At 40.8% G+C, this 56,577-nt stretch overlaps 2 protein-coding genes across 4 annotated transcripts; both read left to right on the top strand.

Moving 5' to 3' along the window:
• The first annotated feature begins 3,448 nt into the window (after nt 1-3,448).
• On the top strand, nt 3,449-8,334 carry LOC124137196. Its single transcript, XM_046503396.2, has 4 exons — nt 3,449-3,625; nt 5,946-6,066; nt 7,041-7,150; nt 8,179-8,334. The coding sequence occupies exons 1-4, from the start codon at nt 3,586-3,588 to the stop codon at nt 8,280-8,282; spliced, it is 375 nt and encodes a 124-aa protein (XP_046359352.2). The 5' UTR covers nt 3,449-3,585; the 3' UTR covers nt 8,283-8,334.
• A 6,320-nt stretch (nt 8,335-14,654) lies between these two features.
• On the top strand, nt 14,655-53,444 carry LOC124137197 (platelet binding protein GspB-like). 3 transcript variants are annotated; one of them, XM_048384654.1, is made up of 19 exons: nt 14,655-14,720; nt 16,280-16,379; nt 17,617-17,732; nt 26,175-26,213; nt 28,020-28,113; nt 29,096-29,202; nt 30,123-30,173; nt 31,980-32,000; nt 33,732-33,800; nt 35,360-35,459; nt 36,695-36,810; nt 42,527-42,565; nt 44,313-44,406; nt 45,390-45,496; nt 46,148-46,198; nt 48,271-48,291; nt 49,325-49,424; nt 51,522-51,628; nt 52,750-53,444. In XM_048384654.1, the coding sequence occupies exons 1-19, from the start codon at nt 14,678-14,680 to the stop codon at nt 52,845-52,847; spliced, it is 1,473 nt and encodes a 490-aa protein (XP_048240611.1). In that variant the 5' UTR covers nt 14,655-14,677; the 3' UTR covers nt 52,848-53,444. The 3 variants fall into 3 exon arrangements, with proteins under 3 accessions (XP_048240611.1, XP_048240612.1, XP_048240613.1); XM_048384655.1 differs by lacking the exon at nt 33,732-33,800; XM_048384656.1 differs by lacking the exons at nt 14,655-14,720; nt 16,280-16,379; nt 17,617-17,732 and adding an exon at nt 23,310-23,410.
• Nucleotides 53,445-56,577: the final 3,133 nt, after the last annotated feature.

Below are 56,577 nucleotides of genomic sequence, written 5' to 3'. Positions count from 1 at the left end.
GACTAAAAAACACCACAGAAAGGCCACAGTCGATACCCGAAGAACGCTAGCGGGCCTTGGGCATGATAAAGATGGTAGCAACACATGCTCACTTTGCTAGAACCTTTGGCTGCACTCGTGTTACTGCAACGTTACAATCAGACCGGGCAGACATCAGACAGGCAGACACAGGGTAACTACGCGCAGTGAAGGCCAGTACTTGTGTATTTTGAATCTTCGGAATTGATTTCTGACAGTGACGTCAATGGTGTCATATGTTTAGTCGACAGACAGTGTCCAGGCGACTCAAGGCTCAAGGAATTAGGGCTTACAGACCTTACAGAGGACAGTTATTTACAGCGCAATATCGTCTTCAGAGAAGGAAATGAGCCCGCAATGTACGTCTGTGGCATTGACGTAACTGGCAGAGGGTCGTCTTCATTGATGTAAGCCGGTTCAGTGTGATCAGAGCTGATAGAAGACAACGTGTTTACCGCCGAAAGAGAGAACGAACGGCGGCAGGTTGCGTCCAGGAGGTCGTGGCGTATGGTGGAGGGGATGTTATGGTGTGGGGAGGAATTTGTGGTCAGGAGAGAACACCACTGGTCACCGTTAACGGAAATTTGACAGCTCAGCGTTACATGGATGTCCTGCCATTTTCTTATCAGCTGCCACGTTGTGTCCTTTCCAGCATGACAACGGCAGACCCCAATGACCTAGCAGACCCAGCAGACCCAGCAGACCCCAATGACCCAGCAGACCCAGCTCAAATCGTACAGAATTTCCTTGCAGCCAACAACGTCAACGTCTTGCCGTGGCCTGCTCACTCCCCAGACGTCCCCAATAGGAAACCTCTGGGATGTCATGGATTCTCGTGTTCGACAGCGATCTCATCCTCCAACCAACCGACAAGAACTGATCCAGGCCGCCCAAGAAGAATGGCATCTTCTCCCACGTGACTTATCATCAGACGACTGACTTTTCTGTGCGCCGGAGCGTTTTTACGTGTTTTTTAGCAGATTATGGTCATTGTGACGTGTCATTGAACTTGAACGATTTTAGATAGGTCTGCCCTTTGTTAATTACGTTGAAAGCTTGTTTTTGCTACCCCACCTCAATACGAACAACTGTCATGCCAATATTGGATGTTGTATGACTGTCATACTGTTCTCGTTGAGATTTTGATCTTTTCAATACATTTTACTTCATGCATCTATCTTTTTCGGGGGTTTTAACTAGACAGGACAGGCCTAGAACCGGACGACCCCCTAGTGACAACACCACTGGAAGACGGTCAGATACGGCTCATTCACCTGCGTTCAGATTCGTAACGGCGACGGCAGCAACAGCTTTGGGACATCCCATTAGCCAACGTACAGTACTACGACGACTTCGTGCTGCTGGAATCCGAGCGTATCGTCCTTTCCGAGGAATGGTACTGACTGCTCAACATCGACGCCTGAGACTGCGATGGACGAGGCAGGTTCGACGTGTCAAGTGAGAAATTGGCGTCGAGTGCTGTTTACTGATGAAAGTCGGTTTAACTTGTTTCGAAATGACGGCAGAGAACGAGTTTATCGACGCAGATGGGAACGTTTGGCTCCGTCGTGTATTCGTGAGGTCCATCCATTCGGCGGGGGAGGTGTCATGGTGTGGGGCGGTATTTGTGGAGGTCAGAAGACTGATTTGGTGATTATACAGGGAAACCTGAACGCTGTCGTTCTGGGTATGCGTTTTCGTTTCCAACAACTCTTGTCTTGGTTTTCCTTTCGATTTTTCAATGGCGTCTATTATTAGTTCTAATGATATCCTTACACGTTATTGCCGGTCACAATCAGAGCGCTCAAGCTTAAGGGGTATTCACATCGCACCCTTAGAACAACAGCTTGAATCCCGTGTCACGTCAACGAACACATACACCGCCGCAGAAGAGTGTACCGTCATGCCAGGTTGATGGATAACGTCCGAACACAGCATACCCTGTGTAATTGAGTGCTTGAGCGAGAGGATACCGCCCGGCTATGGAAACCTAGAAGGTACATCAGTTTTTAGCAAAAAAACATGAAAAAAATTTCCTGATTAACCACAGCGCTAATACGACCACGCGACAACGCGACTTCTGACCAATTTCGCCTTATTGGGCTTTGAATAATGTTTTGTTTTTTTCACCAACGGGTGCTGTCGCGCTTTGTATAAATTGGTGAGTTTTGGCTCAGTTTCGTAAACGCGACAACACGACAATGTCCCTTCTAGGATTCCATACCCAACTCTAGTTTCTACGGCTCGTGTTCCTACGTGATTATAACAGTACATCCACTGTTTGTCTTGCACTGACAAAACAATCTGCGTCATCGGTATCTACATAAATGTTTTCTCAGTATTGACAGCGCGCTGTCCATTAGCCTTTAGGGGTAATGGACGACAAAGCCGACATTTTTTGCACAACGTGTGCAGTTTGAGAAGGTATTGGTTTGAGATTAAACAAATAATAACGAGGAGCCCTAGTGAATTCAGCTATAACACAGTAAGGGGTTGGGTAATACTTGGCTGATTACCAAGAATGTTCTGTTCAAATAATAACGAGGAGCCCTAGTGACGAGCTATACCACAATAAGGTGTTGGGTAATAATTGGCTGATTACCAAGAATGTTCTGTTCAAATATTAACGATGAGCCCTAGTGACGAGCTATACCACAATAAGGGGTTTGGTAATACTTGGCTGATTACAAAGAATGTACAGTCATATAAGAAACTTAAGTCATATTACATCAAAGTTTAACCAAAATTACAGCACACTATACAGATAAATCAAGCATAGTCCATACCTAAACAAAAGCATTTAACAAGTAATGTTATTCATAGGTAAAGGCTGATATTTACCTTCTCCATTGATATGCATAGTGTACTTTATACTCATAACCCCGTTCTGCTTTGCGAGGGATCGTTTTGTTTGCACTTCTGAAAATAATGTAAGGATGTTGTGCAGTTTTGACCGTGGTGAAGCTCCGTAATGAGGGTTCCTTAACGTGAGTTTGACCTCAGTTACATCAGAAGACGTTAACAAGCATGGCGGATTACAACATTCAAAGTTTGTTTCGTAAAGCAATAAATGCTGGACAAAATGCAATGATTGAAATGCCGCTCTGAATCTGACAGAAGATAGGTACAAGAGAAGGCTCTGGCTTAATTCACAGATTTAGCCATCGTGTTTTGATTACAAGTGTATTTTCATTCCACAAAATGTTTACATACATTAAGAACTCGAATCCTTAAAAAAACTATTTCAGAGATAAACATAATATGAACGTATATAGTCTGATTGACCAGTCACCAGGTCATGATCATCGCGTCATCACGCATCATGGATCACATTACTAAACTAACACAGCCATGGTGAATACAGTGACCTGATTCATGTGTTTAAACAGAGCAGATTCCACACAAAGGAACACTCACAAACACTCACAAATTCTCTCGCACAACACTGCCACCCGTTCCCGGGATGTCGCAATACCGTTTTTGATAGCCTTTGAACCGTCTCAGGCGTCCTGCATTTCGTTATAGTTGGATTCACAGAGAGAGGTTGTTTTCAACTACCGAGACAAAATGTGGAAAGTTGTGCTTTATGCAGCTGTTATGCTTTCAGGTAAGATAGAATGCTGTATGCATCATGGGGATTAGTCAATGCAGTCAGCAAGAATGTACTTCTCTCCTTACATCAGTTAACGTCATTTGACGTTCATTGTCCACATTAACAATGGCCCTTATCATGTGTGTGGTGAATATGTTGTGTATGTACATAAGTTTTGTAAAACTGTCACTAAAGTATTGACCTGATGGCCAACATATACGAAGAAAATGTCTGTCTGTATGTTGTATATGCTGTGTGTGGTGTGTAATATATGTGCGTGGTGAATATGTTGTAGTGCTGTGTGTGGTGAATCTCTTGTGCATGTTGTATACATTGTCTGTGGTTAATGTGCTGTGTGTGGTGAATATGTTTCGTATGTTGTATAAGCTGTGATTGGGGGATATGTTGTGTGTGTATATCGTATATGCTGTGGGTGGTATATATGCTGCGTACGTCGTTTCAGCTGTGAGTGGGGGATATGTTGTGTGTGTCGTATATGCTGTGGGTGGTGTTTATGTTGCGTACGTCGTTTTAGCTGAGATCGGGGGCTATGTTGTGTATGTTGTATGTGCTGTAGGTGGTGTATATGCTGTGAGGGGGGATTATGTTGTAGTGTTGTGTGTGGGGAATATGTTAGGTATATTGTATTTGCTGGGTGTGGTGTATATGTTGTGTATGCTGTACATGTCATGTGTGATGTATATTATGCTGTCAGGGTGAATATGCTATGTGTGTTGTATATGCTGTGAGTGGAGTTGATGTTGTAGTGTTGTGTGTGTGGAATATGTTGTGTATGTTGTATATGCTGTGTGTGGTAAATATGTTGTGTGTGTTGTATATGCTGTGTGTGGTAAATATGTTGTGTCTGTTGTATATTTTTCTTGTGGTGAAGATGTTGTGTCTTTTGTGTATGCTGTGTGTGGTAAATATGTTGTGTGTGTTGTATATGCTGTGTGTGGTAAATATGTTGTGTTTGTTGTATATTTTTTGTGTGGTGAAGATGTTGTGTGTTTTGTGTATGCTGTGTGTGGTGAATATGTTGTGTGTTGTTTATGCTGTGTGTGGTGAATATGTTGTGTGTGTTGTATATGCTGTGTGTGGTGAATATGTTGTGCGTTGTATATGCTGTATGTGTTGAATATGTTGTGTGTGTTGTATATGCTGTGTGTGGTGAATATGTTGTGTCTGTTGTATATTTTTTGTGTGGTGAATATGTTTTGTGTTGTATATGCTGTGTGTGGTGAATATGTTGTGTGTGTTGTATATGCTGTGTGTGGTGAATATGTTGTGTGTGTTGTATATGCTGTGTGTGGTAAATATGTTGTGCGTGGTATATGCTGTATGTGTTGAATATGTTGTGTGCGTTGTATATGCTGTATGTGTTGAATGTTGTGTATGTTGTGTATGCTGTGTATGGTATATATGTTTGTACTGAACATGCATTGTGTGGTGTAGATCCTGTGTGTGTTGAATGTTGTGTATGTTGTATATGTTGTGTGGTGAATATGTTGTCTATGTCGCGTGTGGTGTATATATTGTGCATGTCGTATATACTGTTTGGAGTGAATATCCCGTGTGCGGTGAATATGTGGTGCATATTGCATATGCTGTGGGTGGTGTATAACCTGTGGGTGGTGGATATGTTGTGTGTGGAGTATATATTGTGTTTGATGTATGTATGTTGTATGTGCTATGTGTTGTGAATATCCTCTGTGTGGTGTATACCTTGCAATTGTGTGCGCTATATACACTGTACATGGTGTATATGTTGTGTGTTCTGTATATACAGTTCATAGTGTATATGTTGTGTGTTCTGTACATACAGCTCATAGTGTATAATTATGTTGTGTGTTCAGTATATACAGTTCATAGTGTATATGTTGTGTGTTCTGTACATACAGCTCATAGTGTATAATTATGTTGTGTGTTCTGTATATAAAGTTCATAGTGAATATGTTGTGTGTTCTGTACATACAGCTCATAGTGTATAATTATGTTGTGTGTTCTGTATATAAAGTTCATAGTCTATATGTTGTGTTTTCTGTATATACAGTTCATAGTGTATATATTGTGTGTTCTGTAAATACAGTTCACGGTGTATATACTGTGTGTGCTGCCCATGATGTATATATTGTGTGTGTGTCGTGTTCGCCGCTGTACATGCGTTGTCGGCGACACGGCCACCCGTGTTCTTCGTTCAGTACTAAAGAACACCTGTACATATATAATTGTGATAATTTAATGCTAGAATTCTAGAATCCATCAGTATTAAATTCCAAGCATTGCATAGAACCCGTTCTGATGACGTTTGAGATTGACTCTTCCTTCATTGCAGCTACTAGCTACGCGCAAACGATGCCCCCGAGCCAGTGTGACGTCGCCGCCATCAACTCCTGCACCACCAGCCTCGCTGACTCCATCCGCGACGGCACGGAGTCCACTGACAGCACCTGCAGGTGCGACGATAACTTTGCCACCTTCCACTTTTAAAGATAAGCGACAAAACCCTTTTCATAAATTATAAGAAATCTCCATTGTGAAAGCAAAACCGATGTCAACCCCATTTCACCTCACCTCTATGACGCCTCGGTAGATGGTTAAATACTGTCCACTGCAGTTCACGGTTAAACTGTAGAGCTTCGAGAATCGTTGCGCTACGAAGGTTTTAAGTTTACGTTAAACTTCCATGGTCGGTGCGAATACATAATAGGCCGAAGCTACATATGACTGACATCACATCAGTTGTTTTGATCAAATAAATACAAGCGACAAAATCCATGATAATCAATAAAACAGAACATGTCATCCACATAAAGTGGGGGCCGCTTCCGTGGTCTAGTGGTAGAACGTCCGCCCGGACAGCGTCATACCAAAAGACGTTAAAAGATGGTAATTGTTGTTACCCTGTCTGGCGCACGGCATTAAGGGGCTAAAACAAGGTCTGGTCGGCTCGGAGTCAGTATACTGCGTCCGAGTTGGGTATTCATGTTAAACTGCGGTATGGTATCTCAGTGGGCTAGCACTTTAAAACCGGCTTTAGTCCGGACTAGTACAATCATCCACACGCACACCTCCATGCACGTCGCTTTATGAGTGCAACCATCTTGGACGCGACGTTAAACCCCATTTACCTCACCTCACCTCACCTCACCTCACCTCACCTCACCTCACCTCGCCTCACCTCACCTTCTTCACGGAAATTCTTGATTCTTTAACTTGTCTCCCTGCAGAGCTGCTGATATGTTTGTGACGTGTCTGAATCATCCACACGCACATCTCCATGCACGTCGCTTTACGAGTGCAACCATCTTGGACGCGACGTTAAACCCCATTTACCTCACCTCACTTCACCTCACCTCACCTCACCTCGCCTCACCTCAACTCACCTTCTTCACGGAAATTCTTGATTCTTTAACTTGTCTCCCTGCAGAGCTGCTGACATGGTTGTGATGTGCCTGAACAAGCTGACATCGTGTATGGATGACCCTGCCTTCACACAAGCCAGACAGTGGATGGACTCACTGCAACTGAAAGACTCATGTAAGAACCGTCTTCCAGTCACCATATACGCCAGTGTTCGCCACGGTGTAACGCCACGGTGTAACGCCACTTTAAAGGAAGCCTTCGAGCGATACCCAAAGGCAGGAAACCTAAAGCAACAAGTGACCTCAAAACGTTGACACATTTGATTTCCGTCTCTGCACACGATAGATAGTTATAACAAATAGTGAGAACGTATGCGTCAACCAATGTATGTCAAGTAACAGGATACTGTTACGTCTCATTTTTGTGTTTTAAGCAGCGTTCAGAGACGCCTTTAAGACACCCAAATAGCCTGGGCACGAATGCCGTCGTTGATCTTAATCGCTGTCGCCAAACCCGTATGGTGGTTCAAATCAGGGATCATAATCGGAAACGGGTTTTTTTCCGAATCACTGCTTATGTTTTTATTTTTTTCGCGAGTTTCACCAAAGTGGTAAGGAACTAAGGTCTGCATCACTTCGGATTTTCCTCTCCCATCGAGCTGACACGCCGTGATATAACTGATATACAGTCCAAAGCAGCGTTAAGCCCAACTCACTCACTCACTCACTCACTCACTCACTCACTCACTCATAGCAATATATGTAGAACGCCTTATACAAATAAGAGTTTCATTTCTCTTACGTTTCCATGGAAACACTGCAAAACAAGATGGCGATATTGCCAGTTATATGAATACTTACTCAGTCTGTTTGTAAATGTGTTTTGTTTACCTGCCAAATTATCTTCAAGTTGACGGAAAAGTCTGTGGTGTAACAGTTAGTAATGGTATCGATTTGTTTAAACATGTTTGATGTACGTGTATTTGTTCTCACCGCTGTCGGTTGACATATTACCGAAGCGACGTTAATAATAATTCACTCGCTTACACTGAGGCGATATGTGACATTCATATACTTGATGTAAAAGCTGAAAACGATGAATATTGCACTCATTGTCAGCTGACAGTGATCACCATGAGCTAGGTTTATAGAGTTATTTCATATCATGTAATGATTTTATCTTAATTAATGTCTTGCTTACAGGTCCTCACCTTGGCCAGTACCCCCATGCTAGCGCTGGCGACATCCCAGCATTCACAGCAGTCCTGCTACTGATCCCTCTACTGACTCTCTGGATCTTCACATAAACATCCTGTCGAAGAGGCATCAATGTCGTTTGAATATTAAATATTTTTTAATAATTGGAGTTCTGTGTTTATTTCACTGTTTGAAAGGCTTGGCAAGCTTTCATTGCCTTCTTACCCTATATGGGCTGGGGTCATCCATTCAACATGCTATACACGCTTTGAAAAGTACTGTACGTGCACACACACACACACACTCACACACGCGCACACACACACACACACACACACACACACACACACACACACACACACACACACACACACACACACACACACACACACACACACACGCACGCACGCACGCACGCACACACACACACACACGCACACACACAGACACACACACACACGCACGCTCGCACGCACGCACGCACACACGCACACACACACACAGCTATATATAGAGGCGGTCTTGAGTTGAGTAAGTGAGGATGGTTTTACGCCCCTTTTAGCAATTTTCGATTCTAAATTGCGTGCAGAGCATGAAGCTACATGTACATCCAAGTGTTTCCTTCAACGAAATGACTGGAACATTGTTAAAGCTTCATAACACAAATTCACTCAGTCTATCCTGAAAATACGATGCCCATTTTATTTAGTGATAGCTCTCACAAGTGTTCCTCCCATATTAATCGGTAGTATGCTCTCTGTTCCAAGTCCTCTTGACCATTATCCTGGTCTGTGGATCTTACTGAAGTCAACATGCTATGACGTAAACTGCATTACACACAGGCCACATGGGGTGTGTGGTAGCCTTGTGGGTAGAGCTATGTTAAGGTTCGATTCCCTACACGAATTCCTACACCATGATAAGATTAGAATTACCCTTGAAGCCCTCTCACGCTCTCACACATGTAAGTTATCTTTTCTCTACTAATTAACAAACACCACAACATTCAATCAGTACTGCTTCGGATTCCAGATACATTAACGAAGTTTAGATAAAAGCGACAGGCACCTTTCCTTATACAATAGAAATCACTGCCAAAAGCAATAATGATGACACCAGGTGGTCGCGAAAAGATGAGCGTATCCTTCCTAAAAAGTGGCACCCGTCACAACCATGGATTGTGGAATCAATTATTCACCTGAAAAAAACACACATTTTGTTGGTTTTGCAGAGGCCTTGATAATGTTGTAATTTTGATCAAACAACTTCTGAGCAAGAGTCGCTTAATGTAGATGAAGAGTCGTATAATGAAAGTTGCCCCCACTGGGATTTCGTTCACTATTGACTGGAGCTTTTATTTTGTGAGTAACGGTAGCACAATATAGAAGGCTTAAATTTGACGTCTGTTATTTTGTATATATACTTGCTTTATGGAAGTAACACTATAAAGGTATTCATAAGGTATTCATTAAACAAATCCCATATATATATACATTTATATATATATGTGTATGTATGTATGTATGTATGTATGTATGTATGTATGTATGTATGTATGTATGTATGTATGTATGTATATATATATATATATTAGGGTTACTGACACCAACTCTTTTAATCGGCATGACTGAAGGTTTAAAAAAGAGTAAGACGTGAAAAACTCTAACGATGTCATGTCAGTGAATAGTAAATGTAGTGAAATAGGGCATTGCTTTATCGAAGTAACACTATATATATATATATATATATATATATATATATATATATATATATATATGAAATGTATTCAAAAGCAATGATATTGCATGAAACACAACGTGACTCGTCAGTGAACATCACACGTCTCCACAAGTACAGAGGCTGCCTGACATGTTGTCTGCACCATTGTAGACGTGCCCGGCGATGACGTAATGTCATAACGGGACGAATAGCAGGTCTCCTAGCACGTTGGCCGTAACCTTTCGGCGGTTGATGACAGTTTGTGGTCGAATCCGTCTACAGTTAGGAATGCTACGTGCTGTTGTTGTTGCTGCTTGACGCCGATTTCGGAGAACCAGTCGAATCCATTGATCTCGAGCAGGTGTGATAACTCTCGGTCTCCCTGAACGTTTATGGTCTCTGACGTCATTTTGTTGTACATAACGACAGACTAATGCGGATATGGTTTTACGATGACAACTGAAATGCTGAACAACCTCCCGTTGGGTGGTACCGGACCGTAGCATACCCAGGGCCATAGGACGTTCAGCTGTTGTTAGTCTTGGCATGGCGTTGGGGCGGGCTGCGTCGACATCTTCAGTTGAAAATGTGGACGTTTCGAATGGTCATGTTTGGGCTTTTAAGTAGGCATCTCACTCGCACTATTGCATGCATTGCACGATTTTTCACATCCAAATCATGCTCGTTACCTCACGTGCATAACGCCTTCCAACGTCAAAAGCGTTTTCATTGGCACGATCATCTCACTTTTCAGTATCACTCATGCACATTCAGGTTTTAAATTACATCTCTTATTCCTGTGATTTATACTTTTTGTATTATTTTAATTATTTAAATGCAGTTTCATTTTTGGGTTAGTATATAATCACTGCGTGTGAACTTTTCAACTTCGCATTTACTTTTTAAGGTATTTTTTTTCAAATTTAAATGTCTCATCGATCATATGTACTTTTTTGTTTGATGAATACGTGCATTTATTTAAAGGTCATACCTGAAAACCGCTCGTCCCTTGTTCCACTCGATTTCAGATTTAAGAATGAGCAAGGAACCTGCATGATTGTGCACTTATGCTTGTATTTAATTGCAGATTATTGCAATGATAGACTGCAGAAAACATCATTGACACAAAAGGGACCCAAACGAAACGTAGACGGAGATCAGCGATTTTACACCATTAATTCATTGGGCAGGGAAGATTCTACTCTACGGGCGATGGCAAATACAAAGGAAAACCGCTCCCATCTAAAGTATAAACTATGATTATCTGCCCTTGAGCTATCCAAAAGGTCATGGTCATTACTAATCGCTTGCAGACGACATTTTAATCCTCCCCCATTAGCGACAAGCTGTGTTGTCACACACTTCCTTCAGCATTGGGTCGAGTTAGAATGGTATTTTAGCTCTCGGGTCGACAGTTATCTGGTTCACTATCGCAATTAATAGTATGTTCTGACGTTAAATCTGTGGTGCGTTCTTCGTGTTGTTGAAGTGTCGATTCGAATCGTACAGTTCAATCATATATAAAGGCAATGTTTGAACGTAAAGAAGACATGCACGCCATTTTGTCAAGTTTATTCAGGGACTACAATGAACTGAGCTACTTAAGATTGGTCCGGACCCATTGTAAGTTTCAGTTGTAATTTATAATGATCTCAGCCTACAGTCTTTTTGTGTAAGTGGATGGCGATTTTAGCCGAAGCCTAAGATCTCGATCTTAAGGATTTACAATAATTGTAGCGCTAAGGTTGTTTTGTTCAAGTGGGCCCTGAAGGTCGCGACCACAAAAACGTTTTCACTGGTTTCGGGAACAAATGGAAGTTTCCAAACTGTGCTGGTGCAATAGATGCAGCTCAAGCCCCCATCAATTGTCCATGCTATTGTCACACAGAAGATGCCAATCGCAAAGACTGGTACTCGATCATTATGCTGGCTGTATGTGATGTCTGCTACAGATTTACTGATCTGTGTATTGACTGGTTATGGCGCGTCCATAATGCCAGAATGTTTGCAATTGATCAAGGGCGTCTTCTGACAACATCACCAGAATGGATTTAACTTGTAGGTGATAGACACTTTGAGGCTGATTTTCCTGTCGCTTTGATAGGAAGCCCAACCTATCCTATGTGTAACTGGCTGCTGAAACCGTTCGGTAACAGAGGACACCTTCCCCGTCTCCCGGTGCAACTACTTCAACTACAGGCTCAGCAGCGCTCGGGGGCACGGGTGGCCCAGTCGTCTAAGGCGCCGCGATTCGCTCTGCAGAGTTGCGTCCCTTGGGCACGCCAGAAACCTATGATTGTGGGTTCAAATCGGGTCGCCCCGATTGTTTTTAGGTTTGTCAGCACCATACCCGTGCTTGTGGGTTTCACCGAAGTGGTAAACGTCTGAGACCTGCATCACTTCGGGCTGTCCTCCCACATTAAGCTGACTCACCGTGATATAACTGGAATACTGTTAAAAACGGCGTTAAACCCAACTCACTCACCATTTTATCTGTTGATTGTAAAAATGGCATCACTATATTTCAAAACAGTTTGTTGGACATTTTATCCGAATTAAGAGGTGCTATTGTTATTTGTGGTGGAGACTATAATGCCAGAACAGGTACGAAGTCGGATTTTGCAGAAGATGACATTATTGAATATATCGAAGGGCTGGGGCGAGGTAACTCAAGCTGGGATTATTTTAGTTTAAATCGTTTCTCAAGTGATAAGAATGTAAAGAACTTTGGTAAATGTTTGTTAGAGTTGTGCTCGTTATGCACCGTTCATGTCATGAACGTAAGATCAGGAACTGACCGTGAGATTAGGGATTATACATTCACTGGGCAAAATGGGGCAAGTGTAATAGATCATATAATTGTATCTGCGGCAGTGTTTGAGCTTGCCAATGACTTTTCTATCCAGTCACGTGCAGAGTCACCTCATCTCCCGCTCACCCTGAAGCTAAAAGCTAGCTGAAAGCTATGTTCAAAATAATATTAAGATTGCCGACTTTTTTGCACATTTTAGAGATTTGTTTGCTGGTGAACAAACATCAACTGGTCCGAGAATCTTACAAGATGATTGTACCAATGATGATGTCATTAAAGATATTACAGAGGATATTCTCAATATGCTTTTAACAAAAGAGGAAATATTAAACAGCATCCATCATTTAAAATGCAACAAATCTCCAGGAATAGATGACACCATTTCTGAATTATTTATACATTCGGCTGATTTACTTGTCCCATACCTAGAATTGTTATTTTATGTGATGTTTCATGAGGTACACCTCCCGGAAACTTGGTCTATTGGTATTTTAGTTCTGCTCCATAAAGCAGGTGCTTCTAATGATGTCAACTACTACAGAGGGATAACTCTCTTGTGTATCTTCAGTAAAATATTTACTTTATTATTAACAAGAGACTTGTGTGTTGGGCCAATACCATGGATAAAATTTCAGAATCGCAGGCTGGATTTAAGGAAGGATATTCAACAGATGATAATATCTTTATATTGTAATTTAGGATACAGCGCTATATCAACAACAAAAAAGGGAAGGTTTTATGGATTATTTGTTGACTTTTCTAAAGCATTTTATTCTATACACAGGTGTAAACTATGGAGATTATTTACTGCACATGGACCAAAATGTTGAAGTTATTATGTAGTATATATGAAAATGTTAAAACGTGTGTACGGGACAGGGGTTTGATGTCTGATATGTTTGAATGCAAATTTGGCGTCCGCCAAGGATCGTCCGATAGCATTTAGTCTATACCCACGGTATGTTGCGGTTTGTAAGAATATTCTGTGTATAGTTAATTATTTGGCCATTTAGTCCTGGTTTTTAGGGTTTTTTTAAGCCCATAGTGCCAAACCATATCAAATATTTTGGTGAAGTCTAGGAAGATGCTTATTGGTTCTGGTTCATTATATCGTTTTGGTCTAAGTAATGCTGGAGCCGGTTTTTAACTATTGCCTCCATAGTTTTGCACAGATGAGAGGTTAAGATGATTGGTCTAAATGAGTTGGCCTCGTCGGCTGGTTTGTTTTACTTTGGTATTGGAATGACCAATGTTTCTTCCCATGGTGTAGGGACCTAACCAGATTGGTGTATGAGATTGTAGAGTTTTAGTAAGCTTTCTAAACGTTTTGGTGGCACTTGTTTAATTATTCGGTATAACCCTTCACACAGAACACTACACACAGATCCCTTCACACAGAACACTACACACCAAACACTACACATAGAACCTTTCACACAGAACACGACACACATAACACGACAGACTACACACAACACAACACACAGAACACGACACAGAACACGACGCACAGAACACGACACACAGAACCCTGCACTCAGAACACTACACACAGAACCATTTCCACACAGAACAATACATGTACATACCAAACACTAAACACAGAACTCCTCACACAGAACACTACAGAATACGAGACACAAAACACGACGCACAGAACCATTCACACAGAACACTACACACAGAACACGACACACAAAACACAAAAGTCCACACAGAACACGACGCACAAAACACTACACAGAACACGACACACAGAACCCTTCCCATAGACCACTACACAGAACACCCGATCTTACAACAGGTGACAGGGGACGTATTTCGTCACAGTATCTACGCAAACACATTATCATTAATCATGAATCTGCCCTGTTATATTTCGCAATGAGCATTTCGAAATATTTCTGATATCAAAACCCGCTAGGTGGCAGCTTCCATTTCAATACAGCTGGGTCAACGGTAAGATTACCAACTATGTGGAGGAACGTCCTTTATACAAGCTTCGTTGTTATCGCAGGTGAGATACCGGTAGGCTGGTACATAGGCAAACAGAACGGAAGGGCAAGGGGCTAACACATGTGTTTTTGCCACATATTCCTTCGTGTCACTTACCTTAGAAAGTCAGTTTAAAGAAACATTAAAAATGTAATATGAAAGCATAACGTTCTATAGTCCGTTTGTTGCACTATCGTACCGATGAAATGCAAAATAAATATAAATCCAAATGCAAGACTTCGTTTTACATGGCATGTAAGTTGTTTCTTTGTCCATAATTTCAGATATGGTCATGAAGTAGAGAAAAAGTTGTTTGACAAACTCTCATTTAATTATTTGTGTATTAATGCCTGATCTGCACTGTAAACTGAACAGCCCTACATTCGCCGGTGAAATTCGCGCATGTTGAGCCAACCCACTACTGTATTGTCTGAAATGAAATCTTCGCAAATGAAACGTCTAATTCAGAAGAGTATCTTTCTGTGGTAGTTATTAAACGGAATATACAATGGGAATCTGTACACTATTCTCAAAGCAATGTTAGTGATGTTCTTACTGTTGCTATTCGACTAATTTCAAATGCAAAATAATAATAAAACAAACAGAACGAGCTCAATGTATCATGATTACAATACGGTACATGAATGAAATTCACAGCTGATTTGAAAACCTTGGTATTTCACGTTCTTGATTACTGCGCGTCGGAGGGGGTGCACTGACAATGTTGAGACGGGAATAAAAGCTTCATATGATAAAAGAGGATTTTTTAGACTCACCCTGTTTTCCGCGATGCCCTTCAGCTGTTATGTTTATTGCGCAGACCCCCTTGTAACAGCAGGCATTGAATCACCAACAATTACATGATAGTTTGTTAAACAATATTTTCCCTACTTGATGACAATGTCTGAAATTATGGTGACGGGTTGGTGTGGACAAAAAACAACAACTTTCATGCCATCTAAGACGAATTGTTTTCGGATTTATATCTATATTGCATTTCATCGGTACGATTTTGGAGCAAATGGACTACAGGTTGACAGAATTTATCACACGTTTAAATAGTGGCTGAAACATAGCCTTAGCAGTTTTAGGGAGCTTCCATCAGAGAACGGCAAGACAATATGGAATTAACTGATAAATCATGTGAGGGAGAGATTATGTCAATCTAATGTACAAACACGCACGCATCATATTATATATGTTATAAAGTATATGTCATGTAACTACTGTGGCGATAGCATTAGTGAGTTGGGTTTAACGCCGCTTAAACATTTTTCCAGTTATGTCACGGCTTAATGTCAGCTTAATGTGAGAGGAAAGCCCGAAGTGATGCAGGTCTCAGACGTTTACCACTTCGGTGAAACACACGAGCACGGGTATGATGCGGACAAACCTAGAACCATAATCGTGGCGAACCGGGATTCGAACCCTCACTCATAGGTTTCTGGCGTGTCCAAGGGACGCAACTCTGCACAGCGAACCGCGCCACCTACTGTGCCACCTGTGCCCCCGATAACATTAACTCCATGACACGTTGAGTACTGCAGTACACACGAACGTGTAACACCGTTGATTTTCCAGGACTGGTGGCTCACACCGAAGCGTCATGTGGCCTCAGTGCTATAGCATCCTGCTCAATCTCTGCGTCCGAGATGGGCACCAGCACAACGTCAATATGCAGGTATGTAAAACAGCATGACAAATAGTTGGTTATTTCGTCTTGCTTTGTGGGCGTGGCGTAAAAGAGTAAATGTCTTTGGGTGTCGAATGTCTGCTCATTGATAACACAAGCAACAAACTGAAAAAACTATATCGAGTTATATATCAACAAATTGGAAGTTGCAACACTATATGACTGGATTGTCTGGTCGAGACTCGATTATTTGCAGACAGCCGTCACACGGTTGGAATATAAGGGGTTTGTTTGTTTGTTTGTTTTTTAACGCCTCACTCAGCAATATTCCAGCTATGTCTGTACATTATCGAGTCTGCGCCAGACAATCCACTGATTGACATCATGAGCATCGATCCACTCAATTGGGATACGAAAACATGCATCGACCAAGTCAGGGAGCCTGACCACCCGATCCCGTTAGTCGCCTCTTATGACAGCATAGTTGCCTTTTACGGCAAGCATGCGTTGCTGAAGACCTATTCTACCCCGGATCTTCACGGGTCTGGAATATAAGAGTGCGGCATTAAACAAACAAGCAAATAACCACAGCAGTTCCAAAATTACCGCGTCATGAATTTCGGATAATGACCATAGTCATTAAGATGTCAATACGTAGTTTTTAGAGTTTGAAGATGTCAACATGTAGCAACAACTAATACAATAGCTAGCTACTGATTTATTCCCTTCTATCAATGATTGGTTTGAAGGTGTCAACATGTAGCAACAACTAATACAATATCTAGCTACTGATTTATTCCCTTCTATCAATCATTGGTTTGAAGATGTCAGCATGAAGTATCAACTAATACAATAGCTAGCTACTGATTGATTCCCTTCTATCAGTGATTGGATTGATGATGTCAACATGTGGTCACAACTGACGCAAAATGGTTTTTTTGTTTGCTGTTTAACTCTACACTCTACTCTACACACTGTTTAACGCCGCACTCAGCAATATTCAAGCTATATGACGGCGGTCAGGAATTAATCGATCCCGGGCCAGACAATCCAGAGATTGATATCATGAGCATCCACGCAATTGGGAGACGATGTAATGCATCAGTCAAGTAAGTGAGCCTGACCACCCGATCCCATTAGTCGCCCTTTACGTCAAACATGGAACACTAAGACATATTCTGACCCGGATCTTAACGGGTCATGTCAACATTTGGACACAACTAATATCTAGCTGTCTATGCTTCCATCAGTGATTGGCTAGAACATGTCAACCTTCTGTTTTCAGGGCCTTTCGGAAATTCAAGACGTGTATGCTGGGCCTGACGCAATGCGATGCTACATCATACATCCACGCGTATGAGAATAAACCAGACCTCTCAGGCAAAACCTTTAAGACGATGTGTAAGGATTTTCTTTTTATTCCTATCAATCGTTGCCATTCGAAGTACATGTTATTACCATGTGAATATCTTCCCAACAATGTAATTGGTTGTGTGTTTCCCCAAAGCACTGTTCATGTCGGAAACCAATCGTCGGCACGTGTATGTGTATAACTAATTGATGATGCATTTATAAGTAAAAACTGATGAGACTTGATTTAAGTAATATCTACTTCCCTAATAATAACAAGCAATAGTAAAATTACAAAAAAACGAAATGTACATATTAATAATCGTTTTGGGGGGGTTAATTATAAAGTCCTGACAGGACCACAGCATGGAAAACGTTTTGACTAGCATACTATATATAGTATCATATATCATGGCCACAGAGCAGAATATAACTTTTTTGAGAGCCTCAGGCATAGAAGTGTTGAGTCAATCTAGAAGTGGTAAACGTCTGAGACCTGCATCACTTCGGGCTTTCCTCCAACATTAAGCTGATACGCCGTGAATACTGTTAAAAGCGGCGTTAAACCCAACTCACTCACTCACGCATGGTGCGGGGCAGTTTTTAACTATCTATATCAGTTTGTGTGGATGTGTAAATATTCGCAAGCGACTGCACGGTAAATATGATAATATACGACTGTGGATTTAAATGAAAAGACCGACGGTTATTAAATTTAATTCAGCATATATGCTCCTAAGTTAAATTTGTTAAAAAAGCTTTCACAGACATAAAATATATCCTGTCGTCATGGAAACACGTCATTTTGGATAGTTTCTCACCAATTTATTTTTTCCGAAGAACACTATTCATGTTACCAAGGAAAACAAGTAAAAAGTCTTGTCTACCACTGCAGGTCTCTTTTAAGTGTTGAACGAAAACGTGTCAGTGGAAAATTAGTGTACACGGGTATACAGGTTATCCAAACATCTAGAGGCAACGATATCATTTGGGTCAAGTATTCGCACATTCATTGGATGACGTACATAATGGTAACAGTATGCGGTCACTGTATGGGTTGTATTGATTCGTGAAAGGAATATGTTATCTCATGCGTCTTGTGAACGTCACTGATGAAAGAAGGGCAAGTTGATGTCTGCGTATGGTATATTGAATTTAGCTTTGTAGGAATGTAGTTGGGATGTGTTTCATTTTGTTACTCAAAAGTAAACAAGATGAACATGTAGGTTGTAAAACGAAACATTAAAGCGAAATCTTTTCCAAATTTATAAGAAATTTCTGTTAAAAGCAAAATCCATTGTTCGATTCCGACTATATAATGAGCAGATCTTTGTGAATCATAAACAAACAATTATGATACCAGGTGTTCCAGGTGTTCGCGAAAAATGTGAGCTTATACTGCCCCAGTGTGGCATCAGCTACAAACACATGCAAAAGCAAGGCAAAAGTAAGGAATTGCACCGGACATTATTTTCTAAGGTCACTTACCTTTTTAACGCCCTTACTAATACCTTAAAAGTTGTAACCCGGGTCAAACGACATTTGTGCAAGAGTTGTATTACGCTCTTTGAAATCTTCCATGAATGACCGATCTCGATTGTACCTCAAAAGTTATGAAATGTACAACATAAGTTAGAGCTGCTGGAATAAAATGGATGTTGACTATTGGAGCAACGATCCATGCCGTCGAGGTACGAGGACACACTATCAGGAAAGTCACCGAGTCTGACTCCCGTCCCTGGTGTTGCCTAGCCTACCCAATGTTTGCCGCCTATGGTAAGCTGTTGGGGTCACACCCTTCACATGACGCCTTGCTTTCAGGCGAGCTGCATGGAGCAGGTTTTTAACGGTCGATGTTGCAATTCTCCTTGATATTACACGGAATTCTCTATTGATAATAGGAGATTTGAATCTATTGCGTTGTGCAATTAATGTAATGAGAATATCTTGTCTAGACGTCGTTTTTGTTAGGCCCGCCTCACCCAGGTCTCATTGTAACCAGGGGGAACGGGTGGCCCAGTCGTCTAAGGCGTCGCAATTCGCTGTGCAGAGTTGCGTCCCTTGGACACGCCAGAAACCTATGATTGTGGGTTCGATTCCCGGTTCGCCCCGATTATGTTTCTAGGTTTGTCAGCACCATACCCGTCGTGATATAACTGGAATAATGTTAAAAGCGGCGTTAAAACCCAAGTCCCCACTCACTCATTGTAACCCCACCCGTTTGACGATACTTGTCCCACCGTCGAGAAATTACACGTTTTGATTTGCCAATATACGGGCAACTTCGGCGTTGACATGGAATTGTAAATAAAAATATATTTGTTATGTTTAATTTATATTCTTACAAACCGAACATTTTGTAATCTCTCTAAGAAGTTTCACATACAGATACACACATGCGCCCACGCACACGCACAGATACACATAGACATACATATATATATATTATATATATATACCGTGTCAAATTAAAAACTTCACATTTTTAAAAGTAATCCCATACATGATATACAACGAACAAATGTATCAGACAAGGTTATTTTTAATCATTAATGTCCAAAGAAGGATTTTAATTAACGGTGGTAATCATAATTTGTTTCAAGCATCTACGGTATTCGGTAATAACATCAACAGTTTAAATCATAAGTCCCAAGCACGAGAATCTGATGGCACACAAGTTCAGTAGCGTGTATGGCCACCATGTGCGTTGACAACTGCCGAAAACAACGCCTGCGCAAGGACCAAATTCTGTGTTTGGTTCTGGAGAATGCGCAGACTTCTGCCAAGAGCATCCCAGACGTGTTCGATGGGATTGAGGTCGGGAGACCTTGACGGCCAGTCGATGACGTTGACTCCCGCATTCTGAAGGAAATTCCTTGTCAAAATTGCTGTGTGGGGTCTGGCATTGTCGTGTTGGAAGATCAAACCGGGTGCATGTGCTGCCATAAAAGGCAGAAGTTCTGGTGCCAGTACCTGGTCGCGGTAAGCAGCAGCGTTGAGGTTGCCACGGATGACAAGAAGCCTGGAACGTGCATTGCCACAGAAAGCACCCCACACCATGACACTTCCGCCTCGAAATCTGTCAACTTCCTGTACACAACACTGGGCGTAACGTTCATGACGGCGCCTCCACACCCTCGCCCTACCTTCAGCATATCGAAGATTAAATCGGGATTCATCACTGAAGACGACTTGATTCCAATTTCTCTGAGTCCATCGTAAGTGTCGCTGTGCCCACAATTGACGTTGACGTCTGTGTAATTGAGTCAGAATCGGCCCGCAGTATGGCCGTCGTGCTTGAAGGTGAGCAGTTCTCAGACGGTTTCGAACAGTTTGCGCACTCAGTCTACCCCTAAACAGTTCATTTCTGGTTGAGGTAGCCGTCAAAAATCGGTTACGGTGGTGACGTAAGACAATCTGACGATCCTCTGCATGTGACGTCACACGTGGTCGGCCTGGACGAGGGCGATCAGCGGTGGTACCCGTTTGCTGTAGACGCGTCTGTAAATCATAAAGAGTCCGTCGACTACAACCCATCGTCCTTGCGACTTCAGCTACGGACGTTCCCGTCTGCAACATGCCGATGGCACGTTCACGTTGCACATTTGAAAGGCGTGGCATGACCAATGGCCGTAAAGACTTTTGTTTTCTTGTGTTTTTTTCTTTTTTGTTAATGACTGCTAACAAGTATGGTTGAAAACACGTGCCTTATTATGGCCACGTGATCAGTTGCACGTGAAAAAACACTTTTGCCACTATAGTGCTGTGCACATGATTTTGATCGATTCACCTGCACAAAAACGGGTGTTATCTGAAGACAATACGTGGCCATTACTGTTTAAATACACAATAAGGTCCAACAATGATAACTGGCCAAAATGTTCAAATTTTAGGATTGTGAAGTTTTTAATTTGGTTCAGTATATATACGCAAACTCACACAGACACACATACACACACGCACACAAATACAGATACACACGCCAGGTGTCGTTACTGATTTTCAGTGTTCAATTAATATATAGTTCACCACTATTTTTTATCTTTACGCCCAATGGAATTTGTTCGTCGGAAAATCGAGACTGGTGTTGATTTTTTAAAATATTTATTTGGACATTTGATGATACAAATGTATGCTACAATCTACTGTCTCTGTGACAATAACACCACATGATAAATATATACGTACACGCACACGCACACGCACACACAGAGATACACACGCACAGAAACACACATGCGCACACACAAACATGCATGCACGCACGCACAAACACGCACACACATACACACACACTGACATACGCACACACATACAGATACACACACGCACACACAGAGATACACACGCACAGAAACACACATGCGCACACACAAACATGCATGCACGCACGCACAAACACGCACACACATACACACACACTGACATACGCACACACATACAGATACACACACGCACACACAGAGATACACACGCACAGAAACACACATGCGCACACACAAACATGCACGCACGCACGCACAAACACGCACACACATACACACACACTGACATACGCACACACATACAGATACACACACGCACACACAGAGATACACACGCACAGAAACACACATGCGCACTCAAACATGCATGCACGCACGCACAAACACGCACACACATACACACACACTGACACACGCACACACATACAGATACACACACGCACACACAGATACACACACACAGAAACACACATGCGCACACACAAACATGCACGCACGCACACACACACGCACACACAGAGATACGCGCGAACACACCCACACACACACACACACTTGTCTGTCACTTCTTGTATTGAGACAATGATCTGTATGCACCCAACACTGAGTACTTCCAAGAGCTCCATCCGACACAGCACCAAATATGGGCACACAGCCTATCATGTTCACGCCCATAGTTCAAAGTTCATGGCAGAAGTTCCGAAGGTATACGCAATTTCACACAAAGCGTTGCCCGGTGGCCATAAATATAATTATTAAAATCAGAGATATGGTCATAACAAAGGAAAACGGTGAAGTACATTTGGATATTTGGAAGAAGGAACAAAATACACAGCGTGGACGATCATTGGTACAGTGACCTCTATAATCCGGACACCCCGCTTTCGGACGCTTATTGTGGGACATCGGGGTATACGACATTAGTCCAAACCAATAACTCCTTAATCCGGGCACTTGTTTAATCCGGGTGGGACAATGAGAACGGGATAGTCCGGATTAACGGGGTTTCGTTGTGTACACATGTGCATGCACTCAGTGATTAAAACAATAAATACTTATAACAGTCAACATTCTGTACAATGTCAATAGATGGAATGCCTCTGCAAGAAACGTTGTACACATACGACTGTATATATGAGACTGAGGAATAGGGCGTTGCTCAGGTTAATATCTGGCACATCTTTGAAGGATTGTCTGGAAAACGTTGAGTACCCGTTACCGTAATCCTAACCCCCATGTTAAACAGACATAGCTCGTGTCAATAGGACGCCGTGTCAATATGTCGATATATCACGGGCTAGCTCGCCGAACAGGCTTTTTTATAAATACCAGGAGGAAGTGTCGCAATAATGCTTCAGCCAGGTCATTGTGTAATCTGACGGCAGCTCAACGTTAGAGGGTGTGTCAGTGTTGGAGCCACCATGTTGAAAGAGCTGCTGTATACAAGTATATTGGTCGTGGCAGGTAAAGTGGGGTTGATTCATGTCATAGAAGATTTCACTTGAAAACAATGTTTCTTTAAAACGCTGCTAATTGCCTGTCTCGTATGTTTGGGTATTTGGGTCTTAGAACGGGATTGTGTGGCCTACTTCCGCTTGTTGTGTTTCACATTATCGACAGCTCGCTCCAAAATGGCCGTTTCGCGGACGCCAGGTGTCGTTACTGATTTTCAGTGTTCAATTAATATATAGTTCACAATTTATTTTTTTCTTTACGCCCAATGGAATTTGTTCGTCGGAAGATCGAGACTTGGTTGTACTCTGGCGTTGATTTTTTTTATATTCATTTGGACATTTGATGCTAAAACTGTTGCTACAATCTACTGTCTCTGTGACAATAAAACTACATGATAAATTCTACTTATCTTTGAAGATAAAACTGCATCATATATCTAGTACTGTAAACCCGTATGGCATATCTACTATATATTTGACGATAAAACTGAATGATAGATTCTACTGTGTCTGTGGTGACAAAACGGTATGATATAATGATACGATATGATGATACGGTATAACTTTCAGGTGTATTGTAGTCTCTGTGACGACAAAACTGCGGGATATATTTTACTGTCTCTATTGTCTCCGTCACGACACACAAATGTATGATTTATTCTACTGTCTCTGTGACGACAAAACTGAAGGATATATTCTACTGTCTCTGTGACGATAAAACTGAAGGATATATTCTACTGTCTCTGTGACGAAACAAAAATGTATGATATATTCTACTGTCTCTGTGACGATAAAACTGAAGGATATATTCTACTGTCTCTGTGACGAAACAAAAATGTATGATATATTCTACTGTCTCTGTGACGAAACAAAACTGAAGGATATATTCTACTGTCTCTGTGACGATAAAACTGAAGGATATATTCTACTGTCTCTGTGACGAAACAAAACTGAAGGATATATTCTACTGTCTCTGTGACGAAACAAAAATGTATGATATATTCTACTGTCTCTGTGGCGATAAAACTGAAGGATATATTTTACTGTCTCTATTGTCTCCGTCACGACACACAAATGTATGATAAATTCTACTGTCTCTGTAACAAAACAAAACTGAAGGATATATTCTACTGTCTCTGTGACGATAAAACTGAAGGATATATTCTACTGTCTCTGTGACTAAACAAAACTGAAGGATATATTCTACTGTCTCTGTGACGATAAAACTGAAGGATATATTCTACTGTCTCTGTGACGATAAAACTGAAGGATATATTCTACTGTCTCTGTGACGAAACAAAACTGAAGGATATATTCTACTGTCTCTGTGACGAAACAAAAATGTATGATATATTCTACTGTCTCTGTGACGACACAAAAATGTATGATATATTCTACTGTCTCTGTGACGACAAAACTGAAGGATATATTTTAACTGTATCTGTGACGACACAAAAATGTATGATATATTCTACTGTCTGCGTGGCGAAAAAACTGCAGGATATATTTTAACTGTATCTGTGACGACTCAAAACTATATGATATATTCCACTGTCTCTGTGACGATAAAACTGCAGGATATAATCTACTGTCGCTGCATGTTTCAAAACTCACAGTAGTGAATAATCAAGTCATATCTTTCACGTATGACGACCCTATTTTAACGGCTAGGCTGGCAATGACAAGGCAACTTAGGACAATTATCTTTACATAAATATTACGAGGATTATCTTTATACATTACCGGTCATTCATGATAAAACAAAATGTTATTTTCATGGAAGTAATGTAAAAGAATAGTTTTCTTGATTCCAACGTTTTATTGCCATGTTTCGGTTTTCTTTCGATGATAATCACATTCAATATGAATTTCATTCAACCGGAAAGACATTCAACAGCTCCTTATTCCAAATCGGACCAATGTTTTGCCATATTCTTAAACACCGATTGTGACTTTTGAATTACAAAATCACGTTTTTAGTGTCCATCGTTTACAATATTTGGGAAGTTGTTCCAGAAGATGATATTCTTCAAAATGTTTTAGATGACTTGCGACGGCACGTCGTGTGTTTCTTCGCTGATTACATTTAAACCTTGTACGCCCAATGGAATTTGTTTCGGCTGATAGTCGACACTGATTATTCTTCAGTGTTGACGTTTTCTATTCAGGACTGAAACAATTGAATCAATCACAATTACTGTGCATCGGATTACATGTAAATTAAGCATACACTTACAAGAAACTGTACTTTGTATGCCATATATGACATATCTACTTTGTAAAATAGCGTGTGACGGTGAGATCACATTGAACGGTTGATCCACAACGGACAGAAAACTCCAGACGAATTTATTTCTTAAAATGTATTTTAATCTTTACGGCATTTCCTATTTCACTGTAGTAGTCAATAACATGAAATAGCTTTTAACCCCTTTTAAATGCATAGCTGGGACTTCTACCTGTGTTGCTAGTGCCAGGGTAGATGTAAATATGGATTGAAATATGTAGAGGTTTGCTGATAAACAATAACCGCCGTGGGTTAGACGTAAGATTTAAGTGGTTTGGCCCAACCTATGGTTAAATGGGGACGTCTCTAAATTGTATTTACATATGACTTAATAAAACATGGACAAATTGAAAAATGTCGCACTGACCAAATTATCATTGTATTTGGGAAATTTCGTTATAAGTCTTTACAATTTTATAATGTCTAATCTTATAACAGAACGTATGGTAATTTTAATCAAAGACTTTGGTTGTGTATGTATTTCCAGGTGCGAACGTCGCGTTCAGTGACACTACAACTGCATCAGGTAAGCGTTTACCTCACGATTACGTTGTTCATACAACACGATAACGTTGTTCATACAACACGATAACGTTGTTCATACAACACGATTACTTTGTTCATACAACACGATAACGTTGTTCATACACCACGATTACTTTGTTCATACAACACGATAACGTGGTTCATACACCACGATTACATTGTTCATACAACACGATAACGTTGTTCATACACCACGATTACTTTGTTCATACAACACGATAACGTTGTTCATACACCACGATTACGTTGTTCATACAACACGATAACGTTGTTCATACAACACGATTACGTTGTTCATACAACACGATAACGTTGTTCACACACCACGAATACGTTGTTCTTACAACACGATAACGTTGTTCATACACCACGATTACGTTGTTCATACAACACGATAACGTTGTTCATACAACACGATAACGTTGTTCATACAACACGATAACGGTGTTCATACACCACGATTACTTTGTTCATACAACACGATAACGTTGTTCATACAACACGATAACGTTGTTCATACAACACGATAACGTTGTTCATACAACACGATAACGTTGTTCATACAACACGATAACGTTGTTCTTACACCACGATTACTTTGTTCATACAACACGATAACGTTGTTCATACACCACGAGTACTTTGTTCATACACCACGATAAAGTTGTTCATACAACTCCATAACGTTGGCGTTGTTCATACAACATGAGTATGTTGTTCATACAACACGATAACGTTGTTCATACACCACGATTACGTTGTTCATACAACATGATAACGTTGTTCATACAACACGATTATGTTGTTCATACAACTCCATAACGTTGGCGTTGTTCATACAACATGACTATGTTGTTTATACAACATGATAAAGATGTTCATACAACACCATAACGTTGTTCATACAACACGATTATGTTGTTCATACAACACGATAAAGTTGTTTCCTACAACACCATAACGTTGTTTACACAACACGATAACGTTGTTCATACAACACGATAACGTTGTTCAATTATTGACACAAGAGTGTCGTAAACCCAGCCTGTCTCTCACTGGGTTGGGGTGTGTAGCATACGAAGATAAGCACCCTTGGTTTATGTAATTGACCCCTGATTTTGAAACGTCTCTTTTGGAAAGTGTTCTCGCTTCTTTATGTTTATGTTATGAGGTGAGGTGAGGTGAAATGGCGTATTGCACTTATATAGCGACGTGCATGCACGTGTGTGTGTGTGTGTGTGTGTGTGTGGCTCCTTGTACTAGGCCGGACTAATGCCGATTTATAGTGCTAGCCCACTGAGATACCATGTCGCAGTTTAACATGAATGCCACACTCAGACACAGTATACTGACTCCGAGCCGACCAGCCCTTGTTTTAGCCCCTTAATGCCGACCGCCAGACAGGGTAACAACAAGAACCATCTATTAACGTCTTTTGGTATGACGCGGCCGGGTATCGAAACCCGGACCTTCCGCTCTCCGGGCCGCGCTCTACCACTTGATACGGAGACGGTCTGATGATGACTAAATATGAAACAAATATAAGATGATGATATATATGATACGAGTATCATATTTGTGGTTTGGAACTTAAGTTTGCAGTTGTTCATCGACTATTTTCAGCCTAGTAAAGCTTTGATAATTCTAATTTGCAAGTGTAATCTGTTTTATGCTCAGCAGTTTATGAACTCAATTTAAGGAAGGCGAAAGACAGGATATTGAATCGGTGTGTACATGTTATTGTTGATGATGATGTTAACGTTGGTGATGCTTTATTCCTATCTAGCCGTCCATTGTGACACCAACGAAATGTACGAATGCAGTAGTACCGTGGTAACAGCGGTCGATGGCGCCAACGGGAATACCAACACAATCTGCGCGTAAGTAAATATTTGCATCCCACTCCTGCCGGTATCGGACAAAACGGATCTGCTCGCGTTGGTGCATGTTTAGCTGTTTAGCTGTTGTGTCAGTCTTTGTTGGACGTTGAACCTTTGTAACTAGACTAACATCTAGTCTCTGAAATGAACATATTTCCAAACAGTTGGTAAATTATAGTTATAAAATATAATAAAAGGAGGCCATTGACTTTCTTCATTTTCTGATACTGAAGTAATCTAGACTTGCCAAACGTTATAGACTTGCATGGCCTGTATTGCATATATTTGTTTCAGGGTCTGTATGACAGACTACATTGTAACGTACATTACTGACTAAGTGTGTAAGTACCAGCTGGTATCGCTATTACAATGAAAGGTTATCATAGTCTTAGCAGCAGAATCAACTTACCGAGTCAAGGGAGTTACCTGATTGTAAAAGTCCAGTTTCCACCCTTGCTGAACTAGGCTGCAGTTATGGAGTTATATTTTGGCTGGACTAACGAGTCTATGCATAGTCATCAAAACTGCGTAACGAAATCGACATTCGGTCCGTAAAAAACATGGATTTCAACGTGCTGATTTCGGTCGACTGCAGGGTTTGCAAAGGATATGTACTGTCATCTGGCCGTTGACAAATATTTTCCAAATACTAGTATTTTCATGTTTTTAATCAAAGTGCTTACATGATTTGATGCACTTCCCGAAGTAAGACCCGTTTCATTACAATATATATCTTGATCATCGTCTTGAGAGGTGGAATCTGATTGGTCAATAGGAGGGGCATAGAAGGGACAAAACTCGCAATAGCTACTGGTGGGCTAAGGTCGAGTCTAGAAATTACAGACAAGTTCGGCAAAGGTCGAACCTGGACCTTTACAGTCAGTTAATTCCCGTGTCTCGGGAAGATGAAGCAGAATATGTTCTCGAATTCATCAAATATCGAGACAAAATGTATTTAAAAGGTTTAACATTATTTCGTCAGGGCTGCTGAGAGTTATGCACAGTGTCTCAAGAAACAGACATGTAAAACAAGCGCTGTCTATCTTCAAGCACTCGTCACCATCACATCCAGGAACCTTTCCCGAACTTGTGAGATTTGTGTACTTAATCTTGTTCGTAATCCTATAGCACATTCTACCCATAACGTTTACTATAAGCACACACACTCATATACACACACATATTTTTTTCTTCAGGGAGAAGACTTCTCCCTGAAGAAAAAAACAAACACATGTTGGAGAGAATTCGTGTCGGTTTGTTTTTTTTAATTTGTCTATTTAATAGCTGCTGTACACTAGTAAATTTCACCTCTCTATATATTGACTTTCGACTTTGACGAATTCGTTGTCATATTATCATAATATAACAAATGGGCAAATTTGTAAAATTTTACACATTGATTGTGAAATATATAGCTCGCCAGAAACCTATAACGGGTTCGAATCCCCGTTCGCCCCGATTATGTTTCTTGGTTTGTCAGTACCATGCCAGTGCTCGTGGGTTTCACCGAAGTGGTAAACGTCTGTGACCTGCATCAGTTTGGGCGTTTAACTCCCACATTAAGCTGACACGCGCTGATCTAACAAGAATACTGTTCAAAGTGGCATTAAACCCAACTCACTCACTCATTGTTGGATATATAGAGGTTGGATATGATAGAACAGTCTGGTTACGTTGGACAACTATCAGGGGGTGCCCGGGTAGCCAAGCGGTTAAAACGTTCGTTCGTCACACCGAAGGCCGTGTTCGATTCCCGACAAGGGTACAATGTGTGAAGCCAATTTCTGGTGTCCCCGCCGTGAAATATTGCTAACTAACTCACTTACTCAATGCTATAGATGCACACGTACATAACTACACAATACATAGCTAGATGTACTGCATTTAATATGAAGCAAACATATCTACATGAAAGAAAAGTTTGGTAAATTCTTTTCATTTTTTGTGATGTCTAATCGGTATAAGTGTTCACGCCAAAACGTAAGACGTCATGTTGTTTGTATTTCAAGGTCCGAACGTCGTCTTCACTGACCCGACCACGCCTGCAACAACTACAACAGGTAAACCTTGACAACCTGAGCCACTTTGTCCAGATCCCGTTAACAAAGCAGCGTAAACCAAACCTCACTCATTCCTCTAGCCTGTTCTGGGTACACTACTAAGGCGGATGTCAGTGTGACGTTCGACGTGTAGTTGCCTCCCTTGGTGTGTAGTTGCCTCCCTTGGTGTGTAGTTGCCTCCCTTGGTGTGTCAGCAAAATGGTCACGTCTCCAGTATAACTTCGGGCTTTCCTCCGACATTAAATTGACACGCCATCATGTAAGAGAAAAACCACGACTCGATCTCATTTATCGACTCCTTGACTGATGGCGTGGAAAACACGGACCAATACAACTCGTTGCAGGGATGATAGTCTAAATGTCCGCAGCCAACGAGTCTTCCTACAATGTACCGTTACGATGAACTTATGGCAGTGTTCGAAATGCCTTGTATTTGAGTGACAGTTGCACGGTTGCAATCTTAAATGCACAGTCAAATAAAGCGAAATCTCTGCATAAAGCAGTGTCGATTGTACGATTCCGACTATATCATGAGCATGTGTTTATGAATCCTTATTAAATAGTAATGAAACCAGGTGTTCGCGAAAAGGTGAGCGTATCCAGCCCAACCGATGGCACCCGTAACAAACACATGCCAAGGCAAGTCAATTGTTCACCTAAATTAAAACAGGAATATATGGTACAAGTCAAAATAAGGAATTGCATCGGACATCATTTTTTGTCACTGATACCTAAGCTCCTGGTACCTTAAGTGTATACGAATATGTTTATCCAAATGCCTCGTTGTGATGTATATTATACGAAGCAAGTGATAACAAAAACAATCTTGATAAACAGGTAAAATGAGCACACATAATACACAGTATGATTCATAAAGTAAGCCAAGCGATTCAGAGATTGAATAGATGTTTCCAGTCACAAAGAAAAGGAAGTTGTAAATTCCAACCATCTATTATGTAACTCGTGGTGAAAATTTATTTACCGAATTTAAAGATACTTACATTCCAAAAGGGACACCTAAACATCTTGACGAGTGTCCTGTGGCACACTTGAAAGAAAAGACAATATATATCTCTGTAATGCTAAATAGAATTACAATTATATTTACCCCGTGTTTGGAATGTATCCGATATGCTTCAGACAAGCATTCTTACACAATCAAAACTGCCATCGTCTTCACTGGGCCAGATGAGTGTGTGACAGACGTCTCATTGGTTCTTGGTGAGGTCTAACTGATTAGATGAACTCGCGTAGTCCCAGAACTAAAGTAATTGGTAAAGTTAAATGAAAATAGTTCTGAAAGGAACCTTTAAGTCTAGAGCTGAAAGGTGGATGAGTATGTGATGCTGGAGCTGAGAATGGAATGGGACAATGGTTTTGTTTTATCGATGCTCTGGGGTCTGTAGGGAGGCACGGGTGGCCCAGTCGTCTAAGGCGCCGCGATTCGACGTGCAGAGTTGCGTCTCTTGGGCACGTCAGAAACCTATGCTTGTGGGTTCGAATCCCGGTTCGCCCCGATTATGTTTCTAGGTTTGTCAGCACCATACCCGTGCTCATGGGTTTCACCGAAGTGGTAAACGTCTAAGACCTGCATCCCTTCGGGCTTTCCTCCCACATTAAGCTGACACGCCGTGATATAACTGGAAAACTGTTAAAAGCGGCGTTAAACCCAACTCACTCACTCACTCACTCACTCACTCTGGCGTCCGTAATGGTGTTTATAGTTTGTGCTGTCAGGTCTGGAAGGGAGATTACCCGTCTGTTGTTCTAGGTTTACTGTTTCATCTGTGTTTACTTGCCTTTCAGGGGCTGGCTCCACAACTCCAGGTAAACACCGTAAACGTTGCGACATATCAAGGAGAGTTTGATAGATTGCGTTATTCCTTTGTGTATTTGGGGATCTTTTTATACATCGCTTTGTTTGGCCATGACCTGAGCATTCTCGAATTTACTGAGAATGTGGAGAATTCTTTGGTTGTTAAACGCCGCAATATTCCGGCTTACCCTTATAGCCTGTAAACATGGCGTCTAGACCAGACAGTACAGTGATTGATATTGTGAGCAAAGATTCTATAAAAACCATGTGAGCCTGACCGGCCTGACTGACCATCCGATCCCTTAACGACCAGAATAGGTTGCTGGGGACCAATTCTAACCCGTCATCCCTTTCGGAAGAAGAGAGATGTATGCGGGAATGCATTAACGCTGTATTTAATTGATGTCAGCAGTATTGGAGCTTGATCACGCCAGGGTGTAAATATTCTTGTCTGATCCAAGCAAACAAGTGGTCAACAGCATGGTTTACACACAGAACGCTATACACCGAACACTACACATAGATCCCTTCACACAGAACCCTACAGAATAGGAGACACAATACACGACACACAGAACCATTCACACAGAACCCTACAGAATAGGAGACACAATACACGACACACAGAACCATTCACACAGAACCCTACAGAATAGGAGACACAATACACGACACACAGAACCATTCACACAGAACCCTACAGAATAGGAGACACAATACACGACCCACAGAACCATTCACACAGAACCCTACAGAATAGGAGACACAATACACGACACACAGAACCATTCACACAGAACACTACAGAATAGGAGACACAATACACGACACACAGAACCATTCACACAGAACCCTACAGAATAGGAGACACAATACACGACACACAGAACCATTCACACAGAACCCTACAGAATACGAGACACAATACACGACACACAGAACCATTCACACAGAACACTACAGAATACGAGACACAATACACGACACACAGAACCATTCACACAGAACCCTACAGAATAGGAGACACAATACACGACACACAGAACCATTCACACAGAACCCTACAGAATAGGAGACACAATACACGACACACAGAACCATTCACACAGAACCCTACAGAATAGGAGACACAATACACGACACACAGAACCATTCACACAGAACCCTACAGAATAGGAGACACAATACACGACACACAGAACCATTCACACAGAACACTACAGAATAGGAGACACAATACACGACACACAGAACCATTCACACAGAACCCTACAGAATAGGAGACACAATACACGACACACAGAACCATTCACACAGAACACTACAGAATACGAGACACAATACACGACACACAGAACCATTCACACAGAACACTACAGAATACGAGACACAATACACGACACACAGAACCATTCACACAGAACAATACACAAAACAAGACCCACAGAACATGACACACAAAACACAAAAGTCCACACAGAACACGACACACAAAACACTACACACAAAAGTATACACACAACACCAAACAGAACACGACACACAGAACCCTTCACATAGACCACTACACAGAACACCCGATCTTACAACAACCAATTGTGATAGGGGACTAATTTCGTCACAGATTCTACGCAAACACATTATCATCAATCATGAATCTGCCCTGTTATATTTCGCAATGAGCATTTCGAAATATTTCTGATATCAAAACCCGCTAGGTGGCAGCTTCCATTTCATTACAGCTGGGTCAACGGTAAGATTACCAACTATGTGGAGGAACGTCCTTTATACAAGCTTCGTTGTTATCGCAGGTGAGATACCGGTAGGCTGGTACATAGGCAAACAGAACGGAAGGGCAAGGGGCTAACACATGTGTTTTTGCCACATATTCCTTCGTGTCACTTACCTTAGAAAGTCAGTTTAAAGAAACATTAAAAATGGAATATGAAAGCATAACGTTCTATAGTCCGTTTGTTGCACTATCGTACCGATGAAATGCAAAATAAATATAAATCCAAATGCAAGACTTCGTTTTACATGGCATGAAAGTTGTTTCTTTGTCCATAATTTCAGATATGGTCATGAAGTAGAGAAAAAGTTGTTTGACAAACTCTCATGTAATTATTTGTGTATTAATGCCTGATCTGCACTGTAAACTGAACAGCCCTACATTCGCCGGTGAAATTCGCGCATGTTGAGCCAACCCACTACTGTATTGTCTGAAATGAAATCTTCGCAAATGAAACGTCTAATTCAGAAGAGTATCTTTCTGTGGTAGTTATTAAACGGAATATACAATGGGAATCTGTACACTATTCTCAAAGCAATGTTAGTGATGTTCTTACTGTTGCTATTCGACTAATTTCAAATGCAAAATAATAATAAAACAAACAGAACGAGCTCAATGTATCATGATTACAATACGGTACATGAATGAAATTCACAGCTGATTTGAAAACCTTGGTATTTCACGTTCTTGATTACTGCGCGTCGGAGGGGGTGCACTGACAATGTTGAGACGGGAATAAAAGCTTCATATGATAAAAGAGGATTTTTTAGACTCACCCTGTTTTCCGCGATGCCCTTCAGCTGTTATGTTTATTGCGCAGACCCCCTTGTAACAGCAGGCATTGAATCACCAACAATTACATGATAGTTTGTTAAACAATATTTTCCCTACTTGATGACAATGTCTGAAATTATGGTGACGGGTTGGTGTGGACAAAAAACAACAACTTTCATGCCATCTAAGACGAATTGTTTTCGGATTTATATCTATATTGCATTTCATCGGTACGATTTTGGAGCAAATGGACTACAGGTTGACAGAATTTATCACACGTTTAAATAGTGGCTGAAACATAGCCTTAGCAGTTTTAGGGAGCTTCCATCAGAGAACGGCAAGACAATATGGAATTAACTGATAAATCATGTGAGGGAGAGATTATGTCAATCTAATGTACAAACACGCACGCATCATATTATATATGTTATAAAGTATATGTCATGTAACTACTGTGGCGATAGCATTAGTGAGTTGGGTTTAACGCCGCTTAAACATTTTTCCAGTTATGTCACGGCTTAATGTCAGCTTAATGTGAGAGGAAAGCCCGAAGTGATGCAGGTCTCAGACGTTTACCACTTCGGTGAAACACACGAGCACGGGTATGATGCGGACAAACCTAGAACCATAATCGTGGCGAACCGGGATTCGAACCCTCACTCATAGGTTTCTGGCGTGTCCAAGGGACGCAACTCTGCACAGCGAACCGCGCCACCTACTGTGCCACCTGTGCCCCCGATAACATTAACTCCATGACACGTTGAGTACTGCAGTACACACCAACGTGTAACACCGTTGATTTTCCAGGACTGGTGGCTCACACCGAAGCGTCATGTGGCCTCAGTGCTATAGCATCCTGCTCAATCTCTGCGTCCGAGATGGGCACCAGCACAACGTCAATATGCAGGTATGTAAAACAGCATGACAAATAGTTGGTTATTTCGTCTTGCTTTGTGGGCGTGGCGTAAAAGAGTAAATGTCTTTGGGTGTCGAATGTCTGCTCATTGATAACACAAGCAACAAACTGAAAAAACTATATCGAGTTATATATCAACAAATTGGAAGTTGCAACACTATATGACTGGATTGTCTGGTCGAGACTCGATTATTTGCAGACAGCCGTCACACGGTTGGAATATAAGGGGTTTGTTGTTTGTTTGTTTTTTAACGCCTCACTCAGCAATATTCCAGCTATGTCTGTACATTATCGAGTCTGCGCCAGACAATCCACTGATTGACATCATGAGCATCGATCCACTCAATTGGGATACGAAAACATGCATCGACCAAGTCAGGGAGCCTGACCACCCGATCCCGTTAGTCGCCTCTTATGACAGCATAGTTGCCTTTTACGGCAAGCATGCGTTGCTGAAGACCTATTCTACCCCGAATCTTCACGGGTCTGGAATATAAGAGTGCGGCATTAAACAAACAAGCAAATAACCACAGCAGTTCCAAAATTACCGCGTCATGAATTTCGGATAATGACCATAGTCATTAAGATGTCAATACGTAGTTTTTAGAGTTTGAAGATGTCAACATGTAGCAACAACTAATACAATAGCTAGCTACTGATTTATTCCCTTCTATCAATGATTGGTTTGAAGGTGTCAACATGTAGCAACAACTAATACAATATCTAGCTACTGATTTATTCCCTTCTATCAATCATTGGTTTGAAGATGTCAGCATGAAGTATCAACTAATACAATAGCTAGCTACTGATTGATTCCCTTCTATCAGTGATTGGATTGATGATGTCAACATGTGGTCACAACTGACGCAAAATATTTTTTTTTTTTGCTGTTTAACTCTACACTCTACTCTACACACTGTTTAACGCCGCACTCAGCAATATTCCAGCTATATGACGGCGGTCAGGAATTATCGATCCTGGGCTAGGCAATCCAGAGATTGATATCATGAGCATCCACGCAATTTGGAGACGATGATATGCATCAGTCAAGTAAGCGAGCCTGACCACCCGATCCCATTAGTCGCCTCTTACGTCAAACATGGATCACTGAGACTTATTCTAACCCGGATCTTAACGGGTCATGTCAACATTTGGACACAACTAATATCTAGCTGTCTATGCTTCCATCAGTGATTGGCTAGAACATGTCAACCTTCTGTTTTCAGGGCCTTTCGGAAATTCAAGACGTGTATGCTGGGCCTGACGCAATGCGATGCTACATCATACATCCACGCGTATGAGAATAAACCAGACCTCTCAGGCAAAACCTTTAAGACGATGTGTAAGGATTTTCTTTTTATTCCTATCAATCGTTGCCATTCGAAGTAGATGTTATTACCATGTGAATATCTTCCCAACAATGTAATTGGTTGTGTGTTTCCCCAAAGCACTGTTCATGTCGGAAAACAGTCGTCAGCCCGTGTATGTGTATAATTAATTGATGATGCATTTATAAGTCAATACTGATGAGACTTGATTTAAGCAATATCTACTTCCCTAATAATAACAAGCAATAGTAAAATTACAAAAAACGAAATGTACATATTAATAATCGTTTTTTTTGTGTTTATTATAAAGTTCTGACAGCATGGAAAACGTTTTGACTAGCATACTATATATAGTATCATATATCATGGCCACAGAGCAGAATATAACTTTTTTGAGAGCCTCAGGCATAGAAGTGTTGAGTCAATCTAGAAGTGGTAAACGTCTGAGACCTGCATCACTTCGGGCTTTCCTCCAACATTAAGCTGATACGCCGTGAATACTGTTAAAAGCGGCGTTAAACCCAACTCACTCACTCACGCATGGGCGGGGCAGTTTTTAACTATCTATATCAGTGCGGATGTGTAAATATTCGCAAGCGACTGCACGGTAAATATGATATTATACGATTGTGGATTTAAATGAAAAGACTGACGGTTATTAAATTTAATTCAGCATATATGCTCCTAAGTTAAATTTGTTAAAAAGCTATCCTATACACAAAATATATCCTGTCGTCATGGAAACACGTCATTTTGGATAGTTTCTCACCAATTTTTTTTTTTCCGAAGAACACTTCATGTTACCAAGGAAAACAAGTAAAAAGTCTTGTCTACCACTGCAGGTCTCTATTAAGTGTTGAACGAAAACGAGTCAGTGGAAAATTAGTGTACACGGGTATACAGGTTATCCAAACATTTAGAGGCAACGATATCATTTGGGTCAAGTATTCGCAAATTCATTGGGTGACGTACATAATGGTAACAGTATGCGGTCACTGTATGGGTTGTATTGATTCGTGAAAGGAGTGTGTTATCTCATGTGTCTTGTGAACGTCACTGATGAAAGGAGGGCAAGTTGATGTCTGCGTATGGTATAAAGAATTTAGCTTTGTAGGAATGTAGTTGGGATGTGTTTCATTTTGTTACTCAAAAGTAAACAAGATGAACATGTAGGTTGTAAAACGATACATTAAAGCGAAATCCTTTCCAAATTTATAAGAAATTTCTGTTAAAAGCAAAATCCATTGTTCGATTCCGACTATATAATGAGCAGATCTTTGTATATCATAAACAAACAATTATGATACCAGGTGTTCCAGGTGTTCGCGAAAAATGTGAGCTTATGCTGCCCCAATGTGGCATCAGCTACAAACACATGCAAAGGCAAGGCAAAAGTAAGGAATTGCACCGGACATCATTTCGGTCCCTGGACATTATTTTCTAAGGTCACTTACCTTTTTAACGCCCTTACTTATACCTTAAAAGTTGTAACCCGGGTCAAACGACATTTGTGCAAGAGTTGTATTACGCTCTTTGAAATCTTCCATGAATGACCGATCTCGATTGTACCTCAAAAGTTATGAAATGTACAACATAAGTTGGAGGTGCTGGAATATTACTCGACATAAAATGGAAGTTGACTATTGGAGCAACGATCCATGCCGTCGAGGTACGAGGACACACTATCAGGAAAGTCACCGAGTGGTAAGCTGTGGGGGTCACACCCTTCACATGACGCCTTGCTTTCAGGCGGGCTGCATGGAGCCGGTTTTTAACGGTCGATGGTGCAGTTCTCCTTGGTATTACACGGAATTCTCTATTGATAACAGGAGATTTGAATCTATTGCGTTGTGCAATTAATGTAATGAGAATATCCTGTCTAGACGTCGTTTTTGTTAGGCCCGCCTCACCCAGGTCTCATTGTAACCAGGGGGAACGGGTGGCCCAGTCGTCTAAGGCGTCGCAATTCGCTGTGCAGAGTTGCGTCCCTTGGACACGCCAGAAACCTATGATTGTGGATTCGAATCCCGGTTCGCCCCGATTATGTTTCTAGGTTTGTCAGCACCATAACCGTGCTCGTGGGTTTCACCGAAGTGGTAAACGTCTGAGACCTGCATCACTTCGGGCTTTCCTCCCACATTAAGCTGACACGCCGTGATATAACTGGAATAATGTTAAAAGCGGCGTTAAAACCCAAGTCACTAACTCACTCATTGTAACCCCACCCGTTTGACGATATTTGTCCCACCGTCGAGAAATTACACGTTTTGATTTGCCAATATACGGGCAGCTTCGGCTTGTGTCGTTCCCCCGTCTATCCTACCCAAATTCAATATTTTGTCTGTTCATTGAAGCACTGTCTCGGAGGCATTTTAAGCATATGCTTCGCTCAATTGAATTTGTGGTGGGCCAATGTGATCTTTAATCCGGGTGGGTCAATGGGAACGGAATAGTCCGGATTAACTGGGTTTCGTTGTGTACACATGTACATGCACTCAGTGATTAAAACAATAAATACTTATAACAGTCAACGCTCTGTACAATGTCAATAGATGGAATGCCTCTGCAAGAGACGTTGTACACATTACGGCTGTAGCTGAGGAATTCCAGGTCAAATAGGGCGTTGTTCAGGTTAATATCTGGCACATCTGTGAAGGATTGTCTGGAAAACGTTGAGTACCCGTTACCGTTATCCTAACCCCCATGTTAAACAGACATAGCTCGTGTCACTAGGACGCCGTGTCAATGTGTCGATATATCACGGGCTAGCTCGCCGAACAGGCTTTTTTATAAATACCAGGAGGAAGTGTCGCAATAATGCTTCAGCCAGGTCAATGTGGAATCTGACGGCAGCTCAAGGGTAGAGGGTGTGTCAGTGTTGGAGCCACCATGTTGAAAGAGCTGCTGTATACAAGTATATTGGTCGTGGCAGGTAAAGTGGGGTTGATTCATGTCATAGAAGATTTCACTTGAAAACAATGTTTCTTTAAAACGCTGCTAATTGCCTGTCTCGTATGTTTGGGTATTTGGGTCTTAGAACGGGATTGTGTGGCCTGCTTCCGCTTGTTGTGTTTCACATTATCGACGGCTCGCTCCAAAATGGCCGTTTCGCGGACGCCAGGTGTCGTTACTGATTTTCAGTGTTCAATTAATATATAGTTCACAACTATTTTTTTTCTTTAAGACCAATGGAATTTGTTCGTCGGAAGATCGAGACTTGGTTGTACTCTGGCGTTGTTTTTTTATATTCATTTTGACATTTGATGCTAAAACTGTTGCTATAATCTACTGTCTCTGTGACAATGAAACTACATGATAAATTCTACTTATCTTTGAAGATAAAACTGCATCATATATCTAGTACTGTAAACCCGTATGGCATATCTACTATATATTTGACGATAAAACTGAATGATATATTCTACTGTGTCTGTGGTGACAAAACGGTATGATATAATGATACGATATGATGATACGGTATAACTTTCAGGTGTATTGTAGTCTCTGTGACGACAAAACTGCGGGATATATTTTACTGTCTCTATTGTCTCCGTCACGACACACAAATGTATGATATATTCTACTGTCTCTGTGACGACAAAACTGAAGGATATATTCTACTGTCTCTGTGACGATAAAACTGAAGGATATATTCTACTGTCTCTGTGACGAAACAAAAATGTATGATATATTCTACTGTCTCTGTGACGATAAAACTGAAGGATATATTCTACTGTCTCTGTGACGAAACAAAAATGTATGATATATTCTACTGTCTCTGTGACGAAACAAAACTGAAGGATATATTCTACTGTCTCTGTGACGATAAAACTGAAGGATATATTCTACTGTCTCTGTGACGAAACAAAACTGAAGGATATATTCTACTGTCTCTGTGACGATAAAACTGAAGGATATATTCTACTGTCTCTGTGACGAAACAAAAATGTATGATATATTCTACTGTCTCTGTGGCGATAAAACTGAAGGATATATTTTACTGTCTCTATTGTCTCCGTCACGACACACAAATGTATGATATATTCTACTGTCTCTGTAACGAAACAAAACTGAAGGATATATTCTACTGTCTCTGTGACGATAAAACTGAAGGATATATTCTGCTGTCTCTGTGACTAAACAAAACTGAAGGATATATTCTACTGGCTCTGTGACGATAAAACTGAAGGATATATTCTACTGTCTCTGTGACGATAAAACTGAAGGATATATTCTACTGTCTCTGTGACGAAACAAAACTGAAGGATATATTCTACTGTCTCTGTGACGAAACAAAAATGTATGATATATTCTACTGTCTCTGTGACGACACAAAAATGTATGATATATTCTACTGTCTCTGTGACGACAAAACTGAAGGATATATTTTAACTGTATCTGTGACGACACAAAAATGTATGATATATTCTACTGTCTGCGTGGCGAAAAAACTGCAGGATATATTTTAACTGTATCTGTGACGACTCAAAACTATATGATATATTCCACTGTCTCTGTGACGATAAAACTGCAGGATATAATCTACTGTCGCTGCATGTTTCAAAACTCACAGTAGTGAATAATCAAGTCATATCTTTCACGTATGACGACCCTATTTTAACGGCTAGGCTGGCAATGACAAGGCAACTTAGGACAATTATCTTTACATAAATATTACGAGGATTATCTTTATACATTACCGGTCATTCATGATAAAACAAAATGTTATTTTCATGGAAGTAATGTAGAGAATAGTTTTCTTGATTCCAACGTTTTATTGCCATGTTTCGGTTTTCTTTCGATGATAATCACATTCAATATGAATTTCATTCAACCGGAAAGACATTCAACAGCTCCTTATTCCAAATCGGACCAATGTTTTGCCATATTCTTAAACACCGATTGTGACTTTTGAATTACAAAATCACGTTTTTAGTGTCCATCGTCTACAATATTTGGGAAGTTGTTCCAGAAGATGATATTCTTCAAAATGTTTTAGATGACTTGGGACGGCACGTCGTGTGTTTCTTCGCTGATTACATTTAAACCTTGTACGCCCAATGGAATTTGTTTCGGCTGATAGTCGACACTGATTATTCTTCAGTGTTGACGTTTTCTATTCAGGACTGAAACAATTGAATCAATCACAATTACTGTGCATCGGATTACATGTAAATTAAGCATACACTTACAAGACACTGTACTTTGTATGCCATATATGACATATCTACTTTGTAAAATAGCGTGTGACGGTGAGATCACATTGAACGGTTGATCCACAACGGACAGAAAACTCCAGACGAATTTATTTCTTAAAATGTATTTTAATCTTTACGGCATTTCCTATTTCACTGTAGTAGTCAATAACATGAAATAGCTTTTAACCCCTTTTAAATGCATAGCTGGGACTTCTACCTGTGTTGCTAGTGCCAGGGTAGATGTAAATATGGATTGAAATATGTAGAGGTTTGCTGATAAACAATAACCGCCGTGGGTTAGACGTAAGATTTAAGTGGTTTGGCCCAACCTATGGTTAAATGGGGACGTCGCTAAATTGTATTTACATATGACTTAATAAAACATGGACAAATTGAAAAATGTCGCACTGACCAAATTATCATTGTATTTGGGAAATTTCGTTATAAGTCTTTACAATTTTATAATGTCTAATCTTATAACAGAACGTATGGTAATTTTAATCAAAGACTTTGGTTGTGTATGTATTTCCAGGTGCGAACGTCGCGTTCAGTGACACTACAACTGCATCAGGTAAGCGTTTACCTCACGATTACGTTGTTCATACAACACGATAACGTTGTTCATACAACACGATAACGTTGTTCATACAACACGATTACTTTGTTCATACAACACGATAACGTTGTTCATACACCACGATTACTTTGTTCATACAACACGATAACGTTGTTCATACACCACGATTACATTGTTCATACAACACGATAACGTTGTTCATACACCACGATTACTTTGTTCATACAACACGATAACGTTGTTCATACACCACGATTACGTTGTTCATACAACACGATAACGTTGTTCACACACCACGAATACGTTGTTCTTACAACACGATAACGTTGTTCATACACCACGATTACGTTGTTCATACAACACGATAACGTTGTTCATACAACACGATAACGTTGTTCATACAACACGATAACGGTGTTCATACACCACGATTACTTTGTTCATACAACACGATAACGTTGTTCATACAACACGATAACGTTGTTCATACAACACGATAACGTTGTTCATACAACACGATAACGTTGTTCATACACCACGATTACTTTGTTCATACAACACGATAACGTTGTTCATACACCACGAGCACTTTGTTCATACACCACGATAAAGTTGTTCATACAACTCCATAACGTTGGCGTTGTTCATACAACATGAGTATGTTGTTCATACAACACGATAACGTTGTTCATACACCACGATTACGTTGTTCATACAACATGATAACGTTGTTCATACAACACGATTATGTTGTTCATACAACTCCATAACGTTGGCGTTGTTCATACAACATGACTATGTTGTTTATACAACATGATAAAGATGTTCATACAACACCATAACGTTGTTCATACAACACGATTATGTTGTTCATACAACACGATAAAGTTGTTTCCTACAACACCATAACATTGTTTACACAACACGATAACGTTGTTCATACAACACGATAACGTTGTTCAATTATTGACACAAGAGTGTCGTAAACCCAGCCTGTCTCTCACTGGGTTGGGGTGTGTAGCATACGAAGATAAGCACCCTTGGTTTATGTAATTGACCCCTGATTTTGAAACGTCTCTTTTGGAAAGTGTTCTCGCTTCTTTATGTTTAAGTTTTGAGGTGAGGTGAGGTGAAATGGCGTATTGCACTTATATAGCGACGTGCATGCACGTGTGTGTGTGTGTGTGTGTGTGGCTGCTTGTACTAGGCCGGACTGATGCCGATTTATAGTGCTAGCCCACTGAGATACCATGTCGCAGTTTAACATGAATGCCACACTCAGACACAGTATACTGACTCCGAGCCAACCAGCCCTTGTTTTAGCCCCTTAATGCCGACCGCCAGACAGGGTAACAACAAGTACCATCTATTAACGTCTTTTGGTATGACGCGGCCTGGTATCGAAACCCAGACCTTCCGCTCTCCGGGCCGCGCTCTACCACTTGATACGGAGATGGTCTGATGATGACTAAATATAAAACAAATAAGAAATGGTTATAAGATGATGATATATATGATACGAGTATCATATTTGTGGTTTGGAACTTAAGTTTGCAGTTGTTCATCGACTATTTTCAGCCTAGTAAAGCTTTGATAATTCTAATTTGCAAGTGTAATCTTTCTTATGCTCAGCAGTTTATGAACTCAATTTAAGGAAGGCGAAAGACAGGATATTGAATCGGTGTGTACATGTTATTGTTGATGATGATGTTAATGTTGGTGATGCTTTATTCCTATCTAGCCGTCCATTGTGACACCAACGAAATGTACGAATGCAGTAGTACCGTGGTAACAGCGGTCGATGGCGCCAACGGGAATACCAACACAATCTGCGCGTAAGTAAATATTTGCATCCCACTCCTGCCGGTATCAGACAGAACGGATCTGCTCGCGTTGGTGCATGTTTAGCTGTTTAGCTGTTGTGTCAGTCTTTGTTGGACGTTGAACCTTTGTAACTAGACTAACATCTAGTCTCTGAAATGAACATATTTCTAAACGGTTGGTAAATTATAGTTATAAAATATAATAAAAAGGAGGCCATTGACTTTCTTCATTTTCTGATACTGAAGTAATCTAGACTTGCCAAACGTTATAGACTTGCATGGCCTGTATTGCATATATTTGTTTCAGGGTCTGTATGACAGACTACATTGTAACGTACATTACTGACTAAGTGTGTAAGTACCAGATGGTATCGCTTTTACAATGAAAGGTTATCATAGTCTTAGCAGCAGAATCAACTTACCGAGTCAAGGGAGTTACCTGATTGTAAAAGTCCAGTTTCCACCCTTGCTGAACTAGGCTGCAATTATGGAGTTATATTTTGGCTGGACTAACGAGTCTATGCATAGTCATCAAAATTGCGTAACGAAATCGACATTCGGTCCGTAAAAAACATGGATTTCAACGTGCTGATTTCGGTCGACTGCAGGGTTTGCAAAGGATATGTACTGTCATCTGGCCGTTGACAAATATTTTCCAAATACTAGTATTTTCATGTTTTTAATCAACGTGCTTACATGATTTGATGCACTTCCCGAAGTAAGACCCGTTTCATTACAATATATATCTTGATCATCGTCTTGAGAGGTGGAATCTGATTGGTCAATAGGAGGGGCATAGAAGGGACATAACTCGCAATAGCTACTGGTGGGCTAAGGTCGAGCCTAGAAATTCCAGACAAGTTCGGCAAAGGTCGAACCTGGACCTTTACAGTCAGTTAATTCCCGTGTCTCGGGAAGATGAAGCAGAATATGTTCTCGAATTCATCAAATATCGAGACAAAATGTATTTAAAAGGTTTAACATTATTTCGTCAGGGCTGCTGAGAGTTATGCACAGTGTCTCAAGAAACAGACATGTAAAACAAGCGCTGTCTATCTTCAAGCACTCGTCACCATCACATCCAGGAACCTTTCCCGAACTTGTGAGATTTGTGTTCTTCATCTTGTTCGTAATGCTGTAGCACATTCTACCAATAACGTTTACTATAAGTACACACAAATTTGTAAAATTTTACACATTGATTGTGAAATATACAGCTCGTCAGAAACCTATGATGGGTTCGAATACCCATGCTCGTGGGTTTCACTAAAGTGGTAAACGTCTATGACCTGTATCACTTTGGGCGTTTAGCTCCTAAATTAAGCTGACGCGCCCTGATCTAACAAGAATACTGTTAAACCCAACTCACTCACTCATTGTTGGATATGTAGAGGTTGGATATGATAGAACAGTCTGGTTACGTTGGAAAACTATCACGTTCGCTCGTCACACCGAAGGCCCGGGTTCGATTCCCGACATGGGTACAATGTGTGAAGCCATTTCTGGTGTCACCGCCGTGATATTGCCGAAATATTGCTAAAAGCGGCGTAAAACCAAACTAACTCTCTTACTCAAAACAATAGACACACACGTACATAACTACACAGTACATAGCTACATGTACTGCATTTAATATGAAGCAAACATATCTACATGAAGTAAAGTTTGGTAAATTCTTTTTATTTTTTACGATATCTAATCTGTATAAGTGTTCACGCCAAAACGTAAGACGTCATGTTGTTTGTATTTCAAGGTCCGGACGTCGTGTTCCCTGACTCGTCCACGCCTACAACAACTACAACAGGTAAACCTTGACAACCTGAGCCACTTTGTCCAGATCCCGTTAACAAAGCAGCGTAAACCAAACCTCACTCATTCCACTAGCCTGTTCTGGGTACACTACTAAGGCAGATGTCAGTGTGACCTTCGACGTGTAGTTGCCTCCCTTGGTGTGTAGTTGCCTCCCTTGGTGTGTAGTTGCCTCCCTTGGTATGTAGTTGCCTCCCTTGGTATGTAGTTGCCTCCCTTGGTGTGTAGTTGCCTCCCTTGGTATGTAGTTGCCTCCCTTGGTGTGTAGTTGCCTCCCTTGGTGTGTCAACAAAATGGTCACGTCTCCAGTATAACTTCGGGCTTCCCTCCGACATTAAATTGACACGCCATCATGTAACAGAAATACCACGACCCGATCTCATTTATCAACTCCTTGACTGGTGGCGTGGGAAACACGGACCAATACAACTCGTTGCAGGGATGTTAGTCTAAATGTCCGCAGCCAACGAGTCTTCCTACAATGTACCGTTACGATGAACTTATGGCAGTGTTCGAAATGCCTTGTATTTTGAGTGACAGTTGCGCGGTTACAATCTTAAATGAACAGTCAAATAAAGCGACAAAACCCTTCCCATATCCAACAGAAATCTCTGCATAAAGCAGTGTCGAGTGTACGGTTCCGACTACAGCATGAGCATGTGTTTATGAATCACTATCAAGTAGTAATGAAACTAGGTGTTCGCGCAAAGGTGAGTGTATCCTGCCCAACCGGCACCCGTAGCAAACACATGCCAAGGCAAGTCAATTGTTCACCTCAATTAATACCGGAACATATGGTACAAGTCAAAATAGGGAATTGCATCGGACATCATTTTTTGTCACTGATACCTAAGCTCCTGGTACCTTAAGGGAATACAAATATGTTTATCCAAATGCCTCGTTGTGATGTATATTATACGAAGCATGTGACAACTGTTCTTTATCAAAGATAATCTGGATAAACAGGTAAAATGAACACACATAAGGCACAGTATGATTCATAAAGTAAGCCAAGGGATTCGGAAATTGAATAGATGTTTCCAGTCACAAAGAAAAGAAAGTTGTAAATTCCAACCACCTTCAGTATACTACGTTTATAACAAACACGCTTAAAACGAACTGGCGGATATGACGAACTGGACCCAGCCATTTGCTGTATATATTCTGTATGTGTTTATAACGAATTTAGGTTATAACAAACTAAAATAAGTGGCCCCTTTAAGTTCGTTATAACCGAAGTTTACTGTATTATGTAACTCGTGGTGAAAATATATTCATCGAATTTAAAGATGAATCGAAAGTATTTTTGCACTTACATTCCAAAGGAAATACAATAAATATTTCTGCAATGCTAAATAGAATTATAGTTATATTTACCCCGTGTTTGGAATGTATCCGATATGCTTCAGACAAACATTCTTACACAATCAAACATGCCATCGTCTTCACTGGGCCAGATCAGTGTGTGCCAGACATCTCATTGGTTCTTGGAGAGGTCTAGCTGATTAGATGAACTCGCGTAGTCCCAGAACTAAAGTAATTGGTAAAGTTAAATGAAAAAAGTTCAAAAAGGAACCTTTAAGTCTAGGGCTGAAAAGTGGATGAGTATCTGATGCTGGAGCTGAAAATGGAATGGGACAATGGTTTTGTTTTATCGATGCTCTGGGGTCTGTAGGGAGGCACGGGTGGCCCAGTCGTCTAAGGCGCCGCGATTCGCTGTGCAGAGTTGCGTCCCTTGGGCATGCCAGAAACCTATGATCGTGGGTTCGAATCCCGGTTCGCCCCGATTATGTTTCTAGGTTTGTCAGCACCATACCCGTGCTCGTGAGTTTCACCGAAGTGGTAAACCCATGAGACCTGCATCACTTCGGGCTTTCCTCCCACATTAAGCTGACACGCCGTGATATAACTAGAAAACTGTTAAAAGCGGCGTTAAACTCAACTCACTCACTCACTCACTCTGGGGTCTGTAATGGTGTTTATAGTTTGTGCTGTCAGGTCTGGAAGGGAGATTACCCGTCTGTTGATCAAGATTTACTGTTTCATCTGTGTTTACTTGCCTTTCAGGGGCTGGCTCCACAACTCCAGGTAAACACCGTAAACGTCGCGACATATCAAGGAGAGTTTGATAGATTGCGTTATTCATTTGTGTATTTGGGGGTCTTTCTATACAATGTTTTGTTTGGCCATGACCTGAGCAATCTCGCATTTACTGAGAATGTGGAGAATGTTTTTGTTGTTAAACGCTGCAATATTTCGGCTTATCGTTATAGCCTGTAAATATGGAGTCTAGACCAGACAGTACAGTGATTGATATTGTGAGCAAAGATTCTATAAAACCATGTGAACAAGTCACCGAGCCTGACCATCCGATCCCTAAACGACCAGAATAGGTTGCTGGGGACCAATTCTCACCCGCCATCCCTTTCGGAGGAAGAGAGATGTATGCGGGAATGCCTTAACGCTGTATTTAATTGATGTCAGCAGTATTGGAGCTTGATCACGACAGGGTGTAAATATTCTTGTCTGATCCAAGCAAACAAGTGGTCAACAGCATGAACAACATCGAGGTATGGTGACACTCAATCAGGCAGGTCACACTGTGGCGCCACCTGGTCCACGTGTCAGTCGACCTTTGACCTTTCGGCAATGAAGGGTACAGGATATCTACTCTACCTCGGTATAACAAGTACATACATGTCCTAAAACACAAGATAGATCCCATTATGATCCGGGTTCTCGACAACCCATGCTAGTCGAAAGAAGCGACTGACAGGGTCGGGTGGTCAGGCTCGCTGACTTGGTTGATGCATCTCACCGCATCCCTATAGCGTTGATCGATACTCATAATGTCAATCACTGGTCCAGATTCGAATATTTACGAATCGCAGTCATTTAGCTGGAATATTTTGCTGAGTGCGGCGTTGAACAAAAATCAAACAAAACAAATGATATAAATATATACACACATGCATGTAAAGGTCACTTATAATGTGTATTTTAACTTAATTCTTAATTTTAAGAATATGGGGTTTTATTCATAATAATTTAATTGAGTCTATTCAAAATAATGAATAATTCACCAATAACATTTCTGATTATCTCACTGTTTTCACCGTAGCAAGCATCACTCACTGTGACGTCAACGAAATGTACGCCTGCAGTGCTGCTGTGGTGGCAGCGGTCGACACACCCAACGCGGCTACCAACACGATCTGCACGTAAGTACTTTTCATGACAGCTGTTATTGTGACAATGTCCGGATATGACTGTTGAATAAACAAAACGAAATGTTAATACAAACCATGATATACAATCCTGTTACCGGTAATTGATAAAGTCATGGAATTTGAACAGTTTCTATATTTCTAAAGGGCGTCATTTGGAACGGCACCCATCTAAAGTCTGGTTCTGTTCCCCACGTATTTAGAGAGGACGTTGGCGATGTTGGTTATGTTTGATTTACTTGTTTTGTAGTCCAAATATTCATTAAGTTGTTAATAGAGATTTGAGTACAGGGGTCACGTTTCTGTTTCTACCTCTGCACATTCCATACAGGTACGTCTTGGTTAACTTGATGCAAATTTAAAATTTATTGAGTCCCGTTTAAGGATACGCCAAATACAAACTTCGTAGAAATGTAAAAAGTGATCATTTAATCTGTCAAACTGAGGTTTTCTATGAACGTATACTTTCCTTTCCGTTTCCTTCACATCATAGCTCAGATATTGCGACGTTAAATTATAAATTCACCACTTAACATAATGACTATTGTATAATAACATGGGTGTTTTCATATTAGCCACGTATACGACTAATCAGCTATCTGTAACAAATAACAATGCATTAAAACACACGGGAAACTGACAAATGAAAAAAGGGAATACTGCGCGCATAAGACGGGTGTACTCCACCTTACATCGGCTTGTACATTTTAAGGCGCTTCAAAGAGTTTTCGCCAAAACTGTCCACTCACCACAATACATCAAATCTGAGATAAAAAAACTTCAAAATGTTTAACAGTCGAATGAAATATGATGACAACACTTTGACGTGCTGATGAAGGGTCTCTGTTATGATGTAAGAGCAAGCAGGCGCAAATGTCGTACTGGCCGGGCAAATCCGTGATGGCATCTTCAAACCCGCATTGTCCCGCTCAACCCGCATTGTCCCGCTCAACCCGTGTTGGCCCTCTTCAAACCCGCATTGTCCCGCTCAACCCGCATTTTCCCGCTGAACCCGTGTTTGCCCTCTTCAAACCCGCATTGTCCCGCCCCACCGCATTGTCCCGCTGAACCCGTGTTGGCCCTCTTCAAACCCGCATGGTCCCGCTCAACCCGCAATGTCCCGATCAACCCGTGGTTTTCCTCTTCAAACCCGCATTGTCCCGCTGAACCCGTTTTGGCCCTCTTCAAACCCGCATTGTCCCGCTGAACCTGTGTTGGCCCTCTTCAAACCCGCATTGTCCCGCTCAACCCGCATTGTCCCGCTCAACCCGTGTTGGCCCTCTTCAAACCCGCATTGTCCCGCTCAACCCGCATTGTCCCGATCAACCCGTGTTGGCCCTCTTCAAACCCGCATTGTCCCGATCAACCCGCATTGTCCCGCTGAACCCGTGTTGGCCCTCTTCAAACCCGCATTGTCCCGCTCAACCCGCATTTTCCCGCTGAACCCGTGTTTGCCCTCTTCAAACCCGCATTGTCCCGCTCAACCCGCAATGTCCCGATCAACCCGTGGTTTTCCTCTTCAAACCCGCATTGTCCCGCTGAACCCGTTTTGGCCCTCTTCAAACCCGCATTGTCCCGCTGAACCTGTGTTGGCCCTCTTCAAACCCGCATTGTCCCGCTCAACCCGCATTGTCCCGCTCAACCCGTGTTGGCCCTCTTCCAACCCGCATTGTCCCGCTCAACCCGTGTTGGCCCTCTTCAAAACCGCATTGTCCCGCTGCACCCGTACTGGCCCTCTTCAAACCCGCATTGTCCCGCTGAACCCGTATTGGCCCTCTTCCAAACGTAATGGCCTGCTTTTTTTTACAGGCAGTTGATGAACAAATTTTCAAACAGTTATACCATACATGTCAGACATTACATTGTACAGTGACAACTGTGTAGATGGCGTGTGATCAACATAACGTATGTTTTACTGCATACATATGAAGACCTATCAGCTAACAAAGATATCACAATTAAAGATTGTTATTTCAAACAGGAATTCTTTTCACAGAAAACGTTCACAATAAAAATACACAAACTATTCATTTCATTATTGTCACTTTCTGGACAACGGATATTAAATTTAATAATTGTTACATTTTCCAGAGCTGCTGAAATCTACGTAGAATGTCTCAACAAACAGACGTGCACGACGAACAGTGTCTACCTCCAAGCTCTAAGAACCATTACGGCGAAGAATCTGGACACGACTTGTAAGATTTTTTCATATTGTTTGTGTAAACATATGCTTAAACCAACATGTGTGTCTGGCACATTAAATACATGCCAATCTTTCATTCCAAATCTGCCGAATCGAGCCGAATATGAAAAAAAATTATTGTTAAAACATCTTAGTACTTAACACAATTTATGAAGCACTACCTTGTTGGCTGCCACTACCTCCCCAAGTAATAAAATGTCTTCCTTTGTAAAGCTTGGCCGTCTCTTTATCGATTCTTCTGTCGTGGTCCTAAGTAGTCCGGTGCTCGCTGCGTTGTTTATTATCATGTGCTGGCCGGGAATTCCCCGATGACGTTTTGAAATTATCTTTCTCTTAGTAAAAAGAGATCCCCTGGTAGGTTAAAAATTGCTGGGTGAGTCCCTAACGATCACGTGATCTCTTCCGGTAAAATTGACTTAGTCTGTCACTGCAGAATTTGTCATGTTTTAGACTGAAACGCTTCGTGAATACCAACATGAGTTTATGAGTGAGTGAGTGAGTATGGTTTTACGCCGCTTTTAGCAATATTCCAGCAATATCACGGCGGGGGACACCAGAAATGGGCTTCACACATTGTACTCATGTCGGGAATCGAACCCGGGTCTTTGGCGTGACGAGCGACCGCTTTAACCACTAGGTTACCGAGCTAAGCCAAGTTTCAGAAACATAAGTTAAAACTAAGTTGTTTGATAAATACGGCTCCAAGTCATCCTTCAAACCCAAGATCTTGAAACAAACTCATTGTTATTTTGAAGTGTTGGAATTGCTTTTCAATCCACACACGGGTATTAGGGTAAGAAAGTGTTTACCATGTTTGGGGCCACATTGTTGAAGGCATAATGAGAACCTTTCAGCCCCCTGGATATACCAGGTTAAGGAAAGCTGGAAATATTAAACATTATTCACCTGATGAAGGAGTAAGCATATACTCCGAAACGTTGTGTTCCTCATAATAAAGAAGTTGACATCAATAAATTATCTTCCTTATTGTTATAATGATATGGTATAATTTCAACCAGTATTTGTCTTTCTTAAAGTGAATGGTTTGCACTTTGGACACGATCAGATGTTGGGAGGAAGACGATTGTTCCTTTATTTGGACTTTGTTCACAGGTCCAGCTGTGGTATTCCCTACGACGGATTCGGCTGGAACTGTCCGCAGTGGTATAGTCTGTCTTCTTGCGGTCCTGCTGGCCCTGCTTGTCAGATAGACACACCAGTATACTCTGTATGTGTGTACGTAAGGTTATATCAGATGGTGTACAACGTATGGTATATTTGTTATATATAAACAGTTTATTTATAGGACAATATAAGATAGCTGCGCGATAAATCGCAAAGAACAATTAAGAACGAAGCGTGGTTTATTTCACGATAAAACATTTTTCTATCATGACGTCATTCCTTGAGATTCGAACATGGGCTCGTCACTTGACGTCGCAAGTTGGACGACGTTATTTTTGAGAGGGGGCTGTCCTGTGAGTTGTTCCCCCATGGATCTATCTACCTGGGCAACGCAGATAACGTGATGGCCGAACGATCGCATCCAAAAGCGGGAGAGATATGACAATAGGTATTGGGAGAAAAGGTACAGATAATCGACGTGAGAATTGTGAGAATAGGCAGGAAATACCTACCTGTGCAACAATGGACTTGTCCGACATTGCCGAGGTTGGATTCTATTGAGGGATTCATCGTTATTAAAATACAGGTAAATGTTTTTAAAGCTTGTACATTTCATCATCATCCTTAAAGAGGCTGTACAAAATGTTGATATCTCATATAACAAATAAACAACTCGCTGCGCCCCTCATGGTTTATTCTCCCTGCAGTGTTTTATTGTACGATAAACAACTCCAACTCGTCATTTATTTCTTAATTAATTATTCCCAATTCATGTTAAGTGTATGTCTCGAGTGGAATAATTTCTTCAGATAAAAGTTATTTTCAGGACGGACAGAACTTCACAGGAAATGGAAACGATTTTTTGTATACTGCGAAACGACTACAGAGGCTGTTGAATTACTTGGAACATCTCAGCTGACGGCAAAGTTTTATCACTACATAATCCACTTTAATAACCATTTTTGTATACATATCTTACGTCGATGAGACACTACATCTTACGTTAATATGACTGAAATAATTTGATTTGCCGTCGCGACTACAGCACCACGAGGACCAGCTGCTCCCGCAGTACTGGATCACGTCAGAATTGTCAGAATTGTCAGAATTGTGTGTTTATAGAGCGTGCTAGTTTGCAATATTAAAACAAGGAGCTAACAGGCACATGTTGGTTGGGCCAGCAAATTTAAGAATAAGTCATGATCGTGGATGATTATCGCCGGTTTAATTATATTACATGTCAAATGTCATCCCGTAGATCAACCAGCGGCAACGTTTGACAAGCACAAATATCAGCAGGTGGTCATATGAAAGTGTGAAAATAAATTGTTGAGTTGGGTAGGTCAGCCTATATGTACATATCTGACTGGGTTTCATACTTGATAGAGCACATATAATTCGGGTTTTTTTCAACCTTACTTTTACAAATATTTCAGGTTTTCAAAGCGAAAAATGAGCGCAACATATAGTCAGTTGGTTTTGAAATCCAAGTCCCTTCATAGTTAAATTTCCTTATTTCTGCTCATCTATTCTACCTAAAACAACACACAGTGCGGTAGGCCATTATTCATCTACATTGATTTTGTGTACACGTATATGGACTTTCAAAGGCCTGATACCCGTGAAGATCCGGGTTAGAATAGGTCGTCAGCAACCCATGCTTGCCCTAAAAGGCAACTATGCTGGTCGTAAGAGGCCAGGTTGACTTGGGTGATGCATGTCATCGTATCCCAATCGCGTGAATTGATGCTCATGATATCAACCACTGGATTGTCTGGTGTAGACTCGATTCCTTACAGATCGTCGTCATATGGCTGGAATATTGCTGAGTGTGGCGTTAAACAACAAGCAACAAAACAAATCAAAGGCCTGACTGATTAGCTCTGCCTGGCCATGTTATTTCAGTAAATCAGACATGTACAGCACACGTTTCTTCATGAAACTGCATTGACATCTATCTCGACCAAGAACATCGAAATTTTATATGAAACATGTATACAAACTAATGCAACTCATGACATATGTATCTATCTATATCTGTAAATGCATCGTGTACAATTATACAATTTTTCGTTAAATGAGTTTCATTGAATGAGTGAATCAATCAATCAATCAATCGAACCAACCAACCAACCAACCAATCAATCAATCAAAAACAGTACCTGAAAGTTAAAAGTTCGCGTATCAGCCAATTAAATTCCATGCAAGTGTCATGACACACGTACAGATAATTTGAAAAACAATAAATCGCCAGGAATTGACAAAATGCACCCGGAATTCTTCAAACACTGTCATAATACCATATCTATCACTTGTTTTTAATCATATTCTACAGAGTGGGAATTTCCCCGAATCATGGACGGTTGGCATGATTGTATCCATTCATAAACATGGTGATATTAACAATACCAATAACTACACTTTTAAGCGTCTTTAGTAAATTGTTCATATACATTATAAATAAAAGATTACAGAATTGGGCAGATATAATGGGGAAATGTAGTGAAGCACAAGCTGGTTTTCGAAAGGGATATTCTACCATCGATAATATTTTTACACTACAGACTCTATTGGAGAAATGTCTTAGTAAAAGAGGTGGAAAATTTTATGTACTTTTCGTTGACTTTTCAAAGGCGTTAGACAGAGTAGATAGAACAAAACTATGGACACTGTTAGAATCGCACGGAATTAGCTTGAAAAAGAGTAATCTTTTGAGAAGTACAATGTGTATACACCAATGTCAAAGCGTCAGAATGTTTTTACTATTGATTTAGGTGTTAGACAAGGCTGTATAATAAGTCAGTTTCTATTTTCCTTTTTCATTAATGAATTAGCTACTCAAATACAAGACAATTGCTCCCATGGTATACAGTTACATCCAGATCTTACGGAATTATTTCTGTTGCTGTTCGCAGATGATTTCATACATTTCTCCACGACAGTGATTGGTTTGCAAAGGCAAATTAATGAACTTGAAAAATTCTGTAAAGAATCAAACTTAGTTGTAAATAGAGAAAAAACAAAAGTTATAGTCATTAAAAATGGGGGGAAACTAGCATCAACTGAAAAATGGTTTCACAATGGAGAAATTTTGGAAACCACATCCTCCTATAAATATCTTGGTGTTTATTTCACAAATCAACTTTCATGGCATTTTCACGTCAATCAAGCTGCTATACAAGCTAAAAAGGTTTGGACTGGTATATTCAGACAGTCTCCATTTCTAAGAGACATCTCAGTTAGATCATATTTTAACATTTTTGATACAAAGATAATTCCAATACTACACTATGGTGCTGAAATCTGGGGTATAAAAATTCATGATCCTTCACCCAGAGTCTAAAAGATATGTATTTGTAGAAATGGTTAGAATTAATGTCCAAATCAAATAAATGTTTATATTATAGAATCATGAAAAGTTATATTGAAATTGAGGCGTACCTCTGTAAACTTATGTTTAAAAAATTTAGAATTGCACTAGCACGATTAAGATGTTCCTCTTACAACCTGTATATAGAGACTGGTAGATATAATCACACTGATAGAAGAGACAGAATATGCACATTGTGTAACACAAATTCAATTGAAGATGAGTTTCACTTTCTCCTGGTATGTCAAGCTTACAAACAATTACGTGATAAATATTTGCCATCTTTCTACTCTGCACACCCGAATGTCCATAAGTTTGTAGATCTTTTAACCTCATCTAATGATACTATGTTATGTAACCTGTCAACATATGTTTATCACACGATGTCACATAGAAACAGAATTGTTAGTTAACAACCACGTCACCTACATGTAAATTCGCATTGT

This window comes from Haliotis rufescens, unplaced genomic scaffold (genome assembly GCF_023055435.1).
Source record: "Haliotis rufescens isolate VD_foot unplaced genomic scaffold, xgHalRufe1.0.p SCAF_5, whole genome shotgun sequence".
NCBI lineage: Eukaryota > Metazoa > Mollusca > Gastropoda > Lepetellida > Haliotidae > Haliotis > Haliotis rufescens.
Note: the sequence above shows the minus strand (reverse complement) of the source record. Positions and strands in the feature narration are given on the sequence as shown.

Coding starts and splice junctions, on each gene's coding strand:
- LOC124137196 (XM_046503396.2), top strand. CDS start 3,586: ATGTGGAAAGTTGTGCTTTATGCAGCTGTTATGCTTTCAG. Junction 3,626..5,945: donor TGCAGCTGTTATGCTTTCAG/GTAAGATAGAAT, acceptor CCTTCATTGCAG/CTACTAGCTACGCGCAAACG. Junction 7,151..8,178: donor ACTGCAACTGAAAGACTCAT/GTAAGAACCGTC, acceptor TCTTGCTTACAG/GTCCTCACCTTGGCCAGTAC.
- LOC124137197 (XM_048384654.1), top strand. CDS start 14,678: ATGTGGAGGAACGTCCTTTATACAAGCTTCGTTGTTATCGCAG. Junction 33,801..35,359: donor AAGCTTCGTTGTTATCGCAG/GTGAGATACCGG, acceptor TTGATTTTCCAG/GACTGGTGGCTCACACCGAA. Junction 44,407..45,389: donor AATACCAACACAATCTGCGC/GTAAGTAAATAT, acceptor TTATTTCGTCAG/GGCTGCTGAGAGTTATGCAC.